This window comes from Piliocolobus tephrosceles, chromosome 1, assembly GCF_002776525.5.
Source record: "Piliocolobus tephrosceles isolate RC106 chromosome 1, ASM277652v3, whole genome shotgun sequence".
NCBI lineage: Eukaryota > Metazoa > Chordata > Mammalia > Primates > Cercopithecidae > Piliocolobus > Piliocolobus tephrosceles.
The window spans coordinates 212,632,434-212,686,457 of record NC_045434.1 but is presented as its reverse complement, the minus strand read 5'-3'; the positions used below and the strand labels follow the sequence as shown (position 1 = coordinate 212,686,457).

General features: G+C 51.4%; 2 protein-coding genes across 9 annotated transcripts; one reads left to right on the top strand and one right to left on the bottom strand.

Moving 5' to 3' along the window:
- Positions 1-15,347: 15,347 nt before the first annotated feature.
- H6PD (hexose-6-phosphate dehydrogenase/glucose 1-dehydrogenase) lies at positions 15,348-47,691 on the top strand. 6 transcript variants are annotated; one of them, XM_023215275.3, is made up of 7 exons: positions 15,809-16,133; positions 20,670-20,735; positions 22,888-23,005; positions 25,293-25,929; positions 27,330-27,447; positions 40,769-41,038; positions 42,217-47,131. In XM_023215275.3, the coding sequence occupies exons 4-7, from the start codon at positions 25,312-25,314 to the stop codon at positions 43,575-43,577; spliced, it is 2,367 nt and encodes a 788-aa protein (XP_023071043.1). In that variant the 5' UTR covers positions 15,809-16,133; positions 20,670-20,735; positions 22,888-23,005; positions 25,293-25,311; the 3' UTR covers positions 43,578-47,131. The 6 variants fall into 6 exon arrangements, 5 of the variants coding, with proteins under 5 accessions (XP_023071045.1, XP_023071043.1, XP_023071042.1 ...); XR_002732230.2 differs by lacking the exons at positions 20,670-20,735; positions 22,888-23,005 and adding an exon at positions 47,577-47,691 and having other exon boundaries at positions 42,217-43,943; XM_023215274.3 differs by lacking the exon at positions 22,888-23,005.
- Positions 47,692-50,286: 2,595 nt separating this feature from the next.
- Positions 50,287-52,280, bottom strand: LOC111544638. 3 transcript variants are annotated; one of them, XM_023215280.2, is made up of 3 exons: positions 52,152-52,210; positions 51,991-52,084; positions 50,287-51,741 (listed from the first exon to the last, which is right to left on the bottom strand). In XM_023215280.2, exon 3 carries the CDS (start codon positions 51,404-51,406, stop codon positions 50,453-50,455), a length of 954 nt encoding a protein of 317 aa, XP_023071048.2. In that variant the 5' UTR covers positions 51,407-51,741; positions 51,991-52,084; positions 52,152-52,210; the 3' UTR covers positions 50,287-50,452. The 3 variants fall into 3 exon arrangements, with proteins under 3 accessions (XP_023071048.2, XP_023071046.2, XP_023071050.2); XM_023215278.2 differs by having other exon boundaries at positions 51,991-52,280; XM_023215282.2 differs by lacking the exon at positions 51,991-52,084 and having other exon boundaries at positions 52,152-52,266.
- Between the last annotated feature and the right edge of the window lie 1,744 nt (positions 52,281-54,024).

The window sequence follows — 54,024 nt, the reverse complement described above, 5'->3', positions numbered from 1 at the left end:
GCGCCCGGGAAGGTGCAGACCAACTGGGCATGCGCCAGGTGACGTCAATCCGAAGAGACCAAGATTTACCTGGTCGCACCTGCGGAACGCCCCTGACACGCCCATGCCCCACCTATTGCCCGCCCACTCCTAGAAAAGCCGCTCTCCGCCATTGAGCCACGCGGACTCCCCAGTTTCTCATTGCTGTCGGAATTGTCGGAACTCCGTCCGAGAGCTTGGGGGAGGGGAACTCTGCCGGCCTTCTTTGCCGGAGGCCGACAGACTTCTTCTCCACACCTTGGGTTACTAAAATAAACTTGCAGTTTTGCGCCTGACCTTTGCCTACTTGCTGGTTCTTTGGTGCTCGCTCTGGTGGTCTTGGAAAAACAAGACAATTATTATTATTTTTTTGACTCTGTCGCTTGGGCTAGAGTGCAATGGCACCATCTGGGCTCACTGCAACCTCCACCTCCCAGGTTCAAGTGATTCTCCTGCCTCAGACTTCCAAGGCGTGTGCCACCACACCTAACTAATTTTTGTATTTTTGGTAGAGACGGGATTTCACCATGTTGGCCAGGCTGGTCTCAAACTCCTGACCTCATGTGATCTGCCTGCCTCGGCCTCCCAAAGTGCTGGGATTACAGGCATGAGCCACTGCGCCCGGCTGTATGCCTTTTATTTTAAGTGTTTGGTTTTGTTTGTTTGTTTGTTTGTTTTTGAGACAGGGTCTTGCTCTGTGCAGTGGCACAATCTCAGCTCACTGTAGCCACGACTTCCTAGTCTCAAGGATCCTCTCACTCAGCCTCTTGAGAAGCTGGGACTACAGGCATGCGCCACCACATCTGGCTAATTTTTGCATTTTTTGTAGGGTTTCGCCATGTTGCCCAGGCTGGTCTTGAACTCCTGGGCTCAAGTGATCCACCTGCCTCAGCCTCCCAAAGTGCTGGGATTACAGGCATGAGCCACAGATGTGGCCGGCCTAAATGTTCTTAACCTTCTCCCATATTGGACTTGTGATGAAGGCCAAGTGTCTGACTTAAGCTGACACATAATGACCCTTTACAATAAATTGCAGATGGGACAGGCGTGGTTGAGCCGTTGATACAGAAATGGAGACGAGACCTGGGCCCTTGAAGAGGCTCCTGTTTTCACCGTGTAGACTTGGCTGCCGTCCCAGCTCTGATAGGTGTCAGCCTCGGTGATTAAAACCTCCATGTGTCTAACCCTTCCCATACAAATGCAGAAGGATGGCTGGCTGGCGGCTGGGCTCCTCCTACTCCCAGGAGGCGGGAGAGCCAGACAGGATCCTGGGTTAAATGACACTGCACCAGCCAAGTAGCACGTAGCTTCTCATTGATGGGATGTGGCCCCAACTGTGACTCGTCTTTCCTTTTTAGTAATTTTTCTATTATGGTAAAACATGCAAACATAAAATTTACGATTTTGATCATTTTTAAGTGTACAATTCAGTGGCACTGTTTTATTTTTATTTTTATTTTATCTTATTTACTTATTTATTTTATTTTCAGACAGTGTCTCCCTCTGTTGCCCAGGCTGGAGTCCAGTGGCGCTGTCACGGCTCACTGTAGCCTCAACTTCCTGGGCTCCAGCAATCCTCTCCGTTAGCCTCCAGAGTAGCTGGGACCACAGGCATGTGCCACCACATCTGGCTAATTTTCATATTTTGGAGAGAGACATGGTTTCACCTTGTTGCCCAGGCTGGTCTCCAACTCCTGAGCACAAGTGATCCACCCACCACAACCTCCCAAAGTGCTGGGATTACAGGTGGGAGCCACCACACCCGGCCAGTGGTAGTTTTTTTACAATGGTAAATAACCATCACCACCATCCATCTCCAGAACTTTTCATGTTCCTAAAGAGAAATTTTGTCCCCATTAAACACTAACTCCCATTTCCTGTCCCCTAGTCCCCTGGCAGCCACCCTTCTGTCTGTCTCTATGAATTTGCCCATTTTAGGTATCTCACATATTTGTATCTCACATATCTCACATAATATCAAATGTTGTTAGGTATCTCACAATATTTGTCTTTTTTGTGACTGGCCTCTTTCACTTAATATCACATTTTCAGGTTTCATCCATGTTGTAACACGTGTCAGAATTTCGTTCCTTTTCATGGCTGAGTAATATTCCATTGTATGGCTAGACCATATTTTGTTTATCCTCATCCATTTACAGACATTTGGGCTGTTCTTTTGTGAATACTGCCGCTATGAACATTAATGTACAAGTATCTGAGTCCATGCTTTCAATTCTTCCTAGGGTTGGAATTGCCGGATCACACAGCAATTCTATATTTAACCTTCTTTTTTTTTTTTTTTTTTTTTAGATGGAGTCTTGCTCTGTCGCCCAGGCTGGAGTGTAGTGGTGTGATCTCCGCCTCCTGGGTTCAAGCAGTTCTCCTGCCTCAGCCTCCCAAGTAGCTGGGATTATAGGCGCACACCACCACACTTAGCTAATTTTTGTATTTTTAGTAGAGGTGGGGTTTCACCATATTGGCCAGGCTGGTCTCAAACTCCTGACCTCAGGTAATTTACCCATCTTGGCCTCCCAAAGTGCTGGAATTACAGGGGTGAGCCACAGAGCCAGGCCTGTATTTAACTTTATTTTTATTATTATTTTTTTTTTGAGACAGAGTCTTGCTCTGTTGCCCAGGCTGGAGTACAGTGGCCAGATCTCAGCTCACTGCAAGCTCCACCTCCCGGGTTTACGCCATTCTCCTGCCTCAGCCTCCCGAGTAGCTGGGACTACAGGTGCGTGCCACCTTGCCCGGCTAGTTTTTTGTATTTTTTAGTAAAGACGAGGTTTCACTGGGTTAGCCAGGATGATCTCAATCTCCTGACCTCGTGATCCACCGGTCTCGGCCTCCCAAAGTGCTGGGATTACAGGATTGAGCCACCACACCCAGCATATTTAACTTTAAAGGAACTGCTAAACTGTTTCCACAGCAGTTGTACTGCTTTACTGTCCCATCTGCAATGCGGGAGGTTCCCATTTTCTCTACGTCCTTGCTAACAGTTGTTACTTTCTTTGTTGTTGTTGATCATAGCCATCCTAGGGGTATGAAATGGTGTCTCCTAGTGGTTTTGATTTGCATTTCCCTAGTGACTAATGATATTAAGCATCTTTTCATGTGCTTATTGACCATTTGTGTATCTTCTTTGGAAAAGTCTACTCAAGTCTTTTGCCAGTTTTGGAATTGGGTTGTTTGGTTTTTTTGCTGTTCAGGTGTAGGAGTTCTTTATATATTCTGTATATTAATTATTTATGAGATGCATGACTTTCAAATATTTCCTCCTGGTCTGCAGGTTGTCTTTTCACTTTCTTGATGGTGTCGTTTGACATATAACCAAATGTGACTTTATGCATATGTAAAAAATAATCACTGATCTGACAAAGATCGGCTAGGTGACAACTATGCTGTATTAATCCATTCACCCATTGAAACCACAAACATGTAGAAGGAGAGCCTGGTGCTGGATGCTGGGGAGGGCTCTATGAATAAGATACAGTAGCCTGGCCTGGTGTGGTGGCTCACATCTGTAATCTCAGCACTATGGGAGGCTGAGGTGGGAGAACCGCTTGAGTCTAGGAGTTTGGGACCAACCTGGGCAATATAGCAAGACCCTGTCTCTTAGAAAAAAAAAAAGATAGTAGCTCCCAGACATCTTGGCTGCAAAGTGTTTACAATCTAGTTGACGAGACACTCCCCACAAAAAAGAAAGGCTGAAAAACAGTAACAATGATGTTTGTAGGTGCCCTATGATGATTTCATGTATGTGAATTTCAGTTCATGGGTTGGAATGCTCCAATGTCCAAGGAGGCTGGTCAGAGAAAGCCCCACAAGGTCTTCCTCACCTGCTCTAAACCGTACAACCACATTTCTCACCAGCAATCAACAGCTCCATCCATACAATAGGTGCCGCATGACCTCTTAGTTAGCAAGAATTCAAGAGCATTACGTTTAGGTGTTGTAATATCCCCAGTTCATTTAGTCTCTCACCAGGTCAATGTTATGTTCTAGGCAGGGAGCTCTTTTGTGGCTTTGCAATAGACTTAATAAAAACATCACCGGTTCTGCCTTTTTTGGAGGCTGTGCCATCAAAACAAATCACAAAAACATTTTTTATTGAGCACCTACTTTGTGTTTTATATTGGTGCTCTGTTTTCTTATTCTTGATTTTTAAAAACAATAATAGGCTGGGTGCAGTGGTATATGCCTATAATCCCAGCACTTTGGGAAGCCAAAGGATCACTTGAGGATCCTTTGGGAGGATCACTTGAGGCCAGGAGTTCAAGTCCAGCCTGGGCAACATGGTAAGACCCTATCTGAACCAAAAAATATTGTTTAATTATAGTTGGGCACGGTGGCACATGCCTTTACTCCCAGCTACTAAAGAGGCTGAGGTGGAAGGATCACTTGAGACCGGGAGATCAAGGCTGCAGTGAGTTGTGGAAAAAAAACCAAAAAAACAGTTATTTACTGTTACATAAAATTGAATGTAATAAAATGAGATCTAACAAAACAGGCCTGGGTACACTGTAATCCCAGCACTTTGGGAGGCTGAGGCAGGTGGGTCACCTGAGGTCAGGAGTTCGAGACCAGCCTGGCCAACTTGGTGAAACCCTGTCTCTACTAAAAATACAAAAATTAGCTGGGCGTGGTGGCACATGCCTATAATCCCAGCTACTGGTGAGGCTGAGGCACGAGAATCCTGGGAAGCGGAGGTTATAGTGAGCTGAGATTACGCTACTGCACTCCAGCCCAGGCAACAGAGCAAGATTCTGTCTCCAAAGAAAAGATCTAACAAAACAAAAAATGTTAGAAGGTAATAATTTACATGGTCAAAATAGTCTATATTTTTAAAAGGCTTGTCTTAAATTCCTATGAGGAGATCCTCTAACACAAATAAGATTTGTTTCTTGAAGCATTCGATTCGTGGGCTATAGTAACAGAGACCATTATGGCAGCGTCCTGGGCTTTGGATAAGGGAATGCTAACCAGAAATCATGGTTGCTGAAATAATTTAAGTACATGGGGGAAACAGTATTTCTAAATGGTGAATATGAATTTCTGCCCTCTGCGTTACTTTTTAACAACATATCTGTTATTTAAGGCAAGGTCCACTCATGCTTCACGGAGCTTACCGCTGCTGCCTCACCTGGCCTGCTTGCTCCACTTGAAGCTGGGCTCCTCTGTGAGAGTTGAAGCTCCCTGGCCATAGTCATGTCTCCTGGTTCCCTGAGACATGCTTCAAGAATTGGAATGAGCCAAAAAGACACAAAATAAATAACAACAGTGAAAAATAAAAATAAAAAGTAAAGAATGGGAGGACTCAACTACTTGAACCAAAAGCCCAGACAGCGTCTTTTTCTTTCTTTCTTTCTTTTTTTTTTTTTTTTGTGGAGACAGAGTCTTGCTCTGTCGCCCAGGCTGGAGAGCATGGCGCCATCTTAGCTCAGTTTTAAGCAATTCTTCTGCCTCAGCCTCCCCAGTAGCTGGGATTACAGGTGTATGCCACTATGCCTGGCTAATTTTTGTTTTTGTTTTCTTTTGAGACGAGGTCTCACTCTGTCACTCAGGCTGGAATGCAGTGGCACGATCTCGGCTCACTGCAACCTCCGCCTCCTGGGTTCAAGCGATTCTCATGCCTTAGCCTCCCGAGTAGCTAGGATTACAGGTGTGTGCCACCACACCCAGCTAATTTTTCTATTTTTAGTAGAGACAGGGTTTCACCATGTTAGCCAGGATGGTCTCGATTCCTTGACCTTGTGATCCGTCTGCCTCGGCTTCCCAAAGTGCTGGGATTACAGGCATGAGCCACACCTGGCCTAATTTTTATATTTTTAGTAGAGACACGGTTTCACCAGCTTGGCCAGGCTGGTCTTGAACTTCTGACCTCAAGTGATCTCCCCACCTCAACCTCCCAAAGTGCTGGGATTACAGGTGTGACCCACCACGTCCAGCCAAGGCATCATCTTTGATTATTCTGCCTCCCTGGTCACTTACATCTAATCCATCAGCAAATCCCATCCATTTCCTCTCCCTAACCTCTCTCCATAGAACACAGACATCCTCTGTGTGTTAACCCTGTGTTTCTGATGCTTTGACCTCTGGGGCCTTGCTGTCCCTGAGGGACTGCCCCTCCCAGGGCTGGCCAATTTCTAGAGATAGCAAAGGTCTTGCCTGGGAGCCTACCTTTCATGCCAACCCACTCAGAGCCCACACCCCATTACCTCCTCAATCAGGGTCTCCGTGGAGGGCCCCCATCCACCTGCCCCAGTCACCCCAGGCCAAGGGACCGGATGGCTGGGGACAGCCCTCTGACCAGAGCCCGCCGGAATCATCCACGCTATCCAATCCTAGGCCAGCCTGCCCTGCCTCACCCACTTTTCCACAGAAACCACAGTCAGAGCTCTGCCACATTTGCCCCCTTGCATTCTCTACCTCCACGACCCACGCTGGTGCTTTTCCGCATGGACCCCCTAGGTGTGGCGTGCTCCTTCTTCTTCTTTTTTTTTTTTTTTTTTTTTTTTTTTTTTTTTTGAGACAGAGTCTTGCTCTGTCACCAGGCTGGAGTGCAGTGGCGTCATCTCGGCTCACTGCAACCTCTGCCTCCTGGGTTCAAGCGATTCTCCTGCCTCAGCCTCCTGAGTAGCTGGGACTACAGATGCGTGCCACCACGCCAGGCTAATGTTTTGTATTTTCAGTAGAGATGGGTTTTCACCGTGTTAGCCAGGATAGTCTTGATCTCCTGACCTTGTAATATGCCCGCCTCAGCCTCCCAAAGTGCTGGGATTACAGACGTAGGCCACCATGCCCAGCCAAGCGTGCTCCCTCTTCTTGGAGTCTGTGAGTCTAAACAATTATTCTTCAATGGCATTTGTATCCTGATCTGTTGGGCTTTGCCAAACCTAAATAATAATAAAACCTTCATTTATTTATTTATTTATTTTGAGACAGAGTTTCACTCTGTCACCCAGGCTGGAATGCAGTGGTGCAGTCTCGGCTCGCTGCAACCTCCGCCTCCTGGGTTCAAGCGATTCTCTTGCCTCAGCCTCCTGAGTAGCTGGGATTACAGGTGTGTACCACCAAGTTCAGCTATTTCTTGTATTTTTAGTAGAGACGGGGTTTCACCATGTTGATCAAGCTGGTCTCGAACGCCTGGCCTCAAGTGATCTACCCACCTCAGCTTCCCAAGGTGCTGGGATTACAGCCACCACTGTAATATAAAGCCATCACTTTAAAATACCACAGCACTGTGCAACAAGCCCATCGAACTCTCCCAGAGACTCCCCCACACCTGACCAGCGTGCTTCTCCTCTAGGCCTATGACCCAGGAGCCCGAAGGACTTTCCTAAAACAAAAACTGATCACGTCACTCTCTCATTTAAAATTCCCTAGAACCTTCTGTTACAAATTAGAGTGAATCCCATAGTTCCCACTGTGGTCTACGAGGCCCTGCAGGTCTCAGCCCTGCAATCTGCTCCTGGGCGCTAAGCTCAGTGCTTCACCTGCTGGCCTCCTTCCTGTTTTTCAGCGACGCTAAGCCCGTTCCCGCCTCAGGGCCTTTGTACCTGCTGTTCTGTCCACCCAGAATGCTCTTCCTGCGGCTCTTGCACAACTAGCCTCTTTCCCTCTAGTGTCAATGAAATGTCACCTTTTGGAGAGGCCACCCTTAAAGACCCAGTCAGACATTTTCTTCCATCACTCGGTTTTATGTGCTTTGTGGCACCTGCCACTCTCTGTTATGATTCACTTGTTTATTGTCTGTCCCCCGACCATGCCTGCCTACTTGGAGTAGAATCTGAGCTCCCTTAGAGCAGAGGCCTGGTTCACTGCTGTGCCCCCTGAGCCTGGCACATGCCTGGTGCATGTTTGTTGGTTGCATGAATGAGGGGTGCCTTACCTCATTCAGGACTGGACAGCGGAGAGGTGCCAGGGCTGGACCAATGCAGGGTTGTCTCCTGCTGTGACCCTGCAGCCACTTGGGAACTGCTGCCTCACCAGAGGCTTCCAAACTTCTGGCCCCAGACCAGACCACTGCAGTGTCAGGGCTGGGGAAAGGCAGACAGCGCCTGCTTCCTGGAGAAGCCAACGGGAAGCCAGCGACTGTCTGGTGAGGTCCTGCTGACCGGCACATTTCCCCTCCGAGGGTGCCTTGTCCTTCCCCCAGACCCCAGGCTCATCCATCGCCTGGCTGTCCCCAGGTTGCGTCTTTACTTGGCCCAAAGGATACGATGCAGCTTTTGCTGGTGCAGAGATGTCTGGGGTGGCTGCCAGCACTTTCATCTTCTCATTTTATCTGCCAGCCAAGAGCTTCTCCCTGCCTTTGCCTCTTGAAGTTTAAGGCAAGAAACATCGACCTTGAGTACAGGAGCTTCCCTCTTCATTACTCAAGGTCCCCTGTCCTGGTTCATATCCAGGCTGGCTGCTCCCCAATCTCCTCTCTTCTCTTCCCTCGATTCTCCTTCCCCCAGGCAGTCTCAATACAAAATGTGGGGCTTTTCTTCTCCTGAGATCCTGCTCAGGCAGTAGTAGCACTGATGGTCTGTCCCTTTTCCCCAGGGGCACCAACAGACTGCGGCCAAGCTGAAGTCCCTCAGAGCCTCTGTGGAGCGAACGAGACTCCAGCACCTGGATGCGGTGGCTCTGGCTCCCCAGCTTACACCACGTTCATTTGACAAACAGTTTTTGAGGGCTTGTTATTTGCCAGGCATTGGTCTTCCAGGGTCTGCCTTCTGGACCGTGTTGCATGTCTATGCAAGCAAAGGCTCTTGGAGCATGCCATGGAACAGCCTGCATCGTTGGGCTGTCCCCATGGACAATGGGATATCCATGTGCAAAAGAAAAGAGTTGGACCCCCTACCTCACATCATTGACAAAAACTAACTAAAGATGATCAAAAACCTAAATGCAAGTGCCAAAACCACTGAACTCTTAGAAGAAGAAAATGCAAGCATAAATCTCCATGAGTTGGACTGGGCAAAGCCTTTACTAGCTATGACACCAAAAGCACAAGCAACAAAAATCCAATAGATGGCTGGGCGCAGTGGCTCACTCCTGCAATCCCAGCACTTTGGGAGGTTGAGGCAAGTGGACCACTTGAGGTCAGGAGTTCCAGACCAGCCTGACTAACATGGTGAGATCCCATCTCTACTAAAAATACAAAAATTATCTGGGCATGGTGGCACATGCCTGTAATCCCAGCTACTTGGGAGGCTGAGGCAGGAGAATCACTTGAACCCAGGAGGTGGATGTTGCAGGGAGCCAAGATCACGCCATTACATTCCAGCCTGGGCAACAAGAGTGAAATTCCATCTCAAAAAAATAAGAATAAACAAATACACTGAACATCATCAGGATTAAACAAAAATCAATAGATACGCTGAACATCATGGGGGTTAAACACTTTTAAGCTTTAAAGGTGAAAAGACAATCCACAGAATGGGAGAAAATTTTTGCAAATCATCCATTTGGTAAGTGATTTGTATCTAGAATGTGTAAAGAACTCTAACAACTCAATTAAAAAAGACAAAAAGAAAAAATCCTGAAAAAGGGGGCAGGTGCAGTGGCTCACGCCTGTAATCCCAGCACTTTGGGAAGTCGATGTGGGTGGATCACTTGAGCTCAGGTGTTCCAGACCAGCCTGGGCAACATGGAAAAATCCCATCTCTACAAAAAATACAAAAATCAGCCAGGTGTGGTGGCATGCACCTGAAGTCCCAGCTACCATGGAGGCTGAGGTAGGAGGATGGCTTGAGCCCCCTGTGTGGCTGCTGTTGCAGTGAGTGGAGACTCCACCACTGCACTCGAGCCTGGGTGACACAGCCAGACCCTGTCTCAAAAACAAAGAAAAAAAAAGACTCCTTCTCTTAAGAAATAAAGAAAACTGGGCAAATAATTTGACTAGATATTTCTCCAAGAAGACACTCAATGGCCAATAAACACGTGAAAAGATGATCAACACCACAGGCCATCAGGGACATGAAAGCAAAATGACAATTAACTCCCACTTCATACTCACTAGGATAGCTATAATAAAAAAGTCAGGGCCAGGCATGATGGCTCACCCTGTAATCCTAGCACTTTGGGAGGCCAAGGCGGGCAGATCACTTGAGGTCAGGAGTTCAAAACCAGCCTGGCCAACATGGTGAAACCCCATCTGTACTAAAAATACAAAAAAATTAGCCAGGCGTGGTGGTGCACACCTTTAATTCCAGCTACTTGGGAGGCTGTGGCAGGAGAATCGCTTGAACCTGGGAGGCAGAGGTTACAGTGAGCCACGATCATGCCACTGCACTCCTGCCAGGGTGATGGAACGAAACTCTGTCTAAAAAAAAAAAAAAAAAGTCAGGCAATAGTAGGTGTTGGTGAGGATGGGGGGAAATTAGAACCCCTGTACACTGCTGTTGAGAACAGAGAATGGTGCTGTAACTTTGGAAAACAGTCTGGCAGTTCCTGAAAAGGCTAAACATAGAATTACCAGCTGAAGGGCCAGGCACAGTGGCTCACACCTGTAATCCCAGTACTCTGGGGGACTGAAGTGGGTGGATAACCTGAGGTCAGGAGTTTGAGAGTGGCCTGGCCAATATGGTAAAACCTTGCCTCTACTAAAAAAAAAAAAAAAAAAAAAATTAGCTGGGCATAGTGGCAGGTGCCTGTAATCCCAGCAACTCGGGAGGCTGAAGCAGGAGAATTGCTTGAACACGGGAGGCAGAGGTTGCAGTGAGCCGAGATCTCACCACTGCACCCCAGCCTGGGTGACAGAGCAAGACTGTCTCAAAAAAAAAAAAAAAGAATTACCAGCTGACCCAGTTCTTCCACTCACGGGTACACACCCAAGAAAAATGAAAACATCTATAGAAAAACATATACACACATATTCATAACTACATTATTCATAACAGTAAAAAGCAGAAACCACCCAAATGTTCATCAATCAATGAATGGATCAACAAAATGTGGTGTATATCCATATAATTAAATATGATTTAGCAATGAAAACCAACAAAGCAGCCAGGCGAAGTGGCTCACGCCTATAATCCCAGCACTTTGGGAGGCTGAGGTGGGCAGATCACTTGATGCCAGGAGTTCAAGACCAGCCTGGCAAGCATGACAAGACCCTGTCTCTACTAAAAATACAAAAATTAACTGGGCATGGTGCATATGCCTGTAATCCCAGTTACTGAGGAGGCTGATGGCTGAGAATCACTTGGACCCAGGAGGCGGAGGTTGCAGTGAGCCGAGATCAGGCCACTGCACTCCAGCCTGAGCGACAGAGTGAGACTGTCTCAACAAAAAAGGAACGAAGCAGTGATACACGATACAACATGAACCCTGAAAACATTATATAGACACACATATATGCCTGTGTCTATATATAACATATTTAGCCACAAACGGCCATATATTGTATGATTCATTTAGATGAAATGTCGGCAATAGGCAAATCCATAGAGACAGAAAATAGATTAGTGATTGCCTAGGGCCTGGGGGGTGGGAGGGGAATGGGGAGTGACTGCTGATAGGTATAGGGTTTCTTGTCAGGGTGACAAAAATATTGTAAACTTGATTGTGGTGATGGTTGCAAAACTCTGTGAATACATGAAAAACCATTGAATTGCACACTTTCAATGAGTAGGTTGTGTAGTAGGTGAGTTTTCTCTCAATACAGCTATTATGAAAAATTGTGGGCCCAACACAGTGGCTCATGCCTATAATCTCAGCACTTTGGGAGGCCAAGGCGGGCAATCACCTGAGGTCAGGAGTTCGAGACCAGCCTGGCCAACATGGTGAAACCCCGTCTCTACTAAAACCTACAAAAATGAGGCGGGCGTGGTGGAGGGCACCTGTAATCTCAGCTACTTGGGAGGCTGAGGCAGGAAAATCACTTGAACCCAGGAGGGGGAGGTTGCAGTGAGCCGAGCCTGCGCCACTGCACTCCAGCCTGGGCGACAGAGCAAGACTCCGCCTCAAAAAAAAAAAAGAAAAAAGAAAAAGAAAAAAAAAGAAAGAAAGCAGAGAGACTTCCCCAGCTGGGTCAGAGAGATGACCCTGAAAAAGGCACAGGGGAGAGAGAAATCACTGGACCTCCCATTGCTGGCTTTGAAGGTAGAAGAAAGGGGACACAAGGAGTATGGTACCCTCTAGAAGCTGAGAATGGCCTTCAGCTGAAGTCAGCAAAGAAAGGGGGATTTCCATCCTAAAACCACAAGATACTGAATTATGCCTTGACCAGAAATGGCTCCTCCAGATAGGAATTTAGGCTGACCCATTATTTTAGCCTGGTAGGACTCAAGTTCTGACCTCCAGAATTGTAAGATAATAAATTTGTGTTGTTTAAGCCACTAAATGGTGGCATATTGTTATGGCAACAATGGAAACCATTGCATAACTACTTCAGGTGGACTTTAGGAAGCTAATCTTAAACGTAAAAATGTCCTGTCACTATGGCTCGTGCCTGTAATCCTTGCACTTTGGGAGGTTGAGGTGGGAGGATACCTTGAGCCTAGGAGTTAGAGGCCAGTCTGGGCAACACAGTGAGAGCCTATCTCTACAAAAACAACAACAACAAGAAAGAAAAAAGTTAGCCAGGGATGGTGGCGTACACCTGTAGTCTCAGGTACTCAGGAGGCTAAGGCGAGGGGATCACTTGAGCCAGGAGGTTGAAGCTGCAGTGAGCTATGATCGTGCCACTACACTCCAGCCTGGGTGACACAGTGAGATTCTGTCTTAAAAAATAAAATAAAAAAATTTAAAAAGAGGCTCCTCATGTCTGAGGATGAAAAGATCTACCAGTGGCTGAAAAATCTCTACCTGTTCCCCTCCCTCTCCACCTCCTGCGAGAAGCAAGAGGCAGCCAGCAGAGCCGCCTTAGGGAGTGACACCTGAAAATAGAAGCTGTAAGGGGATTTTATTTCTAACTCCACAGGCATCTCTGTGAGTCATTCATCTTTCTGGGTCTCACTTTCCACGTCTGTAAAGCAGGCTGAATTCACCCCGACTTCTGCCTACCCCACAGTTAAAGGGCTACGAAGCAAAATCCCCCAAAATCTGCTTCATAAATAGAGCCCCAGGGTGCTCCTTATAAAGCAAGAGATAAACCACAGACAGAATTCTGGCCACAGGACACCCCCAGCCCCACCCATGTGGCATCATTCCTTTCTCCCTGCTTCCTTCATTCTCTTGGCTTCCTTCACGGGGTTTTGGGCACACCTCGTCCCTTGTAGCTGCTGTTAGCACAGAAATGAGAAAAGCTTCAGACAGGCAAAGGCGCGGAAACCAATGCCAGGGCCCACAGGGACAAGGTTTTAGATTTTTGTGTTTTGGGTGGCAGTACTCTCACACCAGGATGATTGGGGCTTAGCACAACTTAATCATCTTCATGATGGAAAGAAAGCAAAGCAACTGACTGCCCAGAGAAAACTGGAAGATACAGAGGCGGGATGAGACTGAGGTGAAGGTAAGGCGAGGAAAGACAGGCAGAGAAATGAAACATCTCAGGGTGGTGTGGGAGTGGACATAGGGTTAGGAGGACATTGTGACACCCTAAGCTAATTCCCTCCTCAGACCTCATCCCAACGTTACCTAATCAGATGAACATTTTCTTAGTAAGGAGGTTACAACTGACTTGGTTTGGGGCTTTTTTTTTTTTTTTAATGAGACGGAGTTTCACTCTTGTTGCCTAGGCTGGAATGCTCACCGCAACCTCCACCTCCCGGGTTCAAGCTATTCTCCTGTCTTAGCCTACTGAGTAGCTAGGATTACAGGCATGCGCCACCACACCCAGTTAATTTTGTATTTTTAGTAGAGACGGGGTTTCACCATATTGGTCAGTCTGGTCTCGAACTCCCGACCTCAGGTGATCCACCCCCCTCGGCCTCCCAAAGTGCTGGGATTACAGGCGTGAGCCACCGTGCCTGGCTTTTCTGTTTTTTGACACAGTTTCACCCTGTTGCCCAGGCTGGAGTGCAATGGCACGATCTCAGCTCACTGCAACCTCTGCATCCTGGACTCAAGTGATTCTTGTGCCTCAGTCACTCCAGTAACTAGGACTACAGGCGTGCCACCACACCTGGCTTTCTTTTTTTTTTTGTAGTAGAGATGGGGTTTCATCATGTTGGCCAGGCTGGTCTTGAACTACTGACCTCAGGGTATCCACCCGCCTCGGCCTCCCAAAGTGTTGGGATTACAGGCATGAGCCACCGCACCTGGCCTGGGGCTATTTTTAAAGAAGCCCTCGAGGTAGCAGATCACCCTCTGATGGCCACATGGAGACCTAGGAAACGACCCCCAGGTCATGCCTCTGGACACCTGCCCGCTCCTATCTGTGCCTTCCTGGGCCCCGGTTTTCAGAGCTATGTGGGTGCCTGACACACTCAGGGCCACCGAATATGGGAAGGGCCCTAGGCCAAGAGTCCCGGCATCATTCGAGTCAGCTCTGGCCGGCTCCTGCCCTAAGCCCTCCTGCTCACTCCCAGCTGTGGAGGTAGTCCAGAGAGTGCCTGGCTCCTTGACTCCCCCCTCCGCCAGGCCCACTCAGTGTGACCTAAATCCTTGCCAAGGCTTGGCAGTCCTCTGCGGGTGCCCGGATGGCCCCTGGCCTTGGTGACAGTGAGGCCCAGCCACCCTCGGCTCCCAGCCTTCCCGGAACCCCTTGCCTAACATCCGGTGTGGTAATCACGCCTGTTGGCCCCACTCAGTCCTGCCGGCCACTGCCAAGTTCCCTCTGCTAGTTCCAGATGCTCCCACCTCTAATGGAACCATCAGGAAATAAAAAGCTGCAGCACATTTTCTCTCTCAGGTTGGAATCTCCTCCCAGCACTTTGGGAGGCCAAGGTGGGAGAAAGACTTGGGCCCAGGAGTTCAAGACCAGCCTGGGCAACAAAGTGAGACCCCCGTTTCTACAAAATGTTTAAAACCTAGGTGTGGTGGCGAACGTCTGCGATCCCAGTTACTTGGGAGGCTGAGGCAGGAGGATCACTTGAGCCGGGGAGGTGGAGGCTGCAGGGAGCTGTAATAGTGCCACTGCACTCCAGTCTGGGTGACAGAAGGAGACCCTGTCTCAAAAAAAAAAAAAAAAAAGAAAGAAAGAAAGGGGGGGAGCGGGTTGGGGGGGAGGGGGAGGGCCACATACTACCTGATAATGGTGGGGGACAGGAAGGGGACTGAGGGCTCTGAGAGGCAGCTGGTCCCGTTTTCTCACTTAAATACCTCTCACCCTACAGAGAAGCCCTGATTCCATTTGCTGTCTTTCTTAGCAACGTCTTAGCAAACGTCTTCCATTTGTCACACGAGTCCAAGCTTCCGCTTACTAAGCACCCACGTGCCAGACAACCCCGGAGGCAGGTATTCCCACTGTCCCTACTGTACAGATGAAGAAACTGAGCTCAAGGTCACACAAGTGATAAGAGGTGACAGAGATCTGAAGCTGTGCGCGGAGGCGTGGCCAGCGTGTGCGCTCCAACTCCTAAATCCCTACTCTGGATATTGAAGACGGGAAGGACCAAGCCGCTCCTTCTACAGATGGGGAAAAGCGAGGCCTGGGGAGTCCCAGAGCGGGTGCCAGATCGTAGGGAGCTGCCAGCACCCCTGGTTCCCTCCACGACACAACCACGTCCCTCGGCCACTTCTGAGTCCTGAGCGCGTCTCGGACGCGGCAGGATAGCTCTAGGACGCACGGCGACCCGGCGGCCGAAGGTAAAGGCAGGGGCGGAGGCTCGGAGCTGACTTACCGACTCGCCCCGGAAGCTCCGAGGCCCCGCCCCGGTGGCCGCCAGCGGGGGGCGTGGCCTCTCGGCGCCCCCGCCCCGCCCCCGCCGCGCGCGCCCCCGGCCCGGGCCTTAGTCTCGCTGCGCGCGAGGCCGCGGAGGCCTGAGGCCTGAGGAGGGGCGGCGGCCGGGCTGGCCTTGGCCTCAAGCCTTCCCCTGTGGCCGCCGCAGCCTCCGCGGGTGGTATCGGAGTGTCGTGAGGCGCGTGGCCGCGTCACACGCGCACCTGTCGGGGTGACGGGCCCTGCGGAAGAGGAGGTGCGGTCCGGGGCGCAGGGAAGCCCTCGGTAGCGGGCCGGCCCCTCAGCGCCGCCCCGGCCGTGTCCCGGAGGAGCGGCCCGCGCCGCCGCGCCAGAGGAAGTAAGCGCCCCCCGCCGGCCCCGCCGCCGCCCCCGCCCCCGCCCCGGCGCCTCCAACCCGCCCTGCCGCCGGGCCCGAGGCCGCGCCGAACCCCGGAGCCTGGCTGGCGGCTTTGGGGCTGCTCAGGAGGCGGCCAGGGTCCCTCCAGGGTCGCCCCGAGCGGCCGAGCAGTCCTTTCCTGGGCTTCCCGGAACTGAGTTACAGGAGAGGGGGAGCTCCGTGCTTTACCCGGGACCTGCTTAGTCTTTGGCATTGATTGGCCCTCGGGTTTCACATAGCGTTTCCCGTACCCGGATCCAGTGAACGGTTTTCCAGAGGCAAACCTCTGGATCTCTGAAAATCAGTTCACCCAACCTTGAATGCTTAGCCAGAAGAGAGAACTTCTGGAAAGAGGTGTCCTTCCCCACTCCCCCTGCTCCCCCAACAGGCCCATGGATCATGAAAGGCAGCAGATGAGGGAAAACTGGTGTCAAATGGGCATATTTTTTATTTTTTTTTTAACTTTTTTATAAAAGATGGGGTATTGCTCGGTTGCCTAGGCTGGAGTGCAGTGGCACAAACACGGCTCCCTGCAGCCTCCACCTCTTGGGCTCAGGCCATCCTCCTGCCTCAGCCTCCCGAGTAGCTGGGACCACAGGGGCGCACCACCACGCCTGGCTAATTTTTAAAACTTTTGTAGAGACAGTGGTCTCACTATGTTGCCCAGGCTGGTCCCGAACTCCTGGGCTCAAACGATCCTCCTGCTTAAGCCTTCCAAAGAGTTGGGATTACAGGTGTGAAGCACCACGCCCAGATAGCATATTTTAAATTATGCATCATATCCCTTTAATTTTTCATCATTACGATTGGAAGGTCATGATAAGCTGAGTTTTTCCTTGGCATTTTTCTGTGGTGGATGGTTAGTTGTTCGGGTTTTTTTTTTTTTTTTTTTTTTTTTGGTGGGTACTGAGTTTCACTCTTGTTGCCCAAGCTGGAGTGCAATGGCACGATCTCGGCCCACTGCAACCTTCTCCCGGGTTCAAGCGATTCTCCCACCTCAGCTTTCTGAGTAGCTGGGATTACAGGCGTGTGGCACCATGCCCGGCTAATTTTATTTTTTAGTAGAAACGGGGTTTCACTGTGTTATCCAGACTTGTCTCGAACTCCTGACCTCGGGTGATCCACCGCCTCGGCCTCCCAAAGTGCTGGGATTACAAGCATGAGCCACCGCGCCCAGCTGGTTGGTTTTAACAGCAGTTCAAGAAGCTAGCAAGAAGGCCTTTATTCTGATGCTAACGGTTTAATGATAGAAACTAACATTTCTGATCGGGCCCAGTGGCTCATTCCTGTAATCCCAACACTTTGGGAGGCCAAGGCGGACAGGTCACTTGAAGAGTTCAAGACCAGCCTGGCCAACGTGGTGAAACCCTGTCTCTACTAAAAATACAAAAATTTGCTGGGCCTGGGGGCAGCGGATGCCTGTAATCCCAGCTACTGGGGAGGCTGAGGCAGGAGAATCGCGTGAACTGCCCTGCCTCAGGTGGCGGAGGTTGCAATGAACCAAGATCGTGTCACTGCACTCCAGCCTGGGTGACAAAGCTAGACTTCATCTCAAAAAAAAAAAGCAGCTAGGATTTCTTGGGTACTGTATGCCAGGCATTGTGCTAAGTGCCTTGCTTCCCATTGACTTGTTTTCCCATTTTGTGGTTGAGGTACAGAGAGGTTAAATAACTTGTCTGAGGGCACATAGTTACTGAGTGGCAGGGATTTGAATCGAGAATATTCATTCTCATGCAACCAGTTCTCCAAAAACTAGCCCTCGAAGGTCTTCCAGGTTTCAACAAAGCAACTGAGGCTTACGCATGATGTCTTCATGACGTCAGAAGGAAGAACTGTGAAAGGCAAAGCGAACCCGGGAGGCCGAGGCTGGTTACCGCAGTTAGTGTTCGGAACAAATTGACTTCATGGAGCAGGGAAATAGCCTGCCTGGTTTAAACCACTGTTCAGTATCTACACTAATACAGTGTTTTACATTTTGCCATTCAGGGATGTAGTCACATGTTACAGGAAGGTTAGCTCTGGGGCCAGACTGTCTGTATTCAAAACCTATCACCTCTAGTTGCTTGACCTTCGGTAAGTTATTTGACTTCTCTTTTTTTTTTTTTGAGATGGAGTCTCGCTCTGTTGCCCAGGCTGGAGTGCAGTGGCACGATCTCAGCTCACTGCAACCTTCACCTCTTGGGTTCAAGTGATTCTCCTCCCTCAGTCTCCCAAATAACTGGGATTACAGGCACCTGCCACCATGCCTGGCTAATTTTTGTATTTTTAGCAGAGATGGCGTTTCACCATGTTGGCCAGGCTGGTTTTAAACTCCCGACCTCCAGTAATCCTTCTGCCTCAGCCTCCCAAAGTGCTGGGATTATAGGCGTGAGCCACCATGCCTGGCCACATTATTTGACTTCTCTTTGCCTTAATTTCCTCTCTACTCACTGCTAAAATGGGGATAATCTTGGGACCTACCTCATATGGTTGTGGCAAGATTTAAATGGTATGATGCATGTCACACTGATAGCCTAGCATTTGGCATATAGTTAAATCCTCCATAAATAGCTCTTTTATTTTTAAAAGTATTGTTCCAAGTAGTAAGCTGCTGCTAATGTGTGCTGTGTCACAGTGCTTGAAGTCACCATTAGAGATGTATTCCTTTGTCCATATTTCAAATGCAGAAAGGACAGTGGTCCTGTGCAAATGGGATTTATTTGTCCATTTAGCAGATATTTATAGAGCGCCTTCTGTATGCCAGGCCTTGTTTTGGATACTGGAGGTACTGCGGAGAACAAAACAAACAAAAGTCCCTGTCCTCATTGGCACGCACACTCTTGGGGGACGGAATGGCAGACAATAGGCAAAATGAATGTAATTATCATACAGTATATTAGAAAGCGATGTACTGCAGAGAGAAATAAAGCAGGAGAGGAGGATGGGGGTGGGCGGTTTACAATTTTAGAGTGGTCTGAGTAAGCCTCACTGAGAAGATGACATTTTAGCAAAGAACTGAAGTTAGTGAGGGAGTAAACCACGTGGACATGGTGGGGGACATAGGGGAGTTGGCCAGGCGGAGAGAACAAGTGCAAAGGCCCTGAGGCAGGAGGCTGGGCGGCCAGAGCTTAGACGGGCAGGATGGTAAGAGAAGAGCTCAAAGAGGTAATGGGTGGGAGGCCAGAATATGTAGACTCTGCAGACGTCTGCACAGAGGAATGGCATGATCCAGCTGGAGCTATAAAAAGGTCACTGCCGTGTTGAGGCTCAACCATAGAGGGTCTGGATAGACAGAGGAGACCAATTAGGAAGTTCCTGCAGTAATCCAGACAGAGATGACGGTGGCTGGCACCGGAGTGGAGTGGTGGAATGTGGTGAGAAGCAGTTGTATTCTGCATAATTTTGGAGATAGAAAGTACCGGATTTGCTGACAGATTAGATGACCTCAAGGTTTCTGGGTCTGAACACGTGGAAGGATAGAGTTGCCATTTACTGAGAATGGGGAAAGCTACATTGGAAGCAGGTTGGGAGAGAAATCAGTTCAGTTTTGTACATATTAAGTCTGGCAAACATCCCACTCATGCTCTCAGAATAGCAATTGACTGCATGAATCTGGAGTTTAGGGGAAGTTCGGGCTGTAAATAATGACTTGGGCAGATAGGCAGTTGTGTGCTGGTAATGTTTACTAACTGACTCTGTGAGGGGTGGGGTTGGTGGTGGGGAACCTGATTTATAGCCTTTGCCTATATCTGTGGTGTAAATATTCCCACATTGGCCAACTTCAAATACACTGTAATAGAATATCTTCACCTCATAGATGCAGTGGATATAAATAATATGAAGAGCATAGATATTAGTGAAATGCAGTCAGATGATTAGGAAGTAATGAGTTTTGAGTATTACCTTTTTAATTTAATGATTTTTTTTTTCTTTTTGAGACGGAGTCTTGCTCTGTCACCCAGGCTGGAGTGCAGTGGTATGATCTCTGCTCACTGCAACCTCCAGCGGTTCTCCTGCCTCAGCCTCTCAAGTAGCTGAGATTACAGGCACCTGCCACCACACCCTGCTAACTTTTGTATTTTTAATAGAAATGGGGTTTCGCCATGTTACCCAGGCTGGTCTCGATCTCCTGGGCTCAAGTAATCCTCCCGTCTCGGTCTCCCAAAGTGCTGGGATTACAGGACAGGTACCTAAAGATGGGAATGAGGATTCTCTGAGGTGAGAGAGGAACAAGGACTCCAGAGCCCGATCTGGAAGCTTTTGTCCCCATTCTGGCCACGAGGGCAGTGAATGCAGATCAGAGGTCATTGATAGCGGGCTTGATTTTTATCTGCATTGATGGGTTCAGCATAAATGGACCCCAGAGCAGGAAGAGTGCAAAAAAGAAAACAAACAAACAAAAAAACCCAAAAAACCTTGGGTTGGCTATTGTAAAAAGACTAGGCACATCGCCGTGTGCTTTAGTTTCAAATGATCTTTAGTTTGAACTTTTGTTTTACTCCCACATGTTCTTTTTAGAAAATTCCAAACTCATGGGTCATGATTTGAAGAAAATTCCCCTTCCTCCAGCCTGGCGCACAGAAGGTAACGTCAAAAGCCGGGAAAGGGAACAGGGCAGCCGCAGACATTGGCCTTTACCTCCCAGCTCCTCTCTCCCACCCCTTGTCAGCTGGGCATAAGAGGATTAGAACTGCTTCCTCCTGTGGTTTACCAGAAAACACTCTGTGGCTGGAGCTTCAGCACAGGCTGGGTCTGTCTGTGCTGGGTCTGGTTGGGGACAGCTGCATGCCTCTTCCACTTGGGTGAGAACAAAGGCCGGAACCTGGATTCTGATCCAAATCCCCTGGCTGGCCAAGCCAGTGCTCCCACCTTCTGGGATGTTAGCAGAGCCTTTTAACTGGTAAGTCTCTCCCAGGATGACTGGTAGGAGCCTCTCAGGATTAGAGTTGGAGACAGTGAAGGATGCCCAGGACTGGGTTCATGTGCCCGCAGTCAGCCCTGGCTCTAAGATGAGCCATCAGAAGAAGGTCTTTTCCACCTCCCTACAGGATGCCCCCACAGCACTTTGTTTCGTAGTGAGTGTATTTCTGGCAAGTATCTTAAATAAGAATTGTAAATGAAATTGCATCCTCCACACACGTAAGTCATAGCTTCAAGAGTTTTTGTCTTAACTGCTGAATGACGCACAGTTCTCAGCTCTTGACTTCATATTTTAGTTCTGTTTCCCTGCCTGGCTGCAGAGGTCAAGGCTTGAAGCACTCGTTTGCCTTATGGAAAAGTAGAGGGCAGTTCCCAGATAATAAGGTGCGGATCTCCTTTCCTCGGAAAACAGGACTTAGGGACACTAAAAGATCACACAGATCCTTTATCTCACCCTCCCATTTCCTAGTTGAGGAAACTGAGGCCCAGCCAGGCTAAATGACTTGTTCAAGGTTATGTGGTTGTTTAGAGGCAGGGCCTAGACAAGAGCCACCACACATTCCAGTTCCCAGTCTGATGCCCCCTCCTCTTACAGCTGCTCAAACTTCTCACTAAAGATTTTCTCATTGATTTGTTCATTTTTTGAAAAGAAGTGATTCATAATTGGATAAGCCTTTGGAAGACTACTTCCATGCTCTTTGACTAACTTCAAGTATGTAATTTCAGAAGATTTATTTCATAGCCCATTCCTCTCAGAGCAGGCAAGGAGGCAGAGGGGAGAAGTGCTTCAGAGGAAAACCTGAAGCAGAGTCTTGCAGCTTAAGGAGGAGGCGTGGAGCCCAGGAGATGTGTTAGAGCTGTGGGTGCCTCTGCTCCAGAGGCTGGGGTCCCTCTGTTCCTGACTTTGACTTAACTGGACTTCTCTGGGCCTGCTTCTTTCCCTGTCAGGACAGCAGGGAGGATGACCAAGCCAGCCTTCCTGCTGCTTCCAGACTAGTCGGGAGTGTTGTTAGGAACCAGGGTTTGATCTCCAGTGCTGTCTGCAGGGCCTGGCTCTGTAGCCCCAGGCGAGGAGAGAGGTTCACAGTCTTTTTCCTGAGAGCAGTGGTATTATACTACCCTTGGGGGCCAGGAGGAACTTTGCATTTAATTAATTAACTAACATTTGTATAGCATTTTTGTCACATGTATCATCTCAATCTTCACGGCCCCCACCCCCACCCCCTGCCTTGGGCTGATGGTATTTGCCCTGTTTTATAGATGAGGAAATGTGTGTGCTAAGGCTCTAAATATCTACCTGCCCTTATGGAAAAGTGGAGGGCATCTCCCTGATTTAACTAGCCGATTTATTTAATTATTTATTTAATTTATTATTTTTTTTGAGACAGGGTCTCTCTCTGTCACCAGGCTGGAGTGCAGAGGTGCGATCATGGCTCACTGCAGCCTGGACCTCTCAGGATCAAGCAGTTCTCAGCCTCCTGAGTAGCTGAGGCTACAGACATGTGCCACCACACCCAGCTAATTTTTAAATATTTTTTGTAGAGATGGGGGTCTCGCTCTTTTGCCCAGGCTGGTCTGGACGTCCTGGGCTCAAGTGATCCTCCTGCCTCGGCCTCCCAAAGTGCCGGGATTATAGGCGTGAGCCACTGTGCCTGACCTAATTAGCTGACTGAATTAGATCACGAAGCTCGGCAGTGGTCCTGAGCCCAGGTCCTTGGACCCAAATGCCTCGTTCTTCTGCTTGACTAAGGAAGCTGTTTGGCATCGTGACTGAGGCCCCAGGCTTTGTGGCTTGACAGTTTCTTTCACCTTCCAGTTTCCTTGTGTGTAGAATGAGACTCCTCACAGAACCCCCTCCGCAAGACTGTTGTGAGGAACGATTGGAACGGTGCGTTTAAGTCACCTGGCACACGCTGACTACTTGGTTAACACAGGTATTATTATGGGACTCAGGAACAACCAGTTTTTACAAGGGGATGGGCACATGAAACCATTTGAGACTGTTTCAAAACACCTGTGTTAGGACCTACCCTACGCCTTCTGGATCAGAATGTCTTTGTCTTGAGAAAGGCAGCAGGAGGCGAGGCACGCGTGTTTGTTCTGATGCCCTCCTTTGATGAGAATCGTTGCTCTGGTACTCACTGCTCGGTATTCCAGAGTCTTGCTACTCAAAGTGTGCTCTTGGACCAGCTGCCAGCACTTCAGGTCCCCTTCCTTCTGCATCAGAATCTCCTTTTAAAAAGATCTCCAGGAAATTCAAATACTCATTAAAGTTTGAGAAATACTGTAAAGGTTAAAAAACATAATAAAAAAACAAATATCCACACATACCACCCACACCCATTTAGGAAAGTTGTTCTCTAGTTGTTTTGAAATACAGAGTAAACAGTCATGTTGTAATACCCAGTATCTTGGATTTGTTTAAAGAAGTGCTGGGAGCATAACAGATAAGGGAGGCCAACCTGAGAACCGGGGATGCAGAACAGGACTGGTTAGGGAGGACTGTGGCAAACCTCAGAGTCAGAACAGGATTAAATAGAGGGCCAGGAGTCAGTTCAGGCCAGGTGGCCATCCGTCACAGCTGTCTGCAGTCTTCTGGGGTGGGGACAGAGGTGCTGGCCCTTGGGGCTCCCCCACCTGCCCATGCCAGCACTCTGGGGGCTTAGCTCCTCCCTTTGTACCAGGCACGTCCAGAGCCCTGGCTACCCGGATCCGATCAGCAGCTCTGAAGCACAGCCTGCCAGCTGGCGGCTCCTCCTTCTCCAGGCTGTTCTCTGGGCTTCAGATTTCTTGCTCGCCCTCTCCCGCACTGACCTTGCAACTTCTCCTTCTCTCCAGACGGGCGATTGCCGGTTGAGGAAAAAATGCTTGAAGGGCCAAGGACAGGGACTGGAAAACAGGAGGAAAAAGCAGAATGGTCCTGCGGTCCGTGTGTATATTTAGGGGTGAGGGCAGATACAGGGAGAGTGGGAGAGGAAGGCTGGGGAGTCACTCGTGTGGCCCCGATCCTCTAGTTAAAGCTCCAGTGATGGACGCGTCGTGTGTCCTATAGACTCTGGCTCAGACACTGTTGTTGGGTCCTCACCTTGGGTTGGTCACTCACTAGGACCCTCTTGGAGATGGATCTCGAGAGCTATGAGGAAGAGGCAGAGGGAGTGGTGGGAGGAGGGGGTCTGAAGTCAGGGTCAGGAGGCAGATTTGGTCCCCTCTGTATAGCGATGGTGGAGAGGTCATTGGGCGTGTCATGCAATGAGTGCACAGTCAGTCCCAGCTCCCCTGCTTTCTTACCCTGGGACCTTCATTGACCTGAGCCTTAGTTTTGCCATTTGCAGAATGGGAGAACTATAACAGAACCCACCCCGTGTGGTTCTTTCCAGGATTCTTGTCTGGATTCATTGAGCTCTAATGCATATAAGTACTTAGTGCCAGCACTAAGCGTTTGCTGGTATCACTCTTCCAGGATGACACCTACCACTCAGTGCTTAATAGATGGTAGGCACTGGCCTAAGCTCATTACAAGCATGAACTCCTTTTATTCTTATAACAACTCTGTGGTGTAGGTACCACTGTTACCTCCATGTCAGGTGAGAAAACTGAGGTGCAGCCAGGTTAAATAATTGTGCAGCTACTAAGGGGTTGAGCTGGGATTCAGACTCAGGCAGTTGGTCTGGAGTCCATGTGTCCTGTCACTATGCCATACCAGTTATTAGTCATCATTTTGTAGTTGGAGCCCAGTAGACATGGAAAAGAGGCAGGTGAGAGGCGAGAGGAGGTGGTCCTACCCTCTCACTGTTCCAGCTGTCGTCTGAGGACCCGCCAGTATACCTAGGCTGGGGCTGCCCTGCTCATCCAGGTGACCTGTGCTCCTGGAGGAGACTGGCCTTGGTCATAAAATGGACAGTTCTACTCCCAGGCCTGCTGCCCTTCCTGGTGGCCTTTGCCACTTTCCTATGCTTCCGGCAGCAAAGTGGTTCATCTCTAGCAAGTGGTCTCTAACTTTCCCAGGCAGAGTCCCTGTCTGCAGGGCAGGCTCCCTACCCACTGGCTTCCTGGAACAGAAACCAGGCTGCCACGACGGAGGGACAAGCTGTGGGCCTATAACATTTTCTCAAGAAACACGTGGTGGTTTCTTGCCAGGCAGGAAGTGTTTGTTTCCACATCATAGCCACCTGAACTGTGTCTGATCCTTCCTTGTTCCTCGTGTGTCTCTGTGCACCCCAGGCAGCCAGGCTTGTGGAAGATGCTCATAGTGGTGATGTGCGTGGCCCTTCTGGGCTGCCTGCAGGCCCAGGAGCTCCAGGAACATGTCTCCATAATCCTGCTGGGAGCAACTGGGGACCTGGCTAAGAAGTACTTATGGCAGGGACTGTTCCAGCTGTACCTGGATGAAGCGGGGAGGGGCCACAGTTTTAGCTTCCATGGAGCTGCTCTGACAGCCCCCAAGCAGGGCCAAGAGCTCATGGCCAAGGCCCTGGAATCCCTCTCCTGCCCCAAGGACATGGCACCTAGTCACTGTGCAGAGGAAAAGGATCAGTTCCTGCAGCTGAGCCGGTACCGCCAACTGAAGACGGCTGAGGACTATCAGGCCCTGAACAAGGACATCGAGGCACAGCTCCAGCACGCAGGCCTCCGGGAGGCTGGCAGGATCTTCTACTTCTCGGTGCCACCCTTCGCCTATGCAGACATTGCCCGCAACATCAACAGCAGCTGCCGGCCAGGCCCGGGTGCCTGGCTGCGGGTTGTCCTTGAGAAACCCTTTGGCCATGACCACTTCTCAGCCCAGCAGCTGGCCACAGAACTCGGGAGCTTTTTCCAGGAGGAGGAGATGTACCGGGTGGACCATTACTTGGGCAAGCAGGTGAGCATCAGCGTGGAGCCTGCCAGGGCTAGGGTGAGCTGGGTACCGGTAGACCCCAGCAACAAGGCCACTCACTCATTGTGGAGCTAGGCCCCAGGGTATTGTGAACTCAGAGCTCCCGTGGTCTCCTTGAAGGTAGGCAGGAGGCGAGGGGCTAAAAGAAAGACAGCAGCAGGGCAGGACTGTTGGGTCCTTGTCCGTGTGTCTGGCCTCTTTTGTCCTCTGCAAAGCCCCCATTCTCTTTGTTTCCCAGTCTGGGCTCTGGCTTCTCACGGTTGCCCTGCATCCTCTGTGGACGTGGCCCAGCAACTCTGGTATCTGGACCTGGCTTCCTGATGGGTGTGCTGTGGGAATTAAAACGAGCTTTCTTCTCCTGCACCCATCCACCCTCTTTTTTTTTTTTAAGACAGAGTCTGCTCTGTCCCTAGGCTGGAGTGCAGTGGCACGATCTCGGCTCACTGCAACCTTTGCCTCCTGGGTTCCAACAATTCTCCCACCTCAGCCTCCCAAGTAGCTCAGATTACAGGCATGCATCACCAGGCCCGGCTAATTTTTTGCATTTTTAGTAGAAACGGGGTTTCACCATATTGGCCAGGCTGGTCTCGAAATCCTGACCTCAAGTGATCCGCTCGCTTCAGCCTCCCAAAGTGCTAGGATTACAGGTGTGAGCCACTGCGCCCTGCCCCATCTACCTTTTTTCAAAATCTTTTTCTTCCTAAGTTGTGTTTTGAGCCAGAGGTTGGCAACAAGAGCTTAAACCAGGGAGTAGTAGGACTCTAAGCCCTGGGCAGGGGCATGGGATAACCTCCTGGGTGACACATGTGCGTTGACCAGTTCACTCAAAATGCCTTGGAGGCCCTTGGGCGCATCCTGTCCCAGGAACCCCGGCAGAGAGCGCAGCAGCCCTGTGTCCTGGTACACGGTGCTGGTGGGCATCGGTAGTTGCTGAGGACAGAGACATGGCTCTCCATCCCACCCTGCCTGGAGTTGCCCATAGTAGGATCCTAAGTAGTGGTCCTCAGACCTGGGCCAGTCCTGGGGAGATTTTCACTTGTTTATGGCAAGATGAGAAGAAATACTGAATGTGCTCAATTCGAAGCTTTTCTTGCTACATTTTTGGTGTTAAACCTATCTTTATTTTATTAAAAACTGTAATAGAAGAGAGGTAATTTTAACTATTTCTTTTCTTGGCAAAATACAAATCTGGTAACCCTTTGGAGGTCACTTGCAAGTTTTTGGAACCTTTACTGGTCTGTGAGATCCTGAAGTCCAGAACTACTGCTCGGAGGGCATCTTCTGCTCTGAGCAGGGAATAGAGAGGTCAGAGCCCTTCCCAGGAGTCAGGGTTCCTCCTTCGTCACGAGAGGAACCTGCAGCATGCCCAGTCTTCCTCCTGACAGGCCGTGGCACAGATCCTGCCTTTCCGAGACCAGAACCGCAAGGCTTTGGACAGCCTCTGGAACCGGCACCACGTGGAGCGGGTGGAGATCATCATGAAAGAGACCGTGGATGCTGAAGGTGTGTGATTGGCTCGGTGCGCTCGGTCCCCCAGCCTCTGCCTGCCCGCTGTCTGCGGTGAGGCATGGGGCGCTTCTCAGAGGGAGGTTTTCTGTGGGCGTGTGGTCTCCCATCAAGCCTGCCATGTGCCCAGCTCTGGACCGGGCTAAACCCCAGGGTGCCAGCTGGCAAAGCCCAAGTAGCCATTGCTGTCCATGGGGAGCGTATCGTCCAGAGAAATAGACCTGGCACAGAGGCAGGAAACCACTGGCACACGGTAGAGGCTGGAGTCCCCCTGAGATCCCCCTGAGTTTTTGAGTGCGTAGAGACCATGGGAGCTGCGTGAGGGCTTCTCCGACTGTGGTGCTTGCAGCCGTGGCACCCCCTGCCTGGGGTACTCCCTGTCGTGCCCCCTCACCTCCTGACCCCTCTCTCGCTTGTTAGATCTCAGCTGCATGGCCCTCCAGGAAGCCTTTCTGAGCCCTGCAGACCCACTCCCCTCACCCGCACGGCGCCACACACCTCCCTCCCCTGCCCTGCATGGTGTTACCCTTGCCTCGTCCTTTTCCACCCTGTCCCTCCTGCCAGCCTGTAGGCTCCAGGAGGACACCGCCTCTCCGGCACCTGCCACACACCTCAGACACACTGAGTAAACACCCGGGAGGTGGGGGGCCCTGCGTCAGGCCCACCTCTGCCTTCAGCTGGGTGGCTCCAGCATGTCACTCCCTGCAGCTGTGAGATGAGCATGTCCTGTCAATGAGGACAGCTAAGGTCCCTTTGGGACCTGGCATTCTGTGATGGTAGCAAAGTTTTGGAGCATTGACCGTGAAGATGGAAAGCACTGGCTCTTGCCCAGTAATGATAACAGGTCAAGTTTACTGTGTCCCCAGTCCCCCAGCCGCCGGGTGAGGTGGGCGCTGTTATTAGCCTCCTTACAGATGAAGATGGTGTGGAGCCCACAGCCCCACAGTAGAAGGTGGTGGAGCCTGATCCTGGGGGCAATAGTCTGGCCCCGGCACTCAGGCCTGGCGCCGCCGCCCTGTGCTGCCAGCGCTGCGTCAGTGGCCAGCTCATCCCCACAGCCGCTTTCTGCAGCTGCAGCGGGAGCACCCGAGGCCACTGCCCCCCCCCAGCCCCCGCAGTGTGTGTCCGCCACAGGGCAGGGCCCGAGCCCTGGACCCAGGGATGGGCCAGGAGGTTTCTCCTCTTTTTCTGTCTACCTTGCTCTTTCTCTGGGCTGTTTTCTCTTTTTCTTTCCCCCACCTTGGTTTCTCTCTTCAGCTGTTTCCCCATTCCTCTCTGAATGTGTATTTAGTGCCAGAAGCTCTCTGCGGGGCTGAGATGCCACAGTGAGGTACAAAACTCAGCCTCTCAGATATGGCTCCCTCATACTGCCCAGATTCACGGGTGCTGTGGGGGGTGATGATCTCATCACACCGGCTGGTGGGACAAACTCCAAAACGGAGCCGGGCGCAGTGGCACATCCGTAGTCCCAGAAACTCGGGGGCAGAGGCAGGAGGATCATTTGAGCTCAGGTGTTGGACACCAGCCTGGGCAGCATAGTGAGCCCCTGTCTCTGAAAAAGAAAACAAAATGGGTGACGGGTGTTGCAGGCAGGCAGCATGGTGGGGGGCAATGTGGGGGGTGGGCGGGAGGCCAGGCAGGACTTCCCGAGCCAGGCCTTGAAGGACATTGCTGGGCTCGAGAAGGCACTGGGTTTCTCTACTCCAGAACCCGCAGCAGGGAAGAGGCCCTGCCCCCTGCAGTGGGTCACAGGGAATCGTCCTCCAGCCCTTCCAAGTTTCCCTCCCAGTCTTCAACGGGGCGCTGGTCATGGGTTCCCCCCATGCCTGTCTGTGCCTGATATCCCAGCAGGCACGTGTGCTGGGCCTGTCCCTGCTTCATCTTCAGAGAAGTGAGCTGCACCTGGTGCAGAAAGCCTGGAGCAGAACGGGAGGGGGCCCTGTCCCTGCTGCAGCCAGTGGGCTGGAGCCTGCCCTTCTCTACCTGGACTTGGCCCCATCTCCAGCAAGGCTGGGAGACCAGGATTCCTCTCCTCTCCCCTTTCTGGCAGCTCCTTCCTGTCCCTGCCCTGGGGTGGGGAAGAGTCATGATGTCTGGAGTTACCTGTTGGTGCTGTTGCCTCTTAGTTCTTCCAACCCTCCCACCGTTTCCTTCTTGGTATGTAGTGTCAATTTGTGGGTTCTGTGTAGGTCCCGTGGAGCCAGGGACCAGGCAGATTGCAGGCCTGATTATCCTAGCAAAGGTACTTTTGGATTTTGGAGAAAGAAACATGAAAGATATGAAAGAAAGACAGGCGGAACTCTGGGCGAGTCTGTGTGCCGAGACAGTCTGAGGATGTTGAGTTTGAACAGCAACACAACAGCCTGGGCTGGTGTCCTCAAGGTCCAGGAGGGAGAGCCACTTGGAGCCCTGTTGTCACAGCTGCGGGGACTAAAGGAGGTCCAGCCTTGCCTGCCATGTGGTGCTCTGGGGGAGGGTCCGCTGCTCCTAAACTTCGGAGTCCAAGGCCTTTAGTTCAACTGGGCCCTGCACCTTCAGCCCAGGGGCAAAGGGAGCTTCAGCGCAGGACAGGCAGTGGGGCATCCACTAGTCCTGGAGGCTTGCAGCCTGTTGCGCTGAGGCCAGAGTGGGGCTTGTTCAGTCCATGCTTCTTGTCAGAGGTGGCCAGCAGGACTGCAGCCGTCCTGCGGTTTGGGCCTCACTGGTTGGCTTGTTTACCTGCCATTTACCAGCAGGCCCTACCTAACTCGTAGCAGGGAGGGACTGCCTGCTGCTGTGCCCAGCCCCCCAGCAAGTGGGCCTTGGACACAGGGTGCTTTGGCTACAGAATGAGCTTGCTTGCTGTCTCTCTCAGTTTTGTGTGCCTGCATGCCAGAGGACACATTCTTTCTACATCCCGAGAAGGTGGCCTGGTACAGCCCTGCTGGCCCAAGCACTGCTCTGTGCTGTCTTCTCTGGGTCCTGCTTTGGAGCCAGTCCCTCAGGGGGCCCCCGTCTGTAGTTCAGGCTGGAGAGAGGGGACAGGCACCGCAGACCTGCAGCACACCCCAGCATGGCCAGGAGCCCTGTGCCCAGCACAGCAGGGCCTAGGCTGCCACTGCTACCCCGGGTGAGGACAGGAAACAGGCAGGAGGAAATGCTGCCTTCTACTGGCGTTTGGTGGACTTGGCAGGCGAGCGCCACTGCAGTGGGGCTCAGCGTGGGCAGAACGTTTCCAAGGCAGGATTCAGAGCCCCGTGGTCTGACTGCTAAGCAGAGGGGCAAAGTGCACAGCAGGCCATTCTCCCCAACTCCCCACCCCACACACACCACAGGCCATTCTCCCCCACTCCCCACCCTGTGCTCTGCCCCTGCCAAGGGTTGCGGTGGATCCCAGCTGCCCTCCACCCCGCAGCGGTGCAACCCTGGCTGACTCCTAGGCAGGAGTGGCACCTGCGTAACCCTGAGTGCTGGGAAGGGAGGAGGCTGCAAGCCAGGCTTGGGAAATGGAGCATTCCTGGTCCAGAGCTACTGCAGGCCCCAGGAAAGGGACTTCTGAGCTGCAAGGTCGTTTGGATGTCTTTCCCCATCCGTATCACACACATCTAAGTGGGTGGAAGCCGGCTTCCCCGGCTCCCTCCCCTCCGTCCTCCATGCTGGGTGAGTGCTTTTTTTTTTTCTTGCGGCAGCCTCTGGCCCAGAGGAGTTTGCTGCAGAGTCAAGGCTACTGCACAGGCCGGAGAGGGTGGGGAGGAGGAAAGGAAGAAGGGATCTGGTACCCAGCTCCCCTCAGCCTGACCTGGGGTGCTCCTCCTATGTGTCCCAGTCTGTGAGCCCCTGAGAGGCACAGCCACCCAGGGTACCCTGGCTGGGGTCTCTGAAGCAGCATGGGCCATAGAAGGAGAGTCACTGAGCCTCCTTCATCCCAGAGATGACCCTGGCTGGCCCTCATCATGGCATTGGGAGGGCTCTGCAGACAGGCAGGCCCATGTGATTAATGGGCTGTGTTCAGCTGTCTGGGTCCGGCTGCCTTTTCTGTCGGGAGTGCTGGAATTGGAACCGAGGTCTTGGGCACCTCAGAGCCCAAGCCTCTTAACCGCTGAGCTCCACAGCCTCCCAGGCTGGCCAGGCCTTCAGCAGTTGGCCTCCCTGCTGGAACGCACTCAGGGCCAGTCTCCCTGCTGCCCTAGTTTCCCCTCTGTGTAGAAGGCCTGTTGTTGTTAGAAAGAAGGAGGGAGACTTCCTGAGGATGTCACTGCTGGGAGGGTCCCTGTCCTGACATGGGGAAAGGAGCCTGATGCTTGCCCCACCTCCGAGGGCTGGAGTGACCATTCAGTGCCTCTCACTGAGGGACCAGGGCAGCCAGGGTCCTTCCAGGCACACACCAGCTGTCCCGCCTTCCATCCTGGTGTGCCAGAAGGGGCCAGGAGCTCGCTCAGCAGGGCCAGTTCCCCTTCTCGCCCCATCTGCAGAGCTGTCTGCGAGGTGAGCCCAGGGCAGCTGCTGGATCTCCTGTCCAGGGAGAGCACCAGCCAGCACACTGCGCTCTCCTTGGCCCTCACCTCTTTTTATTTTTAGTAATCCCAGAAGGTGTTGATAGGGATTGCAGCTGGCTCTTAGTTGTTTGTCTTTTTTTTTTTTTTAATCTATTTTTGTTGGGAAAACCTGGATTTCCCACAATGTGGAAGCCAATGAGGAGGGGGTTTCTGGTCCCGGTTCTGAAGGCTGTGACCTTCAGCACACCTCTGTACAATGCTGATAGCCCCGGTACCTGTCTCTCGGGTAGTTTTAAGGATTAAATCAGATAATGCACACGGAAATACGTTACAAATGGAAGTGTTGTTCTTCCAAGTTTGCAAGGAGAGGCAGCGGCAGTGTGTCTGAGTTCCACGTGACTTATATTGGATTATTATATAAATCCTGTAAATTGATCTGTCATACTCTTTTATGTCCATTCTTTATGTCATATTTCTCACATATACACACACAGTTGTATACGTATTTAAATCTTTATGTATTAGTAGTCTGCACAATATATACCTTTTAATACTAATGTTTCTGTTCAGTTCTGTTCATACCACAGAATATGTGTTATAAACTCTTTTATTAAGCTTTTTGGTTGTTTCTGGTGTTTTGCTATTTTATTATTATTATCTTAGAGATGGAGTCTTGTTATGTTGCCAACGCTGGTCTTGAACGCCTGGTCTCAAGTGATCCTCTCTTGCTTTAACCTCCCAAGTAGCTGAGACTACAGGAGTGCCCCGCCTCCCCGGGCTTCTATCTTAGATATTACTTTATGAGCTTTTTTAAAAATTGAGATGCAATGCACATACCACAAAATTTACGCTTTTTAAGTATAAAATTAAGTGGTTTTCAGTATATTTACAAAGTTATGCAACTACTATCTAATTCGAGAACATTTATGAGCATTTTAAAAAAACATCTTCCCTGTAAGTATATGCTTCTGCAATGCAACGACTGGGCCAAGGGGGAAGAAGTGCTTTCTAGCTGTTGCTCTGTTACGAGACTGAGCAGCAGAGCCGGCGGGTGCAGTCATGGCCCCCCTACTTTGTCATCCTCTGACCTTGGACGAGCTCTGGATGTGCCCAGGCGGGAGCCAAGTTTACAGCGGTCTTTCTTCCCAATGTCCACCCTGGTTGTGCTTTTCTCTATCCTTTTCATATACTGATGGGTTCCAACCCTCAACTTTCAACCCAGGAAAAGATACTAGGAGCCAATATAGATCATTTTTAGGAGAAATCAGTCCACAATAACCGGCAGTAACTAGAAAAGATAGCATCAGCAGGAGGGCCAGCCCCTCACCTCGTGTCCTCACCTCCTGTCCTTGTACTCAGCTGCATGGCCTCTTCCCGGCGAGGTGCCAGGCCATGGTCCCGGTCACTGCATTCAACTCTGAAAAGACAGAGCCAACCAGGAGAGGAGCAAAGTCCATAAATCTACAGGCCATGTTAAACACAGGCGCACCCCCTGAAGCTTGAAATTAAGGAATAAAGGAAGCTCTCTTTTACCCAGCAGGTAGTAAACCCGTGGAATGCATTCTTTCTGAGAATTGAGAGAGGATAAAAATAGGAAAGGGGCCGCTTAGGGATTTGCTACATTAATGAATAGTAAGCAGATAACAGGGCTTTTAGGGACTCTGTTGTGTTCCCTTCATCAAAAATTCATCTGTTTTTAAAGCTTTAACTATGTTGTTGACATATAAATCTGTAATTCATTGATCAGAAGACACATGTTTTTCATATTTGGACGTCTCTGAAGTTGGGTTTATGCTTAATGGGGTGACACAGTGGAACTGGAAACCCTTTTCTTTCTTAGGGGTTATAAAACAGCGATGCCTCCACCACTGATGGCATTTCAGATTTGATGAAATCCAGTTTCTCTCCAGTGTCTGTTGTCTCCCCAGGCCCTAGTTTATGCCTCCAGCCGCCTTTTAGATAGCTCCACGGGGAGCTGCACCGTCACTTCAGATTCAGCAGATTTAGAATGAAAACCACCACTGCATTTTTCTCATGAAATACCAACTGCTTTTTCTAACCTCTTTATTTCAAATGGGAACAGTGCTGTCTGAGTGACCAGGCCGGTAGCCCTTCTCTTACAGCATCTGTCATAAGAAAAATTCCAACCCATATTTATCAGTGTTTTCTATGTGCTACCCACTGTTCGAAGCCCTGTGTGGATATTCACTCCTGAAGGCCTCCAGAAGCCCTGCGAAGGAGGCACGGGGATTATTGCTTGTTCACACGTGAGATGATGTCGGTTGCTGGAGATCACAGGCCTGAAAGATGGCAGAGCCATCTTTTAAACCAGGGCAGACTGGGCATGGTGGCTCACACCTGTAATCCCAGCACTTTGGGAGGCCGAGACAGGTGGATCACTTGAGGTCAGGAGTTCAAGACCAGCCTGGCCAACATGGAGAAACCCCATCTCCACTAAAAATACAAAAATTAGCTGGGTGTGGTAGCATGTGCCTATAATCCCAGCTACTCGGGAGGCTGAGGCAGAATTGCTTGAACCTGGGAGGCGAAGGTTGCAGTGAGCCAAGATCGCGCCACTGCACTCCAACCTGGATAACAGAGGGAGGCTCCATCTCAAATAAAATAAAATAAAATATAATATAATATAAAATAAAATAAAATACTGGAGCAGCCTGACTCCAGAGACCACACTCCAGATCACAGCTGTGCACCACCATTCACAGATCCAGCCAGCCACCAAGTAGTTTGTATTCATCTATAATGACTTCTTTGCAGTTCACTGTGACTTTGTTCCCTCCTACCTTTGTTACTTCCTTTGATTGCAGCAAAGGCTGCCTCGTTGATTTCACTACCACCAGTCCCATCCTGTTCATCTTGCGAGTCGCAGACAGCTTCATCTGCCTTAAGTACCTCTTTCGTGGTTCTGCTTCCCTGTTCTAAAACCTTTTTTTTTTTTTTTTGAGACAGAGTCTCGCTCTGTCGCCCTGGCTAGAGTGCAGTGGCTGGATCTCAGCTCACTGCAAGCTCCGCCTCCCGGGTTCACGCCATTCTCCTGCCTCAGCCTCCAGAGTAGCTGGGACTACAGGCGCCCACCACCTCGCCTGGCTAGTTTTTTTGTATTTTTTATTAGAGACAGGGTTTCACCGTGTTAGCCAGGATGGTCTCAATCTCCTGACCTCGTGATCCGCCCGTCTCGGCCTCCCAAAGTGCTGGGATTACAGGCTTGAGCCACCGCGCCCGGCCCTAAAACCTTTTTAAAAAAGTTTTATTGAGCCATAACTCACAAATCCTGCTACACTTTACTCAGTTAAGGTGGACAGGCCAGTGGGCTTTAGTGTATTCACAGAGTTGTGTGTCAGTACCACCATCAATTTTAGAACATGCTCATCACGGGAAAGGAAACCCTGCACCCCTTAGTTGTCATCCCCTAACTTCCCCCTCCCCCCAGCTCCTGGCAACCATAGAACTGCATTCTCTCTGTGGGGTTGCCTGTTCTCGATATTTCATACATATAGGATCATACGGTGTGTGGTTTCCATCACTTAGCATCCTGTGTTCAGAGTTCACCCATGTTATAGCAGGTACCAGCACTTTGTTCCTTTCTACTGCTGAATATTATCTTACTGTATAGGTATACCATAATTTATCCAGTCTCCAGTTGGTGGACATTTGGGTTGTCTCTACTTTTTGGCAATTATGAATAATGCTGCAATGAGCATTCATGTACAAGCTTTTGTGTGGACCTGCATTTTTATTTCCCTTGAGTATAAACCCAGGAGTGGGGTTGCTGGATCATGACTCTGTTTAACTGTTTGAGGCCAAGAACTCTTATTTATTTATTTATTTATTTATTATTTTTGGAGACAGGGTCTTGATCTGTTGCCCTGGCTGGAGTGCAGTGATGCGATCATAGTTCACTGCAGCCTCGACCTCCTAGGCTTAAGTGATCCTCACACCTCAGCCTCCCAAGTAGCTGGGACCACAGATGTATGCCACCATACCCGGCTAAGTTTTGTATTTTTTGTAGAGATGGGGTTTTGCCATGTTGCCTAGGCTGGTCTTGAACTCCTGGACTCAGGAGATCTGCCCGCCTCAGCCTCCCAAAGTGCTGGGATTACAGATATAAGCCACTGTGCCAGGCCTTAGGTTCCTTTCAAATATAAGATGTTCCTAATTTTCCTGTTCTACTATTGCAGGGGAAGGGAAGAATTACCTTTTATGTTCTCCTGAAAAGGAGAATTGAAAGGTTTGGTCACCCTGGGCCCACACTCCTGTGAGGCACCACCTGAATGCAGCTGAGGTACTTAACTGTCCCTCTGAGGGACACCAGCCTTACTCCATCCTCTTTGCTTTTGCTGGCTCTGGTAGGCATTGGAATCTCTGACGTTTGCCCTAGACCTTTCCTTCCAGAAGCTCAGTCGGCTTCTTCATTGTGCTCTGTTTCTAAAGGCCAGTGGTGGCCACGCCGCTTAACTTCACACCATTCTGTCGTAGGGTTGAGTAGTAGGTAATTAAAAGGGAAATGTTTTGCAGGCTCTGGGGCCAACTGCCTGGGTTTGAATCTCATTTTTACCTCTTCACCAGCTGTGTGTGACCTTGGGTAAGTTATCAACCTCTCTGAACTTCAGGTTCCTTATATTTTAAAATAGGGGAAACAGAAGGGCCTCCTTATAGGTTGTTATTCTGAGGATAAATGGACTGATCTACAGACATTGCTGTCATCAGTATTCTCTTTTTCTGGATGTCTTCTCAACAACAGCGCAAGAACTTTGAAGGCCATAACATTACAGAGCTGGGGGACTTCAGCCATTGTTTTCTCAGTGGGGACCACTCTTGGCATTTTGGTTGGCACAGTTGGGCTGGACTTCCTGTCCATTTCAGGGTTTAGTATCCCTGGACAGAGCTGCACCCTCTAGCTTCCGGTTGCTATGGCCGGGGACAGGGTGCCTTTCTATAAGTGGCTGCTGGCTTCATTTCTTGCCCCCCAACACTGGTGCTGCTGTCAGGAATGGCATATCGGGCTGGCTTCAGGGCCGGTTGTTCCCCCAGCCGTGACATGCTTGCTGTCTAGTTGACCCGAGAGTGCACACCAACAACCCGGTCAGGGCAGGTGCTCAGGATTGGCGCCGTGGACCCAGAGTGGCTGCTGGCAGGGACCATGCTGGGCTCAGCAGGCCTGGACTAGAATCCGCTGCTTTTTGTCTGTTTGAATTAAATGTTAACTAGATCCTAGGTAAAATTGAAGTTTACAGAATACATGGAAGAGATACAGAACTATGGTATAACAAACACCAATCCACCTACCACCTGTTTTTAAAAAAGAACTTGATTCTCCTGCATGTCCCTCCCCACATTCTGACCTATTTCCTCATCTTACGCTTCCGAGTGGCGGATAGATTATTCCCTCACTTCTTATGTTTCCATGCACACCTCGTTCCCTAAACAACCTGTTGTTTAATTTTGAACAAGAGTCATCCTGTATGTGTCCGAGCATGGATCTTTTTGTCTCTGTGTCCAGCATTTGGGAGAATTGCTTCAGCTCTGTCTTCTGTTAGCTGACTCTGTACAGCTGTTTCTCATCTGTAAGGCCCATCTACTGAATTTCTAATTTCCAATTACATTTTTCATTTATTGAAGTTCTGTTTATTTTGGTCACTTTATATCCTGTTTTCTTTTTCTTTCTTTCTTTTTTTTTTTTTTTTTTGAGACAGGGTCTCACTCTGTGTTGTCTAGATGGAGTGCAGTGGCGCCATCACAGCTCACTGCAGCCTTGACCTTCTGGGCTCAAGCAGTCCTCCCACCACAGCCTCCCAAATAGTTGGGACCACACTTGGTTAACTTTTTTTTTTTATTTTTTTGTAGAAACAGGGTCTCACTTTGTTGCCCAAGATGGTCTTGAACTCCTGGACTCTGGGCTCAAGTGATCCTCCGGCCTTGGCCTCCCAAAGTGCTGGGATTACCAGCATGAGCCACTCCGCCTGGCCTATATCCTATTTTCAAATTAATTTTTATTTTATCAAAGTAATCATGTTGCTTTCTCACCACATTAGGTTTTGGAGGTTTGTCCGTGATGATGTGTGGATCTTCATTTTCTCTGCTGTCCACTGTCTGAACGTAGTGCTGTGTTAGGGGCTAGGGATGCAGCAGAGGGCAGATACCACTCAGATGGAGCCTCCCTTATAGCGGGGAAGCAACTCAGATGGAGCTTCCCTTGTAGAGGGGAAGAAAGAGAAACAGGCCTGAATTACAGTCAGCTGGGCCAGGAGAAGACAGGGCCCCTCAGAAGGGGTAGGCCAAAGCTCCTAGAAGCCGAGCCCTTAAGGATGAGTGGGAGTTTGCTGGGTGAACAAATGAATCCCAGGTTAGGGGTCCTGCATGCAGAAGCCTTTGAGAAACGATGGCTCCTCGTGTCATGAGGCCAGGCTCTCTCTGTAGGTGAGGTTGTGGGGAGACTTGGGCATTGGAACTCTCCTGCGAGGTGGTATGCGTTGGAACCCTGAGCTCTGGGACTGTCCTGTATATTTGAGTCACTGACAATGAGTGCTCACCAGGGTTGAGCCTCAGAGGAGGGAGTGGAGTAGAGCTCGTGATTAAGCAGTGCCTGCTTCTGCCCCGCCAGCCTGGTGACCTGTCTCTTTCCTCACTCGTGGAGCAGGAGTGATCATGGTGCCTGTGTGCAGGGTCTTTGTGAGTATGGGGAGGAGCGGCGCGGGCCCAGTGCGGGCTGGGGCTGTTGTCAGCATTGGTGTTGTTATGGTGGTGGTGGTATGTTGGTGTTACACCACTGTTGTTATGTTGCTATTGTTACACCAGTGTTGTTATGCCAGTGTTGTTATGGTGGTGGTGTTACATCAGTATTGTTAACGCTAGTGTAACGTTGCTGTTGTTACACCAGTGTTGTTATGTTGGTGTTGTTACGCCAGTGTTGTTACATTGCTGTTATGCCCATGTTGTTACGTTGTTATACCGGTATTGTTACACCAGGGTTGTTACGTTGTTGTTACGCCAGTGTTATGTTGCTAATGTTATGCCGGTGTTATGTTGTTGTTACGCTGGTGTTATGTCATTGTCATACCAGTATTGTTATGTTGTTATGCCAGTGTTACATTGCTGTTATGCCGGTGGTGTTATGTTGCTGTTGTTAGGCCGGTGTTATGTTGTTGTTACACTGGTGTTATGTTGTTATTGTTACACCGGTGTTACATTGTTATTATACCAGTGCTGTTATGTTGCTGTTGTTATGGTGGTATGTTGTTGCTATGCTGGTGTTGTTTTGTTGTTGTGCTGGTGTTATGTCGTTACACTGGTGTTGTTATGTTGCTGTTGTTAGTCTGGTGGTGGTGGTGTTACGCCGGTGTTATGTTACTGTTGTGTTGGTGTTATGTTGTTGTTATGCTGGTGTTGCTGCACTGCCATTATGCTTGTGGTGTTATGTTTTACACTGGTGGTTTTATGTTGCTGTTGTTACGTCAGTGTTGTTATGTTGTTGTTACGCTGGTGTTGCTGCACTGCTGTTATGCTGGTGTTATGTTGTTCCACTGGTGGTGTTATGTTGCTGTTGTTACGCTGGACGTGCTGCTCCGTGTTCTCCAGGTGGCCTTCCCTTTTATCCTCACAGTTACCCTGTGCACCTGACAATTGGACATCTGCGCCTAGGAGTCTTCAGCCTAAACACACCTAAACCCTCCACCAAACCCCTCTGCTCCCGCCTCCCCATGTCTGTGAGCGCCTCCACTGCCCGTCCCTCCGCTCAGGCCCCACCTCCAGGGCTCATCTTTGGGGCCTCCATTTTGCTCACACTCAGCCCATCTGTCGGCAGGTCCAGTCAATCCTGACTCTGAGGTGCCTCTCCTTCCCCTCCAGCTCCTGTACTGCCCATTAGTCCAGGCCCGGTCATCTCTGCTGGGCAGCTCTGCAGCCTCTTCCTTGCCTTCTCTGCATCTGCACCCATTCTCCCCCTAAGGCCAGGGGTCGACCCCCAGTATAGGTCAGGTCTCATCTTCTCCTGCCTCAAACCCTACAACTGAGCTTAGAAAAAAGTCCAGCCTCTTCACCTTGTCCTGCAAGACCCCTGAACTCTTCTCCAGCCTCACCCCTGTCCCCACTCTTTCCTCACCTCCATCTGGCCCCCAGCACACCAAGTTCCTTCCTGCCTCAGGGTTTTGGCACCTGAGGGTCCCTGCATCTGAGATGCTTTCTCCCTGGGTTTTTGCGAGGCTGGCTCTTCAGGTCTCGGAGGGGCCTTTTCATTACCCCCTGTCACAACTGCTCTGTAATTTTGTTTACTTCCTTTTCTCTTCCCACATTTCCTCCCTCCCACTCCCCTGCACATTGCCTAGCACAGGTGTGCGCCCAGTAGTGAGGCGGCATTTGTTAGTCTCATCCAAGGGCAGGATGCAGGAACAAAAGTCAAGTAACTTGTCCAAGATCACACGCTAGTAAGCGGCAGTCATACTCTGGGGCCCCAGCCCCTGCCATGGTGCTGCAGCCCCCACCGTGGTGCTGCAGCCCCCACAGTGCTGAGCCTCCTGCTGGCCAGTATCTGCAGAGGCAATCTGTCCTTTGCTGGGAATAGAGCTTTCTTCACATGGATTTCTGGAGAGGCTCACAGATTTGTCGCCTTCTCTTACAATAGTTCTCATTGACAGAGGTGGCTCCAAGACTTCCTCCGTCCCTTCTCGTGGTGAGGTTGGTGTTGGTGTGCACCATTTTTATAGGCCCTGTGGATTGGGGGAAGAGGATGCAGGACAAATGTGCGGGCTGGGGTTTTGGTGCACCTTGGGGAAATATGATGCTCTGGCCTCTCTTTATATCCTCCCCACTTCTCCACCTCCCTCCACCAGGCCGCACCAGCTTCTATGAGGAGTACGGTGTCATTCGCGATGTCCTCCAGAACCATCTGACGGAGGTCCTCACCCTCGTGGCGATGGAGCTGCCCCTCAATGTCAGCAGTGCGGAGGCTGTGCTGCGGCACAAGCTTCAGGTCTTCCAGGCGCTGCGGGGCCTGCAGAGGGGCAGTGCCGTCGTGGGCCAGTACCAGTCTTACAGTGAGCAGGTGCGCAGAGAGCTGCAGAAGCCAGACAGCTTCCACAGCCTGACGCCGACCTTCGCAGGTGGGCCCTGGGGCCGGGCATGGGGCACTGGGCTGCCCACTTCACCGGGAGCAGCTTTCCAAAGCAGATGCCCTTGGGTGGGGTGGAGGGGACTTGAGGTGGGATTTCCCCCAGGGTGCTCGGAGGCAAGGATGGCATTCCCCTGTCTCCCTGGCCTCCTGCCAGGCTGAAGCGGCAGACAAGCTGGTGGTGCTCTCCGGGCAAAGGACATCCCGATGGCCATGGCCTCACGTCAGCCCCAGTTCAGCCCCAGATGCTTCCCAAGGGTTTGTCGTGCGAGGCTCAGACAGACCTGGTTCCTACCTCATAGGGCCTCCCCAGTGAGGCCGCAAACCTTTTGCCTGGCCACAGCTGGAGACACTTGCAGCAGCCAAGTGCCATGCCAGGGCTGTCCTCTGGGCAGTTCCAGAGGCCCAGGGCTTTCTGGGAGGGGCTGGCTCCTCACCAGGTAGCAGCCAGGCAATGAGAGCCACAGCTGCCTGTTGAGCATGCGCCGTGTGCCAGGTGCTTTACAGATGCCTCGCATACAAGCCTCATGCACCAACCACGAGGCAGGGGCCATTAGCCCTGTTTTATAGGTGGGGAAACGTAAGGCTCGGTGAAGTCGTCAAAATGAACCAGGCTTGGAACTTGGGCATGGAATACTGTCAGCCCCTGGCTCTTGCCACCAGGCCTTGCCCCTCCTCGCCAACACTCCACCCACGGGCCTCTGCTGGGGTGACTGTCTCCCCACCCCGCACCACTGACCCTGTGTCAGGTGCACCCTGAATGCTTCACAGACAGGAGGGGAGCACGTTTCTCTGTAGGACCCCTGCCCCTCACACACCTAAGAGTCAGGGTCCCCCACCCCACTTGCCCCCACTGTGGGGCATCCTTTAGAGTCTCCAGGTTGGATGCTCTCAGCCCGGTTCTCCTTTGCTGGCGGACCATAAATCTAAGAGGGGCCTCAAGGAAGGCAGGTGTCAAAGCTGTAGAGATAGCCCCAGAGGCCGGTTTTCAAGCATGGACTGGGAAGAGAAGGTCATGGAAGAGATGCCAGGTGAGGGGTGAGCATGGCAAGGTGAGGGGCTTCCCTGAGGCAGGGGGACGCCCAGAGGGCCCAGCAAGGAGAGGAGAGGGCTGGCCGGAGAGTCCTGGTCTGTGCCAGAGAGTCACCCCCTGCTGTTCCCTCACCCCAGCCGTTCTCGTGCACATCGACAATCTTCGCTGGGAGGGCGTGCCTTTCATCTTGATGTCTGGCAAAGCCTTGGACGAGAGAGTGGGCTACGCTCGGATCTTGTTCAAGAACCAGGCCTGCTGCGTGCAGAGCGAAAAGCACTGGGCTGCAGCACAGAGCCAGTGCCTGCCTCGGCAGCTCATCTTCCACATCGGCCACGGCGACCTGGGCAGCCCCGCCGTGCTGGTCAGCAGGAACCTGTTCAGGCCCTCCCTGCCCTCCAGCTGGAAGGAAATGGAGGGCCCACCTGGGCTCCGCCTTTTCGGCAGCCCTCTGTCCGATTACTACGCCTACAGCCCTGTGCAGGAGCGGGACGCCCACTCCGTCCTCTTATCCCATATCTTCCATGGCCGGAAGGATTCCTTCATCACCACAGAGAACTTGCTGGCCTCCTGGGGCTTCTGGACCCCTCTGCTGGAGAGCCTGGCCCATAAGGCCCCACGCCTCTACCCTGGAGGAGCTGAGAACGGCCGTCTGTTGGACTTTGAGTTCAGTAGCGGCCGGTTGTTCTTTTCCCAGCAGCAGCCGGAGCAGCTAGTGCCAGGGCCAGGGCCGGCCCCAATGCCCAGTGACTTCCAGGTCCTCAGGGCCAAGTACCGAGAGAGCCCGCTGGTCTCTGCCTGGTCTGAGGAGCTGATCTCTAAGCTGGCTAATGACATCGAGGCCACCGCTGTGCGGGCCGTGCGGCGCTTTGGCCAGTTCCACCTGGCGCTGTCAGGGGGCTCAAGCCCCGTGGCCCTGTTCCAGCAGCTGGCCACGGCGCACTATGGCTTCCCCTGGGCCCACACGCACCTGTGGCTGGTTGACGAGCGCTGCGTCCCGCTCTCGGACCCGGAGTCCAACTTCCAGGGCCTGCAGGCCCACCTGCTGCAGCACGTCCGGGTCCCCTACTACAACATCCACCCCATGCCTGTGCACCTGCAGCAGCGGCTCTGCGCCGAGGAGGACCAGGGCGCCCAGATCTACGCCAGGGAGATCTCAGCCCTGGTGGCCAACAGCAGCTTCGACCTGGTGCTGCTGGGCATGGGTGCCGACGGGCACACAGCCTCCCTCTTCCCACAGTCACCCACTGGCCTGGACGGCGAGCAGCTGGTCGTGCTGACCACGAGCCCCTCCCAGCCACACCGCCGCATGAGCCTTAGCCTGCCTCTCATCAACCGCGCCAAGAAGGTGGCAGTCCTAGTCATGGGCAGGATGAAGCGTGAGATCACCGCGCTGGTGAGCCGGGTGGGCTATGAGCCCAAGAAGTGGCCCATCTCGGGTGTCCTGCCGCACTCTGGCCAGCTGGTGTGGTACATGGACTACGACGCCTTCCTGGCATGAGGGCGCGTGTGCCTCTTGCCTGCTCTGCTCCTGTGCTTTCCTTCGCACGTGTCTTCCCTCCCTTCTTGGCTCCACCACCTGCCCAGCGTGCCCTGGCTCTCCAGAACCTGCTGCCCCACAGTCAGGCCCCAGAGGGCAGGACAAGTCCTCGTCCCGATGCCTTTGACAGGCAGCTCTGTCTAGTGGTGGATAGATGCAGAAACAAGGAAGAAATGGAATCTGCTCATGAGAAGCTTCAAATCCAGGCCAGGAGAGAATCTGCCTTAAGAAAAAAAGCCTCTAGCAGTTACACATCCACATCAACCAGCATAGCACAGGAGGGCGCCCAAACTCCGGTGTTCACAAGAGGAGACGTGGTGGGCTGAGGTTAATCAGGGAAGGTTTCCTGGGGGAGGTGATCCTTGCACTGGCTCCCGGGGAACATTCAGAGCGTGATTGGTAGACAGAAGGGTGCAGAGGAGCCCAGGGGAGTACATTACCCTGTGCAAAGCAGGGGCACTGGGGACTGTCTTGAGACCCTGAGGGGGTCAAGCCCCTCTTTCCCCAGCTGCCTGTTCTTCTAGAACGTCTGCACATCTAGCCTCTGGCCCTCCTCTTCACTGCCTCCACCTGCTTCCTCCCTCTCTCCTCCGTCCTGGCTGTGCGGTAGAGTGCCAGGCTCCTCCCTGTGTCTTTGCTGTTTCTCAGACTCTATTTATAGAGAATGAGGGCTGATAACAGGAATAGAGCAGCAAAGACTAGGCTGTGAAAAGGATTCCAGAATTTTTTTTTTTTAATTAAAAAAAAATATTTGCAGAGATGAGCTCTTGCTCTGTTGCCCAGGCTGGTCTCAAACTCCTGGGCTCAAGTGATCCTCCCATCTCAGCCTCCCAGAGTGCTGGGATTACAGGTGTGAGCTGCTGCGCCCAGCCCCAGAAATCCCAGTGCTGTTCGGGGCTCCCTTTCTCAGTCGACGACCTGCTCTGCGTTGGGAGGTGGAGTCTCATTCCCCCAGCTTCCTCAGGGAGGACCCCTGCCCTCCTCTGCTCCTCTGTCCTGCTGGCCTTCCTCCATGAAGCACGCTGGGTGCAGATAATCAGGCCATTCCGGGGAGCCCCAATTTAAGAGGGTCATTTCAATCTCAGCAGACTCCCAGGTGGGTGTTTCTGCTCTCAGTAGCCCCTCTTGTTTTACCAGGAAACATCCAGTTAAATCACCCACTGAGGTGACAGCTCATTAGCGGGGAGAGAGATGCAGCATCAGGTGACACTGGGCCATCCAGGTGGCTCTGCTCCCACCAGACAGGAGCCAGGCCTCTGGCAGGGGGCTGCCCACAGCCTTTTCAGGGGCTCGCTTGGCAGGTGACAGGGCCGCAGCCAGGCCTTCTCTCCCTGCCCCTTGGTGACCCCCCCCGTGACTTCCTGTGTACCAGTCTCTCCTGCCACCTCTCACTTCACCACTAACTCTCTGCCTGAGACTGGGGAAGTGATTGGGTATCTTCTCGGTGAGCATAGGTTGGGGACTGTGATCTTGAGAAGCCATAGGCCAGCAATACCTGCTTTTCTGAAACCCCCAAGGAGGGCTCTGACATTCTTTTAAAAAACAACACAAAGCAAAATTCCCAGGACACATATGTAGTTTTGTTTGTTCAACATCCCACAACTCAAGGCTGGGAGATGGAACTCTTGGTTAAGGTCGATTTTTCTGTCTGGCTTCTCCCCCACCTTACACTTGCTCTGCGGGTCAGGCAGATACAAAATTTCTACCGCGTTTTCAGAGAGGCTTTCATGGGTCAGGGAGCATGGCGAAGTCAGTTTCTTTCCTCTGGACTGTTTATACTTCAAGGCTGTGGATTTAAAGGAATCCTGGCTTTCATTTTCAATACCACTCTGAGACATGGTTCCCAAGCTGGGGCTCTTGTTCAGACTACTTACTCTGGCTGCCAACAACCCAGGCCAGACAGAGCATCTTGCCTTTTTTTTTCCTTCCTTTTTCTTTTTTTCAGACGGTCTCTCTCTGTCGCCCAGGCTGGAGCACAGTGGCAAGATCTTGGCTCACTACAACCTCCGCCTCCTGAGTTCAAGCAATTCTCGTGCCTCAGCCTCCCAAGTAGCTGGTACTATAGGCGCCAGCCACCACGCCTGCTTAATTTTTGTATTTTAGTAGAGACAGGGTTTCACCATGTTGCCCAGGCTGGTCTCGAACTCCTGAACTCAGGCAGTCTACCCACCTCAGCCTCCCAAAGTGCTGGGATTACAGGCGTGAGCCACCACACCCAGCTAGAACATCTATTTTTATACCCAGAGAGCGCCCCTCTTAGGACAGAACCACAGTGCCCAGAGCCGGGAAGCCACCCTCCTGGCGCCCAGCATCTGAGCTGCTACCTGTGATTTTTGGGCTCAGGAGAGGACTGGGGCTCGCGGTGGAAGTTCCACAGCTGGCCGCGTGGGGGAGCCCTTGCACTGTACTGCCGCCTCCTGACTGCCCCGCTCCCTGCGCAGCTCCTGTGCCGGATTTCTTTTCATTCCCTTCCTCTCGCCCCGGGTGCCTGGCCCCAGCCCTCTCCCATCTGTTCTTCAGGAACTGACTCCTCTCCGGTTGCAACACCAAAGAGAAAGGGGCCTCCACATGCCCAAGGAGGTGGGGTCCCTCCTTGAGGATGTAGCCCTACTCTTGGGCCCCCAAATTAGCAGAGTAATCAAAGCTTCCTACCATGTGGCCGACTATTCCAGACTATTCCCTTGAGGGGTTTCATTCCAAAATATGCAGGGCGCAGGCTCCCTACTCCGGGCCTGTCTGCTTTGCTTCATCCCTGAAGGATGAAGGGCAAGCCGGCCCTTGATGTCACCATTTCTGAATAATAGTCACTGCCATAGAGCCTAGGATATCCCGCTAACTCAGTCCTGCCTTGGATGCATCACAGATCTGTGCGGAGTGGGTGTGGGAGCGTGGGTGAGGGTCGAAATGCCAAAAGTCTGCTTTCCAGAATCAAGTGCCTTCCGCAAATACGTTGGAAAAGTCCAAACCTGGAGATGTCCGTGTGCCTCTGCCCCTGCCCACCCCTTTCCCTGTGTTAGGAAGAAGTCTCAGAACCCTGTAGGCTGGTGGCTTTCAAACTTCAGACCATGCTCTGCAGCAAGCAATGTGCCTTCCATTATAAATCAGTTCATTTGTTTACAGCTGTGTTCCAAGCAAGTTTCATAAAGAAATTCTCAACCCTTAGGACTTCAGATAGCCTCTGTTTTTTAGTTTTCATTTTTTAAAAATGCTTCTTAAAATTCACCAAATTGTGCTAGGTGCAGTGGCTGATGCGTGTAATCCCAGCACTATGGGAGGCTGAGGTGAGAGGATCACTTGAGCCCAGAAGGTTGAAACCAGCCTGGGCAACATAGTGAGACTCGATCTCTACAAAAAGTTATAAAACCATGCATGGTGGTGCCCACCTGTGGTCCCAGCTGCTCGGGAGGCTGAGGTGGGAGGATCACCAGAGCCCAGGAGGCTGAGGCTGCACTAAGGTGTGATTACACTATTGCACTCTAGCCTGGAAAACAGAGTGAGACACTGTCTCAAAAAAAGAAAAGAAGGGAAAGAATGATGACAACAGCCCAGGGAGCAGCCCCACTCAGAACCCAGGTCTGCAGGGTTCCAGGTTCCAGCCTGTGTTCCCAGGCAGGCTGCCTGCGTCTTCCTGGCCACACCACCTTAGGTCCTGTGGTGGCAGCAGTTACCACAGTCCAGGTTCCCTGGTGGGGACCAATGATTCCACTCGCACGGAAGCCCACGGGTGCACTTAGGGGCCCGTAAATGGCAGAAGGGCCCCTCCTTTGGACGACCTTGTCAGTCAGCATCTCTAGGGCAAGCGTGATTCCCATTTGTAGAGGGGAAGGGGAAGGAATCAAGGAACTTTAAGCTAGATTTCAGCTAGGTCAAAATGGGGGGCGGGGAGGGGAATTTTTCTGCTAACGTCAAGTTAAAATAGGCCCTTCTGATTGAATTTCCCTATTGTTTGTTTCTCTGCAGACAATGCTGTAGCCCTACTCTTGGGCCCCCAAATTAGCAGAGTGATCAAAGCTTCCTACCATTTGGCCGACTATTCCCTTGAGGGTTTTGATTCCAAAATATGCAGGGCTCAGGCTCCCTACTCCGGGCCTGTCTGCTTTGCTTGCATTTCTCCTGTCCCTGTTCTCCTGGAGGGCCCAGGTGGAACTCACCACAGGGAGGGAGAAGCTTCCCAAAAACCTGCAAAGCTGTTTCCCAGAATTTGGTTTTCAGGTACAAAACTTTTTGTCCTGTAAGATATATGTAGCCTCACAGAAGCAGCCTCTGCATCTGCTTTCCCCAGCTATATTTTTATCTTAAGCACATGGGGCTCCCTTAGAACTTACTCCACTGGTTTAAACAAACAAACAAACAAAGCTGCCTGGCAGCATCTCAGCGTGAGAGTGAGCACGGCACAGGAAAGGCCCGTGGTGACGAGGGTGAGGTGGCCACAGTGACCAGACGACACCCTAGCACCCATCCACCCTGCAGATGAGACTCTATAGAGGGTGAAGATTGGCAGCCTCCAGATGTCACAGGCCATGTGACCCACTAGGGACCACTTACCCCTGGCGGCCTGCTGGCTGAACTGAACGCATTCCCTCTCCGTGCAACTCTCCTATGAGGCTGCACCCGTGTGGGTGGCACTTGAAGCGGCGCTGTTTGCATTGTACACAGGAGGGAAGGAAGTTCTTCCAACCTCACCAGCACCTAGCAGCAAATCAGAGCCTGCGAGGGCATCCGAAGCCATGATGCAGTACGAACCTCCCAGCTGGTGCCGCTCTGCCCTCGGGGGCTCCAAGCATTGTAAGTCAGTCGTGGGAGCTGCCTCACTGGAGTGCACCTTGATTCCTGTCATAATTCTGCCTGCTGTTATCTCTTGTCCACTGACCAAGTGTGATCCCCGTGTCAGCTGGCCCAGTCCAGTGTCCATCTTCATTTGCTCATGCAGAGGGGATGAGTTGGACACTCCCTGTTCTTGGTTTTCCTTTTGCAATGCTCTGGGCAGTCTCCCTATAAAACAAAAACCCTGCCTTCTGTGCCTTCTGCTCTAGAGCAGAACTCCCCCTCCCATTTCCTCAGTCTTCCCTGCAAAATCTGTCCACTGGGGAAGACAGCAGGAACCCTGGGCAGCGGATGTTCTGGGAAGACTAGTGACAGCAGATGTCATCCAGGAACAGCCACACACACAGTTCTCCAGGCCGCCGTCAGCAGCTCGAGGTGGGGTGTGAGTGAGAAGCTGAGGATCTCGCAGCTTGTTGCTGAGCAAGGTGCAGCCGGGCTCATGCTGTCATCAGCACAAGACAGGGTGGCAAGGGCTTTCAGATGCATTTCCGAGAGTCCAGCGAGCCAGGGGGAAGATGATCCCTTTGCCGAAGCGTTCCCTCTAGCCAATTTTTGGGAGTGCTTCTGTTTGCAAAGCACTGGGATGTGCCTGTCTCTGTGTGACCCACGCATGGGAAGGGGGAGCACTGGAGTAATTATACTTCTGCTGCTGCTTTGATTCTCAAGGCTCATCTTTAAAACCCTCACCTTGCTGTCAGGTGCTTTAAAGGCAGTCTGCATCTTTTCTTCCCTTGGTGTGGGAGAGGTAAACACTTTGATTTGCTGAAAACTGTATGGAGTATATTTGAACAGCTAGTAGTTAGCTTTGAAAGTGGAAGTGTGAACAAACACTGCCTGTGTCAGTTTGGGTCCTTCATTTTACCCCCACAGAAGTCTAGAGGCGTCTGTTATAAAGCGTTACGGGGTGCCTGCACGCAGGAGGAAGGACCTGTATTGGCTGGAAATCATCAGGAACCCAGCTTGCCTCCATCTCTCTGAGATGTGCTGGGTACAGCCTGCCCCTCCTAGTTCTGTCCACCGGGAAGAGGCGGCTGGCAGCAGATCCTAGGGGCAGAGGCCCTGCTGGGTCCTGGGAGCTCATCTTTACCTGTGCCCGAGTGAGAACTGTGATTCCAGCCGGGCAGGTCAGATTGGAGCAGTGCTAAGAGGCTGTTGCAGGAGAACTAGACAGGGGCAGGGCCTGCTGCATCTGGATCATGTTTCTGCGCTCTGCCCTGCGCTAGGGACTCAGGGTCTGGGCTTCTGCCAGGTGAGGAGCAGAGAGACTGTTCCCTTGGGTGGAGAGGCGTGGGCATGAGAGCCACCCACTGCCAAGCGGGAAGAATGTTGGTGCTTTTTTTCAGGGAGGGGAGCCCCACTGGTTTTTATGGAAACAATGGAAACTTACAGATGCCTGGGATGATGAGACACATTCAGAACAAATGCTTTTTTTTTTTTTTTTGAGACAGAGTCTTGCTGTGACGCCTAGGCTGGAGTGCAGTGGTGTGATCTCGGCTCACTGCAACCTTTGCCTCCCAGGTTCAAGTGATTCTCCTACCTCAGCCTCCTGAGTAACTGGGATTACACCACCATGCCCAGCAGATTTTTGTATTTTTAGTAGAGATGGAGTTTCACCATGGTCAGGCTGGTCTCGACCTCCTGACCTCAGGTGATCTACCTGCCTCAGCCTCCCAAAGTGCTGGGATTACAGGCGTGAGCCACCATGCCTGGCCAGAACAAATGCCTTTTTAAACCTTATAAAAACATTTTTAAAATGCCTTTTTCTATGTCAAATGTAACATTTATTTTTTTAAACAATAAAATTGATTTGCCAAAATCCATGCTTTAATTGTTTATTTGGGGGATGGGGTGTAGGGGTTTGTGGGCCCCGGCATCGTGCTGTGTGTGTTCTTTGAGGAGGGGAGGGCTGGGGTAAGTGAGGGCCCTGAACCGAGGACAGCCACATGCCTGTTGCAAGTATAAGTGTGTCTGAGCAAGCCAGTGCATTCCATTTGCAAGAGGGTCTGCGGACCTCATGGGAGAGACAGCGGTGGGCAGGATGAGCGCATTTCATAGACTCCCAAGCGGTCTGGGAAGAGTCCCCCAACCTTCCCGGCAGCCCACTGGAGGGGAAGGAACTCACCCCTGCGTGGGAGATACCAGGAGGGGAGGGTCTTTGAGGACACCAGAGCCTGATGCTTCATTTGTCTTCTCTCCTGTCCCCTGCCTGAGTCCTCCCTCCAAGCTGTGTCACACTCCCAGGAATGTAAGTGTTTTGGGGAAGTCAAATAGGATTTCAGGACCACTTGAGGTACAGGAGTTGGAGATTTGCAGGTTGTCACCAGCAGCATGCAGGAACCACGCAGGGTTGGTGACAGCACAAGGTGGCAAAAGGAGCAGCATGTCCGTTCGAAATAGGTGAGCTCTGGGCAGGGGCCCCACGGCAGAGGGGACAGAGACAGGGTGAGACATGCCCAGAACCTGCAAGGGAAGATGTCACGAAGGCCAGAAACCAGAGCTGCGGTGACCGTCCCCGCCTGTCCCTCAGATGGGAAGTGCGTGGGGGATGTGCTGCTTCCCTGAGGGTAGCCCAGGGCGTCCCTCCCTGCTTCTGTGTGGTGATGGCTGCTAGTTCTGCAGTCCTTACAGCAGCATGGCCGGGCAGGACTGCGGGTCCCAGCCAGCATCTGTGAGGGGCACACTGGAGGATCACTTGGTGCCCAGTCCCCGTTTGGGGACCCTCCTGTACACGTGTTCTGGGGAGTTCTGACGGCAGGCATGGGGCGTGGGACCCAGTGCTGGCCGATCAGGACATCCAATGCCCACAGCCACAGCAATGGGATCAGGGGGTGCTCGGGGCCCAACCTGGTCAAATCAGAGTGACCCCAAGGACTCAGGCTGAAGCAGCACCATTGCTCTGGACTCAGGTCTTGGTGAGCTGCAGCAGCCATCTCAGCACCATGGGGGCCTAAGGACAAGGCCGGCATGGGGGAGAGGGGAGCCCCAGGATCCCACTTCGGGGGCCATCTCTGGGACCTGATTCCAGTCTCCTGAAATCAGCCTGCAGACCTCATTTCTGGGTGCCTAAACTACCTTGTAGCAGCAAAACCTAATAGATACCAGAGCTAGGAGCTTTGTTATGTATTTCCAGAACCCCAGCAGAAACCCTACACTGACCTACGTAAGAAGGTGATTCGCATGAACCAAGAGGACAGATCCTTCCGTTTCGGGTCAGGGTTTCGTCAGGCCAGTGTGGCAACACCAGTTGGGTGGCCCCTGCTGTGCAGCTTCGGTTTCTTCTTGCTTAACTGGAACAGTTTTCCTGATAGACCATAGTTTTGGAGATGCAGGGACAGATGGAAGGGCAGGAGGGGAAGAGTTGGGCAAATCATAAAAGAAGCCGTGGTGGAGACAAGCTCAGGAGCTGCTGGCCTGAGTCCACCTTCTCCAGGGTCTCTAACAAGCTCTTTAGAAGCAGCCAGAGCCCGGGTGGGGTCAGCCAGCCGCCTTCCCCGCCGCCAGCTCCCAGCAGAAGGGGAGGGGATGCCATTCCCCCTGTGCCCTCTGTTACCTCCATCTTCCCACTCAGCTGTCGGGCTGAGGACCACGAAGGCAGAGACTCCACATGTTCTCATTTTTGTGTTTCTGATACTTTACATGCCACCCTGCAGTGAATGTATGAGTGAATGAGTGAGTGAATGGCAATAATGAAAGCAAGGCAAGAACTGTTACCTCCAGCTGGGAGAGGTCTGGGATTGTCCCGGTGTGATCGTCCACAGGTCATCCAAACACTTGTAGGGTTGATGTTCTGGACGCCAAAACCTTGTGCCCTCTTCTTCTGAAGGAGGACGGGGCGGGGCTGCTTCCTTGGTCGCCTGGGGAAGCTGTGCCAGCAGCTGTTCAACCAGTGCTCACGACCTAGGGGTGAGTCACCAGGAAAGGCTCAGGCAGGATCTGCGAGTGGGACCCAAGGCAGGTGGCACAGCACCAGAGTCGGTGTCTGTGGATCAGGAGAAGAAAAACTGGTGGGTCGGGCTCAGGGTTTCCATAAGAGAGTGGTCAGCAGAGCGGCTGGAGGGGTGGAGGCCTGAGCAGGTGTGGAGCCAGCGGTGAGCCTGGCATGTGTCATCCTCTCCAGGGGAGGGAGGCTCTGAGCACATGGGTCTCCTGTGCCCAGAGTGGGCCAAGGCCTAGGGGTGCAATGGATGTGGTCCAGCCATGGCAGGCCACCACCCTTGTTGGCACCATGGGATAGGAGGGTCACTCAGAAGCAGGGCAAGGTCTGGCCCCCACTCCTGACAGCTCCCGCTGGCTGCTGATGGAGAGCAAAGCCAGGGTCAGTGCCTACTGCCAGATGCTGCAGCAGGGATTGCAGCCGGGGGGCCCCCAACAGCCTAGGGCCGCTCTGCCCCCGCTGGAGAGACCTCACTATAGCCCTTTCCTCTCCCCGGTCCCCACTCATTGATTGCGGAAACCCAGCCTCATGAGTTCTGTTTGTCTGAAGAAGCATCGTTGGGAGGAAAAATTATCAAACTAAGCTCATGCTGTCAGTCAGGCCCTCCTCCTACTCTGTACATCTTTATTTTTTTTTACTGAAAAAAAGAAAATACAGTAAGCACTCGGATGAGAATATTAATCCATGGAGATTGCCCTCTTCAGCATTCACTGTATGAGGTCTTTTTATATTTGCTTTTTAAAAAGAAAAAACACAAACATATATTTTTTGATAGCAAAAACCTGGACACACACGTTTTTGTAAAACTCACACATGCTTGTTACAAATGCATTCAAGCAGTGAAGAAAAGTACACAAATGTCTGTAAAGAAAATCACTGTAGTCCAACCCTCCAGAAATTAGCAATAGCAGCACCAGGCGCACATCCTTCAAGACACAGATGCAAACAGATCAAAAATATTTCATAAAAATGGGATCCTCCTCTTGATGCTAATTTTAATCTTAACAAATAATAGTGCATTAATAATTTTACTAGAAACTGAAGGAATTGCTGGACTTCAGAAATATATTTTGTCACACAGTCAATATCATTTCCCAAAAGGTCTCTTTAACATTAGAAGTGTGTGAAAAGCCGGGTGCGGTGGCTCACGCCTGTAATCCCAGCACTTTGGGAGACCGAGGCAGATTATCTGAGGTTAGGAGTTTGAGACCAGCTGACTAACATGGCGAAACCCTGTCTCTACTAAAAATACAAAAATTAGCCGGACGTGGTGGCAGGCGCCTGTAATCCCAGCTACTGGGGAGGCTGAGGCAGGAGAATCGCTTGAATCTGGGAGGTGGGGGTTGCAGTGAGCCAAGATCATGCCATTGCACTCCAGCCTGGGGGATAGGCCGAGACTCTGTCTCCAAAAAAAAAAAGAAGAAGAAGAAGAAGAAAAGGAAGAGGAAAGAAGAAGAAGAAGGGAAAGAAGAAGGAAGAAGAAGAAACATTAAGTGTGAAGTCCTTAATGGATTTTAATGTGATTTTTAACTCCCTGAATCAGTTTCGATTGGGGGTGTCTATTGAAAAATATGGACATTGATTCTCCATCACTTCCCGTTGCCTGGCTTCCAACTCTGGATTTTTTTTTTTTTTTTTTTTTTTTTTTTT

Bases quoted from the DNA above. Each gene is read 5' to 3' on its own strand.
- H6PD (XM_023215277.3), top strand. From the start codon at position 25,312: ATGCTCATAGTGGTGATGTGCGTGGCCCTTCTGGGCTGCCTGCAGGCC. The intron at 25,930-27,329 runs GTGAGCATCAGC...TCCTCCTGACAG, and splicing joins ACCATTACTTGGGCAAGCAG to GCCGTGGCACAGATCCTGCC. The intron at 27,448-40,768 runs GTGTGTGATTGG...TCCCTCCACCAG, and splicing joins AGAGACCGTGGATGCTGAAG to GCCGCACCAGCTTCTATGAG.
- LOC111544638 (XM_023215278.2), bottom strand. From the start codon at position 51,406: ATGCCGGCCTTGTCCTTAGGCCCCCATGGTGCTGAGATGGCTGCTGCA.